At 42.5% G+C, this 60,948-nt stretch overlaps 1 protein-coding gene across 4 annotated transcripts; it reads right to left on the reverse strand.

The window, feature by feature from the left end:
- Nucleotides 1-22,132: 22,132 nt before the first annotated feature.
- Nucleotides 22,133-57,798, reverse strand: SOCS6 (suppressor of cytokine signaling 6). Of its 4 annotated transcripts, none has more exons than XM_047086317.1 (4): nt 57,672-57,735; nt 52,139-52,313; nt 48,601-48,720; nt 22,133-24,248 (listed from the first exon to the last, which is right to left on the reverse strand). In XM_047086317.1, exon 4 carries the CDS (start codon nt 24,121-24,123, stop codon nt 22,516-22,518), a length of 1,608 nt encoding a protein of 535 aa, XP_046942273.1. In that variant the 5' UTR covers nt 24,124-24,248; nt 48,601-48,720; nt 52,139-52,313; nt 57,672-57,735; the 3' UTR covers nt 22,133-22,515. The 4 variants fall into 4 exon arrangements, 3 of the variants coding, with proteins under 3 accessions (XP_046942273.1, XP_046942270.1, XP_046942271.1); XR_006963294.1 differs by lacking the exon at nt 22,133-24,248 and adding an exon at nt 46,840-47,619 and having other exon boundaries at nt 57,672-57,798; XM_047086314.1 differs by lacking the exon at nt 48,601-48,720.
- Nucleotides 57,799-60,948: the final 3,150 nt, after the last annotated feature.

Here is a 60,948-nt window from a genome sequence, read left to right on the forward strand (position 1 = left end):
TATAAGGCTTAAAAAGAAGAAAAGAAAGGAAGGAAGAAAGGGAAAGAGAAAGAAAGAGTGACATGGAAAGAGGGAGACAGGGAAGGAGAAGATAAACCTGTTTTATAGTCTTGTGCAAAATGGAAAAAAGAATATAATGAAAGATCCTTGCAAGGACATAACCTCAACATTTCACTTTTAAAGACGATGGTCAAAATGGCAAATAACAGACAGAACAGCATCGTGAACGTCCTCTCTTGGCACAGAGCCTGGCTCTCTCTCCCCTTGGCCCAGCCTTCCTGTCCCAGTGTTCTGGACCCAAACTCACAACATCCACGCATCCCAGAGCGTTCCCTGACTTTGGACTCCTGGGAAGATGCCTGCAGTTGTGCAGGATCAGGCATTGCAGCCAGATTTGGATGGAGAAAATGACGCTGGGCTGTTCCTTCCTCGTGAGCTAAGGAATGACCATGGTGGTAGGACTGCACTGGCTCTCAGTGAACCTGTAAAGGAGGCGGCCTGTGTCATATGCTGACCTCATCCCCCAAATCCATCCCCTGGCTGAGCTGGAGTAAGCCACCAGTTAAGATGCTGGACCACAAGGAAAAAAAAAAAAAAAGACTATGATTTTGTTTTAATTAAAATGCAATGCTAAGCCATGAACACAAGCTGACCTATTTCATTTTCATTTCTTACTGTCCCTCAAGTTGCCAGGCCACACATTCTCTCTAAACCTGGGAACATAAAGGACCACCTTTTCATGCTGTACACTGCACTGCTGACCTTGCCGCACCAGTATTCTTCTCAGAGCTAGAACAAACAACCCTAATATTTGTGTGGAACCACAAAAGACCCCAAATAGCCAAAGTTAATATTGAAGAAGAAAACCAAAGCGGGAGGCATCACAATCCCAGACTTTAGCCTCTACTACAAAGCCATAATCATCAAGACAGTATGGTATTGGCACAAAAATAGACACATAGACCAATGGAATAGAATAGAGACCCCAGAATTGGACCCACAAGTGTATGGCCAACTAATCTTTGACAAAGCAGGAAAAGTATCCAATGGACAAAAAACAGTCTCTTTAACAAATGGTGCTGAGAGAACTGGACAGAAACATGCAGAAGGATGAAACTAGACCACTTTCTTACACCATTCACAAAAATAAACTCTTAAAGGATGAAGGACCTGAATGTGAGACAGGAAACCATCAAAACCCTAGAGGAGAAAGCAGGAAAAAAAACCTCTTTGACCTCAGCCGCAGCAATTTCTTACTTGACACATCTCCAAAGGCAAGGGAATTAAAAGCAAAAATGAACTATTGGGACCACATCCAGATAAATAGCTTCTGCACTGCAAAGGAAACAATCAACAAAACTAAAAGGCAATGGACAGAATGGGAATAGATATTTGCAAATGACATATCGGATAAAGGACTAGTATCTAATATCTATAAAGAACTCCCCAAACTCCACACCCAAAAAACAAAGAATCCAATGAAGAAATGGACAGAAGACATGAATGGACATTTTCCAAAGAAGACATCCAGATGGCCATCAGACACATGAAAAGATGCTCAACGTCACTCATCATCAGGGAAATACAAATCAAAACTACAATGAGATGTCATCTCACGCCAGTCAGGGTGGCTAAAATGGACAGATGAGTACACTATAGGTACTGGTGAGGATGTGGAGAAACGGGAACCCTCTTGCACTGTGGGTGGGTATACAAACTGGTGCAGCCGCTCTGGAAAATAGTGTGGAGGTTCCTCAAAAAATTAAAAATAGATCTACCCTATGACCCAGCAATAGCACTGCTAGGAATCTACCCAAAGGATACAGGAGTGCTAATGCATAGGGGCACTTTACCCCAGTGTTTATAGCAGCACTTTCAACAATAGCCAAATTGTGGAAAGAGCCTAGTCCATCCACTGATGAATGGACAAAGAAGATGTGGTTTATATATACAATGGAATATGACTTGGCAATGAGAAAGAATGAAATCTGGCCATTTGCAGCAAAGTAGATGAAACTAGAAGGTATTTTGCTAAGTGAAATAAGCCAGGCAAAGAAAGACAGATACCATATGTTTCCACTCATATATGGATCTTGAGAAACTTAACAGAAGACCATGGGGGAGGGGAAGGGGGGAAAAAGTTACAGAGAGGGATGGAGGAAAACCGTAAGAGACTCTTAAGGACTGAGGACAAACTAAGGGTAGATGGTGGGTGGGGGAGAGGGAAAAGTGGGTGATGGGCAGGGAGGAGGGCACTTGTTGGGATGAGCACTGGGTGTATTATGGAAACCAATTTGACAATAAATTATATTAAAAAAAAAAAGAATGGCAAATAACACTGTTCAGTTTCTTTCTCCTTCACAACCATCACATTTCTCAACTTTTACCCAGAATTGCTGCTGTTCTTCATGTATACTCTCCTTCCAATTTCCTCATAGAGACTCAGAACTACCACTCAATTCTGAGTCAACAAAGCTTCTACAAAAGGGAAGCCCCAGCAATATAATGCCTAGTCAGTACATTAGTCCTTTTTGTCGTTTGTCAAAGGGGATATTGGAGTTTCACTGTTGGTATGAGATTACGAAATATAATAGGAGAGGTCAGCCTAATACAAACCCACAGCATTCTGACATGTTATTCAGAACTGACTGATATGTGGGATCATGAGTCTACATGCAGAACCCAGATGTGGTCTTCTAGGATTCCTACAGAAGGGAAGTTAGGAAAGGTGACTTCTTTAAGTCTTGCTAACTTTAAAGTTCAAATAAGGTCTCTAAGACAAAACCTAAATAGAGGGGAAAAAAAGAAAAAAGAAAAGAATAGGAAGGGGAAAAGTTAGGAGAAAAAAACGTTCAAATTTGTATCACAGTTGCAAAAGGCTGACTGTGTAATGTGTCCATTGTTTTGGAATGCATGTTACAATTTGGGCTCTTAGAGCCTTGGATTTGTGATGCAGTTGGGCTGTGATATAGCATTTCTTTGGCTCTGTTTAAATACACTGTTGATCTGTTGTCTACGACACCATTGAGAGCGTTCCTATGGACCCAGACAGTTGGGTTGGGCACAGCAGGAAATGGGCCACCTAGTGACTCAGAAGCTACTCCTCAACCTGAGACTCAAAATGCCTCCAGGTCTACTCAGCATGAGGAGCTGGTTCCAAAAGGGAAGCCAGGATGCTTGGACTGTGCAGGGAGCAGAGCAGTCCCGACATGAATTCTAGACCTCTAGCAATCCAATGAGTTTGGCCTCTCCAGAACTCTCTTTATTAGCCAAACGAACTTTCACTTCCTCTCGAAGAAAGGGAAATATATGTAAAATTGTGCACATAAATCAGAAAACAAACTAAACATGAATGAGAAGGCTACTATTGCTAACTTGAAAAAGAAAATAAAATGGTGGATTATTTTTTGATATCTAATCACTTGCCTCTACACTTACTAAGGCAATAGATGTTTAAAGTAATGCCTAACAGGCATTACACAGATGCCATATTTTGGTGATGATGGGTGTGGTAGCATAGGTTGCTCGTTGTTTAGACAGTATCACTTCCCTATTTCATCCAGTTTTCAGGCAACGCAAACATGATCAGCTAAGAAACTGCAGCCGCCAGACTCTCTTGAAGCTAACAGTAGCTGTGGGACATGGTGCATGGCAACAAGACGTACCTTTACTGGGATTTCTGGGGATGCTCCAAAGTCCTGATACAGCCATTTATCCTTTCTTCTTTGTCTTTCTTCCTGTCCTGGAATGCTGATATAATTCTTAGATGCTCAGCCTTTCTGCTTGAAGGACAGCAGAGCAGAAAAGGTAAAATGAACCTGGCCACGGAGCAGTGCACTGGCCCCCCGGGATGACCACCTCAATACTCTTTGCAAGAAAAAGCAAACCCTTATTTATTTAAGCAGTATCAAGGTTTCTCAGCTAATTCCCAAGTAGAGAGTGTGAATCAAGAAACACTAAACTTTTCCAAAACTCTTCGGGTTTTATCAGGTTTTTCCCTTTGTTTTCAGATAAAGGAGATCATGTTCAGAATGACGTGCTGGTTGCCTTCGTGCATCATTACAACAACCTGACCACACTAAGAGTATTTGGGTCCTGACATGTTGGTAATAAAGTCAAGACCAGAAGACCAACTTCATCACACTTTTCTTCCAAGGTAACCTGCTGAATTGAATATTTTATTGGCTACAATAAAAACAAAGAGACATGTCCATGATAATGATGTCCATGCCTCCGGTATATGTTTCCTACATTCCTGCCAATGAGAAACTCTTTTAGAATGACTACATAGAGCTGATTGTATCATATACTGCCTTCTACAAGGTCATCACATGCTATTCTCCAACTATTTATAGCAAACCAATACAAACTTGAATATAAATGCAAGAAACAGAAAAAATAATTTAAAAGGAGAGATCCATCTATTTCAGATGATAAACTCCGGCTACCAATGGACCTGTGCCAACTGTGTTTGAAACAGAAAACTTACAGTCCAGGCACCTTTGGTCATTCAGAGCCTGGAAATGAAACTGTTCACACCCAGTTCCTAGAATTAGAACTTCTACCCCTTTAATTGTTCATCCTATATTTATAACATCATCAGTGTTAATGGCTGCCTGCCGCCATCACAAGGCAGTTGTAAGAAACAGATCAAGACATGTGTAACCTTTCCTCCTCAATTCCTCCACTGACACGGGTTGTGGTGCTTGACTAGGTAAACTTCAAAGCAACTTAAATAGACCCGTTCCGTTCACCAATGCACAGCAGCTGATTACCTTTCGAGGACAGTGTAACGAAGTGTGCAGACCCATTCTTCCATCCTGGATGGGTAGCATCAGCTGTCATGATGGTCAATTTGTGATGGTAAGTTTGTCCCAAGACGGTGGGCCGCTGGAGGCAGGCTATTTCTGTGAATAGGACAGAAGGGAGAGAAAGAAAAAGAATTTGTTCCTTGTGACGAACACTTTGGTTGTCACCCCTCATTCCTTCTCCTTGACCACCCCCAATGTAGATACTCAAAAAGCAAAATACTCCCTTTTCCAGCCACCATTGCAGCTCAGAGAGGCCATGAGACCTCCTTCTGCCCAAATATATGTCAAGTAAAGGGACTTTGGGGATAAATTTTCATTCCTGCATAAAAGGAGACAGGTATAAGAGGAGAGATTTCTCTTGCCACCTTGATAGACCCCCTACGTCTACATTCATAAATTGCCATGTGAAGACTCGTCTGGAGGTATAGCAACCGTGGGGTGCCAGGAAGCATCAAACCTAAGGATAAAAACTAAACATGCTAGAGGTTGCAGCAAAAGGAAAAAAGAGCATGGGACCGCCCATGCTATTGTCACTATCTCAAAACACCTACCTACCTCTAAACATCTTAAGTTTACAATAAATGGCCTTTCTGAAAGGGTAGATTGTTCTGCCCAGCTCTAGTATTCTGCATCTAAAGGAACACAAAGTGACTAAGATTAAGCATCAGGACCTATACAATTATAGAGGTTCTAAAAATATAACACAAAAGTAACTGAAGAACAATGCCACGGTAACAGCCAAGTCCATGAATAACTAGTCTACCACAGCTTGTTAGTTCGTGGAAATATTTACCTGGCAGAATTCAAATCAGCTGGAATAAGTCCAGGGCTCCCCAGCCTCCAGGTCAATTTAGAATGAATGCCAGACTTCTTTGGAAGGAATTTCAAAATGCTCCCTTCATTGAGAAAGTGCTTATTTACCCTACAGGCACAGCCACAGAGGCCAAGGAAATCGTTAGAATTGTTTTCTCTATTTATATAGCAAACACCTCTGGACAGATTGACAATTTCACTTTGTTTTTAATAATAATGAATCTTTGCTATCTCCTGGTGGGAACGTGGAGGGACAAAGGACAATTACTGCCATTTTTGAAAGGAAAAGATACAAATAACATGAAATTAAGTGATTACCTATAAACCATAGTCAAAACCAGCCCCATGTAGAGACGGATGCCCAGTGAGCTGGCAGAAGTTAGAATCCAGAAACTTCAAATCTCAGTCTAGCCTCCATCCCTTGGCCACCCTCTGTCTTGATGATGCAGCCGATGATGCAGTGACTCATTCTGTTCCTTGCACCTCCCAGAAGCCGGGCCACCGTACAGATTAAACAGGCAAATCAAACCAGCTCATTCAAATCATTGTAATTAAAGTACCCTAGTCATTTTTGACTCTTAAACATTTAGAATAAAAAAAGACAGAAAAGGAGGAAAAAAATATAAGGAAGGCACCAGTATAAAAGAATACACAAGAACATGAAAAGTCAAAGTCATTTCCAAGTGGTGGCTTCAAAGCAAGCAAGAATGGAGTAACTAGAAGTAGCAGAGGGAAGAAATATTTTAGAAACATGTTCATTATTCAAGAGGAAACTGGGGTTAAGTCAGCATTTTACTTTCATAAATAAAATGGGACTTATTTGCTAACAAGGCATGCTATGAGTTTTTCAAAACAATGTGAGACGGTCTGAAAGAGTCTACATGAGCCACAGGGCCTTTAGAACATACACAACACTGTCTGGGTGCAACCCCCCACCTTAGGCCCCCTGCCCCCACTAGCTGTGTCATTTAACCCCTCACTATCTGGGCCTTGCTGATCAAGTCTGCTCTGACAGCAATAATGTCAGCAACCTCAGACGATTCTGACTTCATTTAGGAGAGGAAGCTCAGAGACCACCAAGCAGGATAAACACCCACAAAACTACATTCCATATGTCATTTTCAAATTTCAGAAAATCACAGATAAAAAAAAAATCCTGAAAGAAGTCAAAGGAAAAATCATGTTTCCTTTAGAGGAACAAAAATAAAAATTATATCCATCCTCCCTCAGATATCATGCAAGAAGAGAGTGAAAGGGAATATTTTTAAACGTTGAGAGAAAAAAACCCCACCAACCTAGGATTCTGTACCTTGAAAAATTATCCTTCAAAAGCGAAGGAGAAATAAAGTCTTTCTCAGACAAACAAAAATTGAAGGACTGTGTTGCCAGCAGACCAGCCTTGCAAGAAATGTTAAAAGAAGTTCTCCAGAGAGAAGGAAAATGATGTAGGTCAGAAACGACTAAAGAAGATCATCAAAGAAGGAATAAGTGAATGTAAAAGAAACACTTTTCTTAATTGATCTAACAGATAAAAGTTTGTTCAAAACAATAATAGAACAATGTATTCAATTATGTAGGCGTCTGTCTACACCTTATGCACATACATATGCCTGTATATGGTTACATATAACTGAAATTAATGACAGCAATGATTCGAGAGATAAGAGGGAGGAATTAGGATTATTTTGTTCCATAGGACACCCACACTACCCAGGAAGCAATCCAGTGTTATTTAAAGGTGGACTTGGGTTAGTTGTAAGAGTATATCACAAACTCTGGGGCAAACACTAAAAATAAAGAAGTAGATAAGTAAATAAATAAATAAATACAACCGATGTCATAAAAATGAAGAGAAAATGGAATGATATAAAATGCTCAATTAAAACACAAAAGGCAGGAAAAAGAATGGAAGACAAAAATAGGTATAATAAAGGTGTAACAGAGAACAATAACAAATATGGTCGATACTAATCCAACTATACAAGTAATCACTTTGAATGTCAGTGGTCTAAATAACACCAATTAAAAGACAGAGATTGTCAGACTGGATGAAAAAAGAAGACCCAACTATATGTTGTCTATAAAAAACCCACTTTAAGGGCATCTGGGTGGCTCTGTCAGATAAGTGTCTGACTTCAGCTCAGGTCATGATCTCATGGCTCGTGAGTTCGAGCCCCATGTCGGGCTCTGTGCTGACAGCTCAGAGCCTGGAGCCTTGCTCTCAAATCCTGTGTCTCCCTCTCTCTCTGCCCCTCCCCTTCTCATGCTCTGTTTCTCTCTGTCTCACAAAAATAAATAAATGTTAGAACATTTGTTTTCAAATAAAAAGAAACCCACTTTAAATATAAAGAAATATAGATAAAAAGTAAATCAATGAAGAGTTAATTTATCTGTAGTTTCTAGGGCAATGCCTCACCCACAGTAAATACTATGTAACTGTTTATTATTATTGGAAGAATTCAATAATACAATTAACAGATTTTTCAAAAATACATTCAACATATATTTATTTAATATAAACATTTGGAGGAGCTAAAGAATTGATCATATCTTAAGACATTAAGAACATCTTAATATATTATAAAAATTATAGTAACCAATAGTTTTTTTTTTAATTGGTAAAATTTATTTTTTTTAATGTTCTTTAATGTTTAATTTTGAGAGAGAGAGAGACAGAATGTGGATGGGGGAGGGGCAGAAAGAGAGGGAGACACAGAGTCTGAAGCAGGCTCCAGGCTCTGAACTGTCAGCACAGAGCCCGACACAGGCCTTGAACTCACAAACCTCGAGATCATGACCCAAGCCGAAGTCGGACGCTTAACCGACTGAGCCACCCAGGTACCCTAATTGGTAAAATTTAAATATCCTCTCCCCTCCACCTAACCCTACTTCTAACCCTAGACATGTTGGTTTATGAGGGTGGGGAGCTAGTTGATGATCGGTGATGTTGTTTTTCCTGCTATGTATGCACGACAAATTCTCCCCTTTTCTCTTTTAAGCAAAATAGTTGGTTTTAGAGCCCTTGAGTTCAGGATTTTCTTGCCTAGAAAAAGGCTAACTTTGTTTTGTGAGATGCATTAAGGGAAATAAATTTTGCTTAAAGAGTAATAGAAGAAGGTGGCCCTTCTTGGAGAGACTGGTGGATTCCATAGATCAAGGTTTGGGGGCTTCTGTAGGACTTGGCTGTGGGATGGCTCCCTGGACCCCGGGAAGGAACCAAGCACTGTGGGTTTTGGAGTTTCATGCCAGGATCTGCAAGACCAAATTTAAAGTTGTGGGTGTGGAAGCTACCTACCATCAGAAGTTGCCTTCTAATAAAATATTTTATGGTCTTCTATTATGACATAACAAACTATCCCCAAACTTTAAATTGTTGACTTAAGACAAAGCTCATCTTACTATACCCCACAGTTTTGTGGGTCTGGAATGTGAGTAGGTGGGTGATTCTTCTGTTCTATGTGGGTGTGACAAAAATTCAGGGCAGATGGGCCAGCCTGGAGGGTCCCAGGATGGCCTCATGCACGTGAAGACTCAGGCACGCATGCCTGGACAAGGATGGCTGAAGAACCAGTAGAGCTGGATGTCTTAAGTAGCGCACCACGCGTGAGGTCAGTGTAACCAGACGTTGTACCCGGTGCCTCAAGACTCCAGGAGTGAACAAGGCAAAAGCAGCATAGTCCTTTATAATCCAGGCCCACATGTCACCTTGTGTCTCTTCTACTACTGACTGGTAAAATCCATCACAAGCCAGCCCAGAAAAAAAAGCAAAGGGCACATAACCCCCACCCCTGAATAGTGGGAGTGCCGAAGTCTTCACAGCCACAATTTTAAACCACCACAACTGTATAGACACGGCAACATCCAAAATGGACTGAAACTCAAGGGCCCTTCTCCAATTTCACGGACTGCATAAGCCACCAGAATTCAGAGATAATATGCCTAATGGAAGGGGAGCCCGAAGGAGGCTGACTGTTGGCTTCGTTCTGTTTTTAATTACATTGAGAAAAATATCAACTCTTATTTTACTAAAGCTTTAAAAATTGTACATATTTAAAAAAATTATTTATCTAAAAAGTAAAATGTTCCCCAAAGCTTAAATAAAATATCTCTTCCTCACTGTAGTCATTTTCCGTTGGCTCTGCTATAACACGTACCACAAATTCAGTGGCTTTGAACAACACATATTTATCATCTTACAGTTCTATAGATCATAGTCTGGCACAGGCCTCACCAAGCCAAAATCTTTATGTCCACAGGGCACTTCCTTTCTGGAGGCTGCAGGAGACAATCTGTTTCCTTTGCAGGTTATTGGCAACACTTAGTTCCTTGAGGTCATAGAACTGAGGTTCTTGTTTGTTCGATGAGGGTTGTTCCCAACTTATAGAGGCCCATATTCCTAGGGTCATTCCTAGGTTCGTGACCACTCCTGTGGTCACATCTCTCTCTCTCTCTCTCTGTCTTCTCTCTGACCTCAAAGCTTCATGTGATCGGATTCACTTAAAAAATCCAGGATAACCTCCTAATCTCAAAATCCTTAAATCACACCTGCACAGTCCCTTACGCCATGGTACCTAACATAGCCATGTTTTCTGGGGACCAGGACTCAAGCATCTTTGGGGGGTTCTGCCTACCAGACGCATTACTCTCCATCCCAATTCCAAAGTCTTTTTTTGTTATATTACCATTGTACGCCACGATTTCTGGATTTTCTTGTTTAATAAAAGCTTTAACATTAAGACAGAGATAACGATTTAACTCTTTCATGCACCCACACATTCACACACATACATATTCCTCTTTCCCCCATTCTCCCAAAAGAGTTATATCAGGGGCGTGTGGGTGGCTCAGTTGGTTGTGTCTGACTCTTGATTTCAGCTCAGGTCATGGTCTCACGGTTTGTGACATGGAGCCTTGAGTTGGTTCCATGCTCACTGCGTGGAGCCTGCTTGGGATTCTCTCTCTCCCTCTCTCTCTCTGCCCCTTCCCAGCTCATGCATGCACTCTCTCTCTATCTTAAAATAAACAAATAAACTTAAAAAGAGTTGTATCACAATTTTTGGTTAAATCATTATCCAGCTGTTTACATTGTTATAAGCAAGTAAATATCTTTATTAACTAAAAACATATATTATGCTATGATTCTTTCTTTCTTGTATAACTGCATTCACTATTTGTCACTTCACTTTCAGTCACTTAATTTTCTATGTATTGATCATCTTGGAAGTTTTCATCAGAATTGGAAATCATTTCTCAATATATCTGAACACAGCAAGAAATCTATCAATTTTTCTCCTTGCTTAAAAACATCCCTCCTTGGCCTTATTGCCTTTCATTAGAACTTGGATTGATTACTCTCCAATCTAGTATAGCTATTGACATGGAAATATTCTCTCTTTCTTTTTTTTAAGTTTATTTATTTGGAGAGAGAGAGAGAGAGAGAGAGAGTGCTAACTGGGGAGAGGCAGAGAGAATCCCAAACAGACTCTGTACTGTGAGATCATGACCTGTGCTGAAATCCAGAGTCAGATGCTTCACAAACTGAGCCACCCAGGCACCCCAGAAATATTGGTCTACTCCCTCTTTTTGTTGGAGCATATGCTCCAGTAATTCTTTGAGAAAAGGTCCATTTTTTTTTTCTCATGTCTTTAAATGTTTTTTTATTCCACCCTCACATTTGCTTAATGTTTAGGCTCTGTATAGTATGCAAGGTTGGAAGTCTTCCTCCCCACATCTTTAAAATGATGTTGAGATTTGAGTGAGGATGGTGTGGAGAGTGGCCTAGATGGTATCTTATAGCAATGGAACAGAGAAGGCCGGTTGTGAACGGGGGGTTAACCAGAATGACATCTCTACCACAAGTATGTTCTCGTGCACGTCACTTTCTGAAAAGAACAGATGGTATTTGAGTATCTGCAAAATGATTCCTTTAAACTGCCTGTGCTTACACATTTTAGAATAGTTTTCATGTACTTAAACTCTAGACTTTAATATTCTTAAACAATTTGAACACTGCTAAAGCATCAACTCTTCCAGGAAGTTGGGGATCCCAGGGGTAGAAAGACATAAAATGCTGGCTTTCTCACTCTCTCCTTCATTTTACTTATCATTTCTCAAGACCAGAAACAAAAAGCCTGAGAAGAGTTTTTTTTCTTTCTTCTGTATCACATCCTCCTCTACCCTATAAAAGTGGTTCAATGGTCTCTTTGTAATTCTGTTGTTAATAACCTAAATTTCTGTAGAGTCTAGAATACTCAAATGTAACCAACAATGATAATTTTCATTTATTTTTCCTCTTGAAATTTATATCAGAACCTCACATGGTCCCCTTTGTAAGATATGAAGAATTTAAGAAATATATACATCATAAATTTTCTAAAAGTGTTTATTTATTTTGAGAGAGAGAGAGAGAGCACTTCTGCAAGCACAAGTGGGGTAGGGACAGAGAGAGGGGGAGAGAGAGAATCCCAAGCAGGCTCTGCACCATCAGCACAGAGCCTGGCTTGGGACTTCTTCCCACATACGGTGAGATCATGACCTGAGCCAAAATCATGAGTTGGATGCTTGACTCACTGAGCCACCCAGATGCCCCTATGTTGTAATTTTTTTTAAAAGACTCATGATTTGCAAAGATTCAAGATAAGAGAAAAAGAAAGACTTCAAAGATTTTCCAATCACCTTTATCTTTACCATAAACAACTTTGGCATATGTGCCTGCTAATGAAAATTATTATTACTTTTAGTAAAGTTTTAAAGAAAGTTATCAAGTTCCAGACACTGGATAATATGGCAATGTTATAACCTTACTCTCCAGGACTTTATAATCTCCTGTGGGAATCAGACAGTTTTACAGTGAACAGTTAAGCAGTCTATGATTAATTGCTAAAATGAGAGCTATAAACATATAATATCTGACTCAGTGTCACGAAAGAGCTAGGCTATTAGCAAATTTGCTCCAGAACTTTGTGCTGTAATCTACTTAAATGAAAAATAAAGTTTACTAATCTGTAAGTTGGTGAGAAATGCAATTGAAAAATTCATACAGATTATTAAAATTACTAAAATTCAAACAGATTATCTTAATATATATTCAACCTCTGGGTCCCAGCATATTCATTTCTCCCACAAGTTCTGAATAGAAACAAACATTACGATATTAAAATTGAATTTTTACCCTAAGGCGAACATGGAAATGAAAACTGAAAAAAAAATAAGTACATTTATTTCTTTTACCCAGAGTTTTACTATGAGTTTTGTTACTCGCACATTTAAACCTCTTGCATTTTAACTTCCTCTGAGAACAATAGAAATATATTCCCACCCTGTTACAGTCTTATCAGTCGGTTGTATAGAGAAATCCTTTCGACTAAAACAGTTAACAAGGTTAAAATCCAAGATCCTATAAATTAATGATGAAGGTTAGCAATTTAGCAGTTGATCAATGTTACATATTGAATGAACTTTAGATGGACTCTTTCATGCCCTGGAGCTAACAACTCCTATTAATTAAATTAATTTAGTTAAACGCAGAATTCACATTTTATCTCCCTATCACACGGCAGATGTAGACAGCTTAAAAAGCCACAAATGACTAGAAACAATATAAAAGCTGAGGAATATCAGTCTGTAAGGCAGAAAGGAAAATAAAATCAAGCTCTGGTCCAAATTGTTCTAAAACCTAAAGTTCAGATTTCCCTTTCCAGTTGGCATTTGCTGAATTTCTGGATTCCACCAATTGTCTTCAAATTCTAAACAGTGAAAACCTGCTTCCTCAGAAGTAGTTAAGAAAAAAAAGAAAAAGAAAAAGAAAAGAAAAAAAGAAAGAAAGGAAAAGAAAACTAAATCACTTTGTGAAGCAATCAGAACCAACCATCAAACATCACTGCTGGGGAAATAACTGGTCAGGATTTGAGGGAGGCCTCAAAGTGTAAGCTTCTATGACCCACGCCTTGGTGCTACTTGCCAGCTGAAGGCTCCCAAAATTACACCGTTTCTAATAAGTGAATTACATTTATATTTTTCCCCATAATCAAAGGATACAGATCAAAGTTTCCTTTCACAATCTTGTTGCTTCCTGGAGAGGTATTCTCTGGTGAAAATGAGGCCATTGGGTAAATTGAGAGGCCAGCTCAGAAAGGATCAAAGCCATGAAAACAATCGTTTCGTAAATGTGTAGGGACCCTGCAAGCACATTTTCACGAGAGCCCCAAGGTCGCAGCAAAGATGCATAGTTTTGCCTCACGCTTGGTACATTTTTTTTTCATTACAGTGGGTTCATTTGGAGATCCATAAGGAAGAGCAGTGCCCCACCAAAGGAAGGAAAAAGGGGTTGTACATTTTAACCTCTGATGGAATGATTTCAGCAACCTAAATTTCCTTTTAGCTTGAATCTATTCATATGCTACGACTGGAGGAAATATTTTGGGATTGAATCTCTCCCCTGAAAAAAAATCAATTTTTGTTTTTGAAACAGGACTTTTGTTAGATACTGGAGGATCACACCCAAGCGCAAACAGAAATAGTGACAATGCTCTCTCTCTGGAGTAAAACAAAGGCTGGGTTGGGGTTGAAAGACCCCTGGGATGGAGGCCGCAAGAGCAGAGTCAAAGCAAATTAATGACAGGATGTTTTCCATCCAGAGTGGATTCATTTACTGACAACGAAAGGGGAAAAAGTTCTCTTGGTTATGGATTGGGTTTGTCTAGAATTATTAAACCAAAATACCATCATAGGGTCACATGCCCCTGAGAAATATCATTATAACTAAACATCTAACTAAGTGGGGGAAAAACTTTTTTTTTTTTTCAGTTCTACCCATTAGGCAATACTGAGTTCTTAAAATTGTTATCATTAAAGTTGCCCCTTTAAATAATCCAGTAAGACAAATACTTTTCTTGATTTTCATCAATGGGGCAAAAGGTAAAAGCAACACCTGATACTGTCCTATAGAGTTAATTCTGTGCACAGCAGAATCTTTACACTATTGCAGACAATTTTTTTGAATGAAAATGGGCAATGTACATGCTATGGGAAATTTTATGCCAAAGGAACGTTTTTCTATTGTGCAATTCATATATCTGCAAATTGCTCACTATTGAAAGATTGTTCATTATTCTCAATTAAGATACTTTTGAATTTTTAAATATGATTTTAGTTTAGACAATATTTATTAAAACATAAATGTAGTAAAACCAGTAGCAAAATTCAGATAAGCTCCCCTCTCTCTGGTCCTCACCTTAATGCTCCTCAGGAACTCTTGAATGCTCCTGAATCTTTATTTATTCATTTTTTTTAATTGGTTCGTTTTTTTAAATTTTTTTAAGTTTATTTATTTTGAAAGATAGAGAAACAGAGCACCTGAGTGGGGGAGGGGCAGAGAGAGAGAGGGAGAGACAGAGAATCCCAAGCAGGGTCTATGCTGTCAGCGCAGAGTCTGATGTGGGGCTCGAACTCATGAACTGTGAGATCCTGACCAGAGCTGAAGTCGGGCGCTCAACCGACTGAGCCACCCAGGCACCCCACGATCTCTCCATTTTCTAGCTGACTTCCAGAAGAAAACTTAACCCCCTTCAGGGGAAAACAGTAACAGCCCAGAGTTCCTAAAATGTTTCATCCACTATGTTCATCATCCAATCAAAAATTATCAGTAGTGCAGGGAAAGGAGAATAAGAAAGGGTTAGAAAAAGAGAAGGGAAAATCTTAAAAGCTGTGTGGTGGGGGGAGTGAGAGAATTCCACATAATTTGCAGAAAAACAGCAATGCAAATGGCAGCTAAGTTCTCATCAGCAATAACAGGGTCCTGGAGACAATGGAATGATTTAAAAAAAAAAAATTGTTTTTTTTAGTTTTTGAAAGAGAGACAGAGGCAGGGAGCGAGCAGGGGAGGGGTAGAGAGAGAAGGAGACATAGATTCCAAAGCAGGCTCCAGGCTCTGAGCTGTCAGCACAGAGCCCGACACGGGGCTCAAACCCATGAACTGTGAGATAATGACCTGAGCCGAAGTCAGACGCTCAACGACTGAACCATCTAGGTGCCCCTGATATTTTAAAAGTACTCACAGAGGAAAAGAAAAAGTCAATCCAGAATTCTATATCCAGTGAAAATATCTTTCAAAAACAAAGGGCAACATAAACACATTTCAGTTACACAAAAGGTGAGAGAATTCATTGCCTGTAGACTTACACCACAGAAAACACTGGACATGCATTTTAAATGGGATTTAGCTACTTTCAGTTTCACTTAATTGTCTTAATTCTCTAAACTTCCTAGGCTAGTCTTATGTGCTGATAGGGTTTAGGGAAACTATTCGAAGTTTGTAACAACAAGATTATTGCTGTTTTAATGATACTGGGCTAGGTATAATATAAGTGGCTATTTCCCAGAAGTGGGGAGGGGAATTTACCTTAAAGTCATCATAACAATTACCATATGAACAGAGCTGGTGATTTTTTTCTACCCACTTAAGGTGCAGGCGAGAAGCTAGAACACAGAGTTCTAGTTAGAACTACTTCCAGAAGGAAGTTCTTGTTCAGGATGTGCTTACTACAAAATGACAGGAAGTTTAAGAGAACTGGCTGGGCATCGCTGTGGGAAATGAGAAGGAAAGGGTGGATTCTTTTGTGTGCCATAAAGAATGGCAACGTCTCAGGCAGTGTGATCAAATACATTACCAAAAACCCAGAGAGAACATTTCTCCTTATGTACCAAACACGTGGAGAAGGCTTCCCAAGAGTTACAATTCAACTCCACCAAATCGTGTTCCTGTATTAGCTTATGAGGCAGGGTTTGGGGGGGGGGGTTTGAGAGAGAGAGAGAGAGAGAGAGGGAGAGAGAGAGTGCTAGTGGAGGAGAGGGGCAGAGCTGTAGAGGGAGAGACAGAATCCCAAGCAGCCTCCACACTGAGCGTGGGCTCAATCCCACGACCTTGGGATCCTGACCTGAGCCAAAATCAAGAGTCAGACGCTCAACCAACTGAACCACAGAAGCGCCCCTAGGCAGTTTTCTTTCCAGTGAACTTTTCCAAGGCCATGCAAGGGAAAGCCAGGTTCCCTTCCTCAGGATTAAAAGATGAAGCCCATAAGATACACTGAGTCAGGCCCCATAAACGGTTACCCGCCAGTGCCCAGACAGAACATCTTGTTTAAGCTAGAGTAGCTGCCTGAAGGAGACCACAGTAGGTAATTCATTTGCTTGTGCTGAAGTTCTTTCCCATGACAATCCGAAATAAACATTCTAAATAATAGGAAACCCCAAGTAGAGGAAGTGTATCATATTGCATGACAGCATGGATCTTGGAACCAAACTGCATGAACTTGTAACCTGGTTCTGTCACTATCTTGTGGCCTTGTGAAGTTCACCTTTGTGTCTTTTTTTATGATGCTAAGGTGCCTGCCTTGCATAGGGCTGTTTTGAGGATGTAAAATATATGTTAAGTGTTAGCAGTAGATATGGCAGCACAATTTATGTTTGTTATGATTCTTAAGGGGCAAGTGATATAAAACGCAGCTCTCGAGTTTCATCTGCTGATTCCAGAAGAACCCATGTAGTGTAGTCTTCTGTGTTAAAAGATACACATCTACCGGTTTTCTAGCCAATTGTTACACCCCACAGCCACTACTGGGATGGTAATTCTCTGGGCCAAATGATGCTCACCACTTGCCAGCCACCGGAAAACAAGAATGCCAAGGACTACAGCGAGGAGAGAGAAATGCGCCGTGGCGAAGGAATTAGGTGAACAGGTGGCTTCAGAACGAGTTCTCAGTGGAGGGAATCAGAGATGCCAGCTCTTAACATTGTTAGGGGCAAGGCAGGGCCAAAGAGCAGATTATTTACACAAAGCAACAGAAGTTCTCTTTAGTAAGATTCTACTAAAATGAGAACACTTTATAAATTCACTTGTGACCTAGGCTGGTGTAATAGAGTCCTAAGTGTCTGTTAGACTCACAGACCCAAGTTAGAGACCAGAAAAAGGCAGCCTCATATATAGATCTGCACTTCCTAGAACTTTCTTGGTGTGGGGAAAACCATGTCTCATGATCAAAAAGTCTCCCTTTTAAGATTTACCATTATTTGCAAGCCAGTTGCCAAGCACAGGATCTGATGGTCCAAAGTGACTCCCCTACATAAGGCAGTTGGCCCTGTTTGTAAACCCTCTGGAAACAACCCCTGCTCTGGCCAACCTCTTTGGCTTGTACAACCTATGGGAGGGCTTTGCCAAGAGGACCCTCTCACTTCTCAGAGAAGGTGGCAAAGTTGCCTGGTAGTAAGTAGGGAATATGCAGTTTAAGACAAAAAGTGTAACCCCAGCAAAGTCCACTGTGTTCAGAAACGCATACTTTCAGACCCCACCACTACTGGGTTCTCTGCCAGCATCGGACCTGGCCTTACAGGGGGCCATGGACTCTGGGGAGAAGGCTTTGGGGTAGGGAGAGTGGGAACAGAGAAGCTGATGTGAAACATCCATTAGCAAGACAAGTCATGTAAAAGACAAGAAAACAAGAGTCAAAAAAATTTTTAAGAGGTTTCAGAAGGTTAAGACGCTCTCAGAACCAGTAACTGGAAAAAGTTAAAAGTATTAAAGAAAATTTGATAGCCTGCTTCTATTTTTATGAAATATTATCAATAGGGACATTTAAAAAAATGTCACGATCCAAACATTTCATCATCCAGTACAAACTTCTAGTGAAGTCTTATTACTGTGCTAATGTTAAGTAGTCTGTTTAGGAGAGGTTTTGTTAGGGTTTGTCAGTTCACTCCAGCCTTTATGTTAAAGGCTTTAGGATGTTAGCAACATTTGCTGATTCTAAACTCATTTCCTCTCTCCTGTGAGCAACACTATTTCACTTTTTCCTGGTTTTTTTTCTGCCTTTTTTTTTTTTTAAACTAAATTTGCTGGTCCCTACCCTCCAGTCTCTGCAAGTTTATGAGACATCCAGAAACTATCTAGTTAACCTGATTTAATTAAAATCAGATTCTGTAATCCAGGTATTAAATATAAATAAACTACAAGGCAGGTCTTGTGAACGAAATTTTTATTTACACACTGTATCTAGAAGCAGATACATAAATCCTTATACAATTAATTTCCAAAAATGTGCAAGAAATTACTATAATTTGTTTACAAACCAAAACACATATTAAAATCAATGGACTTTGGATAATTCATTCTGTGGTGTTCTCAGTACAAATGGTACACACCTGATTTGAAACAGACAGAAAAAGGGTAAACTACAGCAATCTGGATTGCAAGTATTAATTTCATGGCACTCCCAACGACTATAAAATGTCTTTAAACCCAACATGTATACTTATTACAAAATTCTATAAGAATTTTTCATCATCTCTGGATGTAGAGTTTGGATCACTTTTCAGAAACAGCAACTACACATTCACGATGTTATGACTAATTAATAAAAAGAACGTTTATTAAAAAAAAACCCTTCCTAATAGGATTTTTAAAAGTATTAAAAGAAATCAAATTTGTGATTACTAGCGTACCAATACTTTATTTTGGAATTTTAAAGTTATTTATGGAACTGGCAACTGTTCCTTATTAGAGTTTTCAACAAAACTGTCTTGCTGGTAGTGTGATTTCATTTTCAAATTAAGACTTCCCATTCGATGAACAGCCATTAAGATTTAATATATACTATTTTGAATCACTCATGCAGATTATCTCTCGTATATAATGTGAAATATCCACGATTAAAATTGGCGTTTCTGAAAGCATTAAGATATTTAGACCCAGCACTAGCAGGGACACTGCATAGAACCTATTTAAGATTTTTGTAATTTTTATCCTGTTTCAGTAATACTGGCTCAGAAATTGTAAGGTATACTTTGTGTTTATTTCCTAATACGCCGACGATTTAGCCTTCTGGCACACAATTTTCTTCAACAGCAAGATGGTTGCCCTTGTAACTCGTTTCCTTAAAAACTATTTTTAGCTCTATGATCATTTCCTGTGATATATTTTTGACCTTCTAGATTTTCAGATTATTGCACCAAGTAGAAAGAGAAGATTTCCTTAGAAAAGAGGGAGATACTTTTCAAGTACTTTCTATGCTTTCTTATTATTTATAAAAATGCACAAAAGTGTCCTAGGAAGCCTAGAATTATCTTCTGGCCTCCGTTGTATTTTGTGGTGAAATCTTCAAGAAAACAACTCTGATTCATTTACTATGGCAAAAGGATACAGCTTTCCTGTTTTCTCTTTCTTGCCTTGAGCTCCTATCTTTAAATGTCACTTACAGGTTGTGTCCATGTCATCTAAGCTGCCACTCAGGGTAATCCAGAAGTTTACGCAAATGGTTTCTAGACCAAACTACAGGATGGAGATTTCTCTCTTTTCTCCCTTCCATTTTTAAGCAGACTATTTTAGTATCCTATAAAGCCGATCTTTCACATTATCTTGTGCTGCCTATGCCAAATGGCTCTCTCTACACAAAAGCAGAAAATACTGCAATACTCCTTTGTTTGTAAATAATTTCTTGGCAAATACTTTTATTTTTCTCGATACACTGTCAGACCCTAGCAATTTCAAACTGGATTAGAATGGGGCATTTTAAAGTATTTTATGTTATGAATATACAAAAAGCACATAAAAAACTGGCTTTCTGAATTAGAACGGCATCTAGACTTGCCCTCCATAAAACACAAAATATGATTTTAAAAACCATTAGATGAAAATCAAAATAATCTTGAAACTAAATAGCTAAATCTTGAACACATGGTATCATGAGGAACACGTGGGGAACAGGCTATGTCCACACAAGAAGACGGGGTTCAGGGCAGTCCAAAGACCTCTGTGCACCATGGTCTCACAAAGAGTACATGTAAATGCTTCTAGAAACATGGAGAAGCCATTTCAACATTTATTATTAATACACAGTGACTCTGTGACAATACCTGCCATCTAATATAGATGCACAGGGACTTTTAACTCACCCTAGATATATTTTAAATTGTTTAAAAATAAATAGTTTTGCAAAAAAATAGTTTAAATGTCTTGCATTAATTTGATAAGTTTACAACTCTGTAATAGTTCTTAATCCAAATAGCTTATAGTGAACACTTAAATTATATTATTACAGTATACTCCATCTTATTAGGTGAAAACATCAGAAAATTAAAGAGGAGCCTTTATGACAAGGTACAATCAACATTCCACCAAAATTAAGTACCTTTTCCCCTTTATGGCAAAATACCATAACATGATATCATTGTGCCTTTTCTTGGTATTTCTCAGTTCTGACCCTAAAAAACAGAGAGGAAAAAAAAAACAAAAAACAAACAAAAAAACAGGGATACTGAATGACAAAGCCATTAGGGTTGACCTAAGACCTTTACTCTTGTTTTTAATTGACGGGTAAGAGACAGGAAAACTGAGTGACAAAGGAAGAAATGTCTTAAATGGTATGTTTCATCTGAGATGGAAACATTTTCTACATGGGGTACTTCCAAAATACTCACTAAAGAATAGTGCAGTGAATAAACACTGAATTTCAAAAATAACAAAAGTACTGGGGACAACCCCCCCTCCTGCCCCACAATCCAAGCGACTAAATTAGAGATAAAATAACTAACGATGCCTGCCAATTTACTTAAGACTCAGCTAGATTTAAAACAAAAAACCAAAAAACAATAAATTAGTTTTAAACAGCGGTATATGGCAGGTGACAAGACTTCCATATACCTGATATGGTTTTAACATTCTTCTTGCATGATGCTCCACAGTTTCCAGTTTTTCAACTAAAGTCATCGGGTTTTTTTGGTTTTTGGTGGGGAGAAGGAAGAAGGGTCAAACCTAGCATATCTTAATAGTGACTACATAAAAGAATAAAAATCCAACTCTAAAACAATGTCTTCTATTCAAATCAATTTAAAACTTTATATAAACTTAAATGTTGCAACAGAACCCACTCTTTTTATGCAAATCGGTTCTACGTCAAGTTCACCCAAAGAAAATGTTGGCTAAGCGAAAGAAATCACAGAAAAAACACTTTACCAAAGGAAAGTACAATTAACACACAAAAAAATTATCATCACAGGAAACTATGATCATCTAGTAATTTCTTCAGTAATAGTTCTAGTCCCACAGATCTTTTTACGTTATGCCAATTTGTACCAGAGCTTAATGACAGAAAAGGCAACGCTTTCTTACGTTGGTGTTATATACTTCTTGATGATTTTTTAATGTAAGGCCATTTATTAAAGTAGACAAACCACAAGATGAAAATGAAGGCAACAGAAAAACTCCACTTTCCACAACCAAAACACAGCACAACCTCAGAAACAATTTAGAGTAAGTGTTGTAAAAGATATGCTGCGGGTCTACATTCTAATACCCAAGATTATGTCAAATCATAATTCTAAATAAATCTTTCTAAAGTAGGAGATTAAAAATCATTTTCAGTGTATGTGTAAATTCTGTGTTTTATCACACGGGTATGTTTATGCAACACTATCTTTGAAAATGGGCCATTTAAAGAGACATAACAATACTCATTCTGTAAGTTTCATTCAACTTTACTTAGGGTTGAATACACATGAAATGTGCTTTTAATGCATAAAAATCACAGTGGATAGCAGCAAAGGACTTGGGGGGGGTGGTTAAGGAGAATCTGATAATTCACATTGTGATTATTCTGCACATTGATGAAAGATAATTCACACTTCCAAAACCTCGAGACTTCCCTTTATAAAGAACCAAAATAAACCCAAGACACCTTGCTGACACTTCCCCACCCCTAACTAAACAAATTGATTACTTTTACACATAAAACTGAAATAGTATGGCAGCAAAAGATTTCGATAGCAATGAAAGTTTGTAAACTGTATTTCAATCTCTTTTTCTTATTCCCAAAGTGCAAGATGCGGGGGTTCTCATAATCTTTCAGTAGTGCTTCTCCTGTAAGTAATCCTTCATTTTGTTTGGCAAAGGCAGTTTCTGAATTAAGTCTATTCTGGTATACTGACGTATAACAAAACGACACAGGTACTGCAAAGAACGCACCTGCATGAACCGTGACACTGGATTGGTCAGTCTGACCGGGTAAGTTGCAGATCCAGGCAACCGAGACCTTGAATAACAAAAAGCTCCATTTTCAGAGTCCCTGATTGAATGCTCGATCAGATCAACTATAGACGTATGTCCTTCCACATCCGGTTGTTCATAAAAGCTAAATCTACCGTTTGAGTGTTCAATTCTCGTGTGAAGTGTTTTGCCATGGGAGCGAAAGCTCAAGCTTAAAAGGTAACGGTCATCAGAACTATCCCGAACGAGAAAAGAACCATCTGGCACATTCGCTAGCTTCCCTTCTGCCTCCCAGCGTGTGATTGGTCCCCAGTACCATCCTTGTTTCGCCAGTTTTTTCAGCTCCTCTGTAAGGCTCGTCACAACCATGGGACCGCTACTCTGCACCGAGTCGTAAACTCTTGCAACCCCAGGGGCAGAGTTAGGATCAAAATTCAAATGACAGCGCATACTTTCCGCCACGTGGGCATCTGTGCCGGTGAGCCCACCGAAGTTCCTTTGGATCTGACTGGTCTGCATTGGAGGTAGCAACGGTGAGAGTGGGGGGGCATCGTCGTGACTCGCTCTCGGGCTCTGCAACATGACTCCCGTGGTGCCGATCAACAAGCCGTTCACCGCCTGATCCACAAAGATCTCCGGGGCCACCACTAGGTCCTGGTCTACCTGATTCTCGTCTTCGGCGAAGGAGCTCCCTCCCACTTGCGGAGGGACCGCAGAGACTTCCATGGGAGAAGAGCTGTCCAGACAATAGCTACGCGACCCTTCCAGAGGGTACATCCCCTCGTCTAAAGGCACAGTATACTGAATGTAGTCCTGAGGCATAAGTCCGATAACTACAGGCACATGTTCATCAAGGTGAAGATGCAAGTCTCCATTGTGAGACTCTGAACTCTTGAGTGAACCACTCTGCTCCTGGCACGCAGTCTCAGACTGGAGGTCGTGAAAATCCTTCCGAACCCCGTTCAGGGCTGGGCTCGGGCTGGAAGAGTGAACCAAGGCTTTGACCCTCACCTCCATCTTGATGCACGTCTCCTCCGAGTTCGTGGGTCGCAGAGGCCACGGCGTAGGGCTGTAGTGATGGTTGCGGAGCGAAGTGGACCTGATGGGCCTCTGGGCTCTCACGTCTTTGAAGACCAGGGGTGCCGAGGAGGAGGAGAAGGTGTCCTCGTCAGCCGAGCTCCCGGAGGGCGCGCTGCCCTTGCCTTTCTGCTTCTGTTTCGCAGACAGCCGTCGTTTTAACGTACCCATCAGGCTTTCGCTCTTCGATCGACTCTTCCCACCCTTTTCATCTTCGCTGTGGAGATCGCAGCTGGCCATGTCTTTACCGTAGCAGCTACCAAACAAGGAGTCATCTTTTCCGAAATCACTGGCCAGTGACGGTTGCTGCACTACCATGAAATCCGTTTCTTCTTTACTTTTATTCAAGTTGAAAGATTTTCGGAAGGTTTTAAGACTAATTTTCTTCATTATGACTAGTTACCTAATCCGAGGGGATCAATTTCTCTCCGGAATATTATCCTCAAACATCTGGAGAGGCTGCAATGCTGCATCTATGTACTTTTCCAGCTTCATATACCCTTTGGAGCCATTTTCTAAAAAATAAAAAATAAAATTAAAAAAAAGTCACATTTAAAAAAAAAAAATCTTTCCACAGAAGTTTTACTTTACTGTTTCAATCCTTTCGCCTCCACACGAGGACACGTGAGTCCCCTGCTCACGGCCCCTGCCAAGCCTGTCAGGATGCTGCGAGGGCAAAGCCTAACTTTCCTCTTCTCCTTCCGCACCCGGCTTGCGGACAGGAGTCCGCGCTCCGGCCTTCGCCGACACCGCCCTCGCGACACCCACTCTCAGCCTCCGCACCACGCGCACCGCGCGGATCCGCACTCCCCTGCCTGCACCCGGCCCCAGGCGGCGACACGGCGACAGCACGCGCTCTCGGTGGAGACGCCCAGTCCCACCGGCAGGAGAACGAGTCGGCCTGACTCCTCAACAATCTACACACGCTTTCAAATACGGAGGCATCTGTAAAATTACGTAAAAGAATCCCATGATATGTGATAATCTGGAAAAAGTCTAGAAATGCCCCTTTAGAACACACCTTTGCGTTTCCTGAGGCTAAGGCCCCTTCCCATTCATGTTCCCAGCGCCTCGCACAGAGGAGACGCCCAACGCTGGCAGCCGGGGACGACCCGTGAAAACCTAGATAGATAGATATGTGTAGGTGTGGATCTATTCTGAAGATTATGAAGCACATTTCCCGAGTTAGGATTTCTTCCTTTTTTTTTTTTTTTTGGTAATTTCGCCTGGCAAGTTTTTATACCTCTGTATCCAGGAATATATTTTCTAAACTATCTTGTACATCATTCCATCACTGAAAAGATAGGATTTCAATTCTGTGAAGGCTTTCTGACTGTCATTTTATAGGGAAAAGTTTGCCCCAGAAGTAATATTAACAGTAATAACTGCTTTGCAAAGACATTCTGTTGAAACTACGCACAATGCTTTCTATTTATTTCCTCTATGTCCGTCCTCTGCAGTTTCTGCAAGCATCAAAGTATAATGCCATCACAAGATGATTAGCTTGACTTGAGCAAAATGCTGATAAAACTAACAGCAAGATTCTAACTCCCCAACCACTAGTTTACCACCACTCTGTTTCCTGGCAAAGGACTACAGGCTCCAAGCTTGACACATTCATAACTTCACTGTGCAGTTACTAAGCCCCTGTTACAAACCCAGCACTGTATGGTCATATGCAGATTAATAAATCAGTTCTGGCCTCATAACCCAGTGGCAGAGAGACATCTATGAATGGATAAATTATAATACAAATCTATTAGTAACATACTGATGATACTACGGTGGGAACGGAGGGGAGAGGTATCTTTAAATATTTACTTCATGGACAGATAGGATTTGGTTACTGTGTACACAGAATCGGCAGGAAATTATTTTTAATAAAAACCACTCAGATCAGACAACCTATCAGGGGATCAGCAATATCATCTCCATAAAGGAAAAAGCAATTTTAAAAAGTCATACTGTCATGTACTATGTTTTTGAGCAAGTTGTAGGAAACAAAATGCATGTAAGTACTTGGAGCACCAGTTACTTTTAAACATCATATTAAGCTGTGGATTAGATGAACTCGTTATCCAAGTACCATTACTTTCTACCTAATATCTAAGTTATTAACATGTAATACATAAGTTATTCACATTTTTAATTTGTTTGACAAAAACATGGCCACTTCATAAATGTGAAGTAGAGAACATAAGGACACTATTCTTTAGCTGGTAAGTCACTCCTTTGGAGTTGACGAAGTAGACGAAGTGTAGGTTTTGTAGCCAAAGACAGATTCCAATATCTAATCTCTTTTGACAAGAATAACAGTCCACACACTTGACTGTGACAGGTACATCTGAAAAGGTAAAACCACCATGTAGTGGAATTTAGATATTTTGGTGATAGATGACTAGGATGAATTACAACCTGCCATTAGAAAGAGGCCAACATGAAATGCAAGCAAAGTAAAATAAGCTGTTCACTTGGGAATAATATGTGTACAATTATGTTGAAATTTTAAAACGTCACCAAGTATAAAAAAAGATCAACAGAAAGGAGACAATATCCTACTCACCACAGAAATAAATAAATAGTAAATAAAAGTGAACCAGATGGCTTTTGGCAAAAATCAGTGTAACGTGTTTGTATGACGTGAGCCCAAATCGTGGGCCTTGCGGATGACCAAGTCCTGGACCCTGACCACGGAACCCCACACCTTGACCACGGAACCCCACAGCCCAACAGACTACGTGGCTACTCCCAAAGTTGACAACCAGTGACTTAATATAACTTACCACGCTTAGCATTTACATACTAACTTCACATCAACTAGCCTTTCTACAGAAATATTTTAGGAAGGCCAAAAAAAGTGTCTTCATGAAAATCTGTACATTGCATGTTCACACTCCTTCATCAGAGTATGAAGTTTTAAAAATGCCTGAGAATCAGTTTTAAATGCTGTTGCAACTAAATACTATTCCAGAATAACATAAAATAATTTTGTCATATTATATACGTGTGTACCATGGAAATATTTGCAGAAATCTTTGCAAACAGAAAAACTGTCACACACAGAAGCAGGCCCGTGCATATATGGAAACTTGATGCACGAGAGAAGGCAAACCAATGGCAAAGGTCACAATTTAGTCCACGGTGCTAAGATAACTGGCTATGCATCCGGAAAAATGAGAAAACTGGATTCCATATCTCACACCATCAATGAAAATAAACTGCAAGTAAATTAAAAATCTAATAGTGAAAATCTGTTTAGTTAGAATAAAATATAAAATATCTTTAAGCCTTTGAGATAGGAATAAAATTTCGTAAGCAAGGCACGAAAAGAATAAAACTTCAAAAGATGCCACAAAGGGATGGAGAACTGTCAAATTTTTTGTGAAGCTAAGGAAAACAGGACAACCCAAGTATACCAAAAGTCCCATTAACTTCTCTTAATCAGAGAGAACTTTTAAGTACAATTCTTCATAATATTTGAAATCGCATTTATTTGTCTTAACAGGCTGAAATGGTGACCTGAAGACTAATAAAGCCGCCTGTGTTAGTGATAATTTTCTGGCTCATTAGCGACGAATCCAATTTTGTTCATACAAAGGACCGGGCATCAATTCACACAGAGATTAAGAAAGCTTAATTACCAATAGCTATAAAATATAAAACTAAAGGATGCAAATACAAGACAAAACAAACCTGTTCAGCCCCAGTAAGAGTGATGTTTGCAGTGATTATTGACAATCAGCAAATTCTTGATGATCTACATCAATGGATTAACAACCAGAATGACTTCTAATGATCTGTCTGGAATGTCACCCCGTCTCTCAAACCCAAGCAGGTAAATCAACCTGACCACAGAGGGTCAGGAACAACTTTCTAGGAATGGTGTAAACTGTTAGTTCAGTTTCAATCTCAATTATGAAGGCTTTTGTTTTCCTGCTTCTGTGCCTGTTTATGGTTACTCCCTCCTCCTGCTAAATGCTCTTTTCTGTCATCCACCTTTCAGAGAATTCCTTAGAAGAATATACCTCTTCCTGAAATCTACTCTGATCACCCAGCTGGAGGAGAGTTCTCTCCCCCTTCTCTGAACTCCAAATACTCCGTATGCACTTACTTAATAGTACGTCACACAGCGCCCTAGAATTGCTTGTGTTCTGTTCACATCGTATCTCCCCAGACTGTAATCCTTGAAGAGAGAGGATTACAGAAAGAAATGAGAAATGTCTTACTCATTTTTTTATTCCTAACTAGGAGGTACCATTACATATTTAATATATACTGCTTAAATTCTTTGATACCAAATAAATATTCCTTCACTATCAAGTAAATGATAGGAATGATGGGACAGGAAAACTACACCATGCAAAACTGGCTAAATCTCTTAACAAAATGGAGCAATCTAACATCTATAAGAAGCCCTTATTACAAGTGACCCAGGACTGGCAATTCCATCTAAAAAGGCCACATGGAAAAACACCTGCCTGCGAGTCAACAAGCTCTACCATACAGAATCTATTCCCATACTTTCACATGGTATGCATTCAGATATGCAAAGGCTATTGAAATTCTACCAAATCAGTTATCAGTAAAGAGAAAGAAGTAAATATAGTAAATACTCCCCCCCATTACTCAGTTCCACATAGTAATTCTTTTTTTTAATTTTTTTTAATGTTCATTTATTCTTTGAGAGAGAGACAGAGAGAGCACAAGCAGGGGAGGGAGGGAGGGAGGGAGGGAGGGGGAGAGGGGGAGAGAGAGAGAGAGAGAGAGAGAGAGAGAGAGAGAGAGAGAGAGAGAGAGAGAGAATCTAAAGCAGGATCTAGGCTCTGACCTGTCAGCACAGAGCCCAATGTGGGGCTTGAACTCATGAACTGTGAGATCATGACCTGAGCTGAAGTCAGACCCTCAACTGACTGAGCCACCCAGGCACCCCTAGTTATACAAGTATTTTAAAAATGAAGTTTTTTTGATCTTGAAAAGTTGAAGATGAGTGAAAAGTACAGAATCAATGGCATTATCTACATATGGATTATGGTATCATCGGGAAATCAAAGTTGTACTAAGCATCTGAATCTTACAGCAGGTACTACGGACTGTCCTTCCTGTTGTAAGCTATTTTTCATAAAGCTCTGTATGGGCCTTCCCACACTCCATGTGTGAGCTACTCTACTGCATCTGGGGCGCCTGGGTGGCTCAGTTGGTAGAACGTCCTAAATCCTGACTTAGGCTCAGGTCATGATCCCAGGGTTCTGGGATTGAGCCCTGTGTCTGCCTACACGCTGAGCATGGAGCCTGCTTAAGATTCTCCCTCCCCCTGTCTCTTGCCCCATGAAAGCGCACGCGCACGTTCCCTGGGAAAAAAAAAAAAAAAAGTACTCTACTAGATCCAAGAGAAGTTATGCTGTTTGGGGCACTTGAGTGGCTCAGTCGGTCGGGCATCAGACTTCAGCTCAGGTTATGATCTCGCAGTTGGTGAGTTCGAGCCCCATGTCGCACCCTGTGCTGACAGCTCAGAGCCTGGAGTCCGCTTCAGATTCTGGGTCTTCTTCTTTCTGCCTCTCCCCTGCTTGCATTTTGTCTCTCTCTCAAAAATAAATAAACATTAAAAAATTAAAAAAAAAAAAAGAAGTTATGCTGATACAAAACTAAGAGAAGACATCTGTGGGCTCCAAGACAGATCAAAGAAATGACGGGAAAGGGCTGGACAGGGACAATCTAATATAGTATTCTTGAGAAGTAAACTTTGAACACGACCAACCATTAAGAGGTTATGTAAGTCAGACCAGGCTGTAAACAAAGAAACAGGGAAGGGTATTTGGGGATTCCTAAGTTTGCCTCCTGGCTGCATGCCGACTGCCAGCACATCTGGAAGTAAAATCCACAAGCAGGTCTTACTGGCTCTTTGAAGCCCCTGAACTCACAGACCAAATACTTTGTCCACGTTCTTTTCATCACTATCATCAGATCCTGAAAGGAGTCTTAACCCACAAAAAGGTCCATCTTCAGAGAAAACCCTGTAAGTGGAAAGAACACCACACCCTGGTAGTGATACAGCTGGGTGGCCCTGCCATCATCATGGTCACTATTTTGGGAGAGGCTGTAAACGAGTGAACCAAGGAGCACAGGATAATCGTCACTGTGACAGATACCATGGTGGGAAAGGAAGCAATCAGAGAATACTGGTTCCCACTCTAGAATTCACCAACACCTACGACCCCTCCAAAAAGCCTCCCTGACAAGCCAATATTTGGGCCAAGGCTGGAATGATAAGAGGCCAGTCATGCAAAGGAAGGCTGAGGTGGAAAGAACAACTCTCTGGACTGAGGGAAGGGCAAGTTCAAGGGCCCTGCGGTGGGAAACTGCAGAAACACGGAAACACTGGGGAGCGACACCATATGGTGTGAAGGAGGGGTGGGGGCATGAGATGGCACACCGAGGTGTCTGGGTCGGATTCTAAGCGCGCTCAGAAGAATGAAAAGCTTTTAAAAGCACAAGCTCTAGTTTAACTATGCACTTCCCAGTTTTGAGCCCACAGATCATCCTCCCCAACATACACATACAAACCCACCAGGACTGTACCTTTGAAGACAAAAAGCAAATCAAAAAACAAAAACCCCGGGGTCTCCAAGTACCTTCTCCAAAGAACAGATGAGCACTTTCTTCATAAAATGTAAGCTATTAAAACAATCACTTGGAACTACGTGCAGCTGTTGGAGAGAACTGTGCAAGTGTCCCTAGTAGACCACAATCCTCTTAGACTTTTTAACAATGGCTGGGTTGAGCGAGTTTCAGGGTCAACATATGAGCACTGGAGAGAGTCAAACATGAATCAACTTCTTGCGAAGGTTTTATTAATACCTAATTTCCATTTACAAGTCATTCTTTATAATGTCCCAGTTTGTGATACAGTTTTTAGTGACATGAACATTTGACTTCAATTAAAAATTGTTAATTGACTGAAACATGACCTCTGATAGGAAACAGTTATAGTTGCAAACGCTTCTGGGTTCGCCAGTTACGAACACACGAGTCATTACATCAGAAACGTGCGTACGCGTGTATGTGTACGTGTGTGTAGCTGTGTGGCCTCAGATAACACAGTAGAAATAACCCAGATTCATCTCGGGGTCGGGTGAAAAACATCTGGAGGCCATGCTACACACCATAAGCCTGAGTTTTAGAGATCCTTAACTGGGTAAGTTCTGAAAAGCAGGTATGACGATGAAGAAAACCCCAGAGCATGATGTGGAGAGCACAGGGGCAGGGCCGGGGCGGCTCCTATGGAGGCGACACAGCCCAATCTGCTGTCCGCATACACTCTGCTCTTTCTCGCATCCAATCGACAAACCGTGGGAACAGTAAAACCCTGAAATGCTGCCCACCCCACTCAGTGAAAAACACAAGTCTCTACAGCGGTAGGGCCCGAGCTGACAGGACTCTCCGGTCTTTGCACGACCTGCCCTCTCCACTCCTCCACTCGATGCTCTGAGAATGCCACAAACATGCTGCCATTTGGGGCACCGGTGCCGCTGCAGATCCACACGGCTGAGCCCGCAATTCCTTCCAGTCTTTGCTCAACTGCCACCTTCTCATGGTCACCTGCCCTGACCCAGCACGTCAGCTGCAATACAGACCCTCTTACCCTCCTGAATCGAGTTAGTGTTTTGTAGCATACAATAAAACTTTCTCATTTCTTCCGTTGCCTTTCTGCCCCTCCAGACGTTAAAAAAGAACATAAGCTTCACAAAAGCAGGGATTTTAACTCCACTGTATTCACTGATGTCTCCTAAGAGTCTAGGACCATTCCAAGGGCCTAGGAGGTGCTCAGTCATTGTGAGTAAAACCATTTTATTTTATTTATTTTTTATTTTTTTTTTAACATTTATTTATTTTTGAGACAGGGAGAGACAGCATGAACGGGGGAGGGTCAGAGAGAGGGAAACACAGAATCTGAAACAGGCTCCAGGCTCTGAGCTGTCAGTACAGAGCCCGACGTGGGGCTCGAACTCACGGACCGCGAGATCATGACCTGAGCCGAAGTCGGATGCTTAACCGACTGGGCCACCCAGGCGCCCCTGAGTAAAACCATTTTAAACGTGCAAACCTAATCGGATGCCCTGCCCGCCTACACCTCCCACAGTCCCACCCTCAAGCCATAATTTGCCATTTTTCAGAATAAAGTCACAAAGCTCCTTATCGTGGTCAATAAAACCCTACAGTCTGGCCTTTCTCTACTTGGTCATTTTGCTCTAGTCACACTGAAAATGCTCATGTTCACCACATCCTCACTCTACACAGAACTTTTAACGTGCTGCCCCTTCGATCTGAAATGCTCGTTCCAGTCTCTTCTCCAACTAATGCCTTCACACCTCACGTTATCCACCAATTCCTCGGGGAACTCTGCTCTTCCTGAGTAGGTGAGATCCCCTGATTCCAGGATCTCGTAGTCCTGCACACTTCTCCTAGGATGTGCACTTAGATCTGTCTGTATAACCATCTGATTAATGACTCTCAGCCCAGCAGACCATCCATAGTCCACGTGAAAGCAAAGACCCTGGCAATTTTTTCCAACATCTCAACCCCAGCTCGCAGCGTGTACCTGGTCCAAAGAAGGTACTTGATACAACTGCATTCAGCTCCCACCGCAGTGAAACGAACGTGAACACTGCTCCACACAACAGGCGACCTGATGCCCACGACTGCCCCGGCAGCAGGCCTGGTGACTGACTCTGGGGTGACTCACATTCACATCTCAGTTAACCTCACGAGGGGCGCCTGGCTGGCTCGGTCGGTTAAGCGGCCAGCTCTGGGTTTCAGCTCAGGTCACGATCTTGAAGTTTGTGGATTCGAGCCCCACGTCAGCTCTGTGCTGACGGTGAGGAACCTGCTTGGGATTCTCTCTCTCTCTCCCTCTCTCTGCCCCTCCCCTGCCTGCTCTCTCTCTCTCAAAATAAGTAAATAAACTCAAGTTTTTTTTTTTAATAAAATAACCTCGCTAAATTTTGGGTTCAAATGGTTTCTACTTCCCGCTACTGCATCCATTTCGTAGAAACAAAAGACTGACAACCACAGTAAAAGTATTTGGTAATTATCTACATGATAATCATTTCTCCTTCAACTGCCAATCCATATGTAACTCAACACTAACATTAAATAAACAAAAATCCTATGCATTAAGAACTATGAAAAGTTCTATTAGAACATATGGCCTTCTCTCTCTTCCCTTCATTTTCTAGGCAAAGATCACTCTGGAATTTTTAAGAGTATCTGTTTTTCTGTTTGCACTTCCAAAAATATATGCCATCTTTTTATAGGATTACCATCTGTCTCATCATGCCTAAGTAAATGTTCTGAATTAGTTTTACTGCTTTTCTAATTGTAAAATTTGAAGTTTACACATATACTTGAAAATGTGTATAAAAAAGTTCAAGGGAAAAGGTTTTAGACGAGCATAGTTGATCTGTATGGGCCGCAGGTAACATTTTCAAGTAATTTCACAGACTCTTTTTTTTAAGGAATGATTGGACTTAGTCGTGCTGGCCATTAAAACACCTAAAGAAAACATTTAAAATACAAAATGGAACAGCTACTTAACATCAACGAATAAAATAGTTTTGTTATTGTCAGTTTAACAAGTGAGGAAACTGGGTCTCAGAGATTGAAAGCTGCCCAACAAAGTTAAATAATCTGTCATGAGGAGACAGCAGATGTGCAGCCTGAACCCGGCTGCCACCGCGAAGCTCACGTTCTTCCCCTGCGACAAGCCGCCAGGCCAGTCCTCCTGCTGCTAAATCAGGGTTCCCCCAAGTCTCCAGGCTGGGGACCTCTTTATCCTCGTCCAAAGCACAGACAAGAAGCTTTGTCTAGGTGGGTTCTATCTACTCAAATTTACCCTAGTAGAAACTAAAACTGAGACTTTAAAATATTTGTTTTTAAATGATAATATACTCATCACATGTTAATGTAAATAACATTTTCCCAAGAAATAAATGTATTTACCCAAACAATAAAAATTCTGCGAGGGAAGTGGTGCTGTTTCACATTATTGTAAATCTTTTTTCTGTCTGACTTAAGACAGCAGGACTCTCACGTTTCCATCTGCCTTCAATCTGTTACATTATGTTGTTTCAGTTAAAGTGTAAGAAGAAAATCCAACCGCCTACAGATATATATCTGGGAAAGGGAGAAATATTTCCTTTAATAAACTTCTCATAGAACTGTGGATATTCTTTCCTGTGATATTATACCAAAAATCAACAAGTGATAGTTCCTTAAAAAGTTAGCTGCACTGGGAAATCTGAAATCCTTTCAATAACTTTTTACTCTATTACATTCAAATCCATTGGTCTAGCTTGCATTTTGAATCAATCCTCTAGGTATGTACGATCTTAGAACATCAGGTATTAGAGATTTCATAATATAGTATCAAAAAATCACATCTGTTAACATCACCACTGATCTCATCAGAAAAGTCTCAGCACTGGGAAGCAGGTTAAGCTAACAGTGGTAGACCCAAGTTCTCCACAATTCTATGTTCGCTTGAAAGCTTGGATGTATCACTGACACCAATCCTGTCAGTGAATTTATGAGAAAATATCTACTAAAAACTCAAGCTGAAAAACCATGGTTTGTCAACTTGCCGGGAGCCGATCCATCCAGCCTTTCTGATGGCACAGCCCAGGTGGTTGGCAGAAGGGCAACGCACAGTGAACCTCCGAATGGGAAGCTACTGGTATCCCTCCTCTTACTTATCATGGCCATCCCCATGGTCCAACTGGCACTGATGATTCAAAAGAAACCCATGAGGGCAAACTTGGGGATATTTTCTGGGGATGACCCCCAGGACAAAAAGAAAACCTTATATCCAGCCGGTGCCACCCCCGCCTGCCCGTCCCCTACCTAAAGGAAGGATAGCCCCATATATTTCCCAGCCAAGGAGGGGGGCAAGTGGGTTCGAAAGCCCCACTCCGGCAACAAAGCAATGTCTCTATGGGTAAAAGTCACTCAAACCCCTAGGCCCAATTGGCCCCCAGGAGGCATTCCGGAGCATAACTGGACCTGGTGGGTCAAGGTACAGAATGGTTCATTAGTTCCTAGGCATACACTGTCTCTCTGGGAACGCATAAGGCGTGGGTTCCCAGGGCCCTCTTGGCTCCCTCCCGGCACCCCAGACCAAAGCGAATACTTTTGTTCCTTGTACCGCAAATGGTTCGAAGGAACAATTAATAAGTCATGTCCCTGTAAATGTTCCACTTGAGGTGTTGAGAGCTAGATGACCTTTCATGAAAATAGCGAAGTAAATGCTTTACAAAACTATAAATAAACGCAGATACGTAATGAAAGTAGTATGAAGAAGTTAATCAATAAGCAAAAAGGCAGGAGGAAACGTTACAAAGAAATAACCATGAGGTTCCTTAATGGGTGATTACACAAAGGAACGTTTTTAGAATTAGGTAATGCCAAGAAACATAGATGACACACGCTACAAGGAAACTGCTAACAAATATAAGGCCACGTTTGCCACAGTAAAGCGGCCAGTCGAACCCACTGCTCTTGTCTGTGTCCATTTGTTATTTTCGCCAACGCCCCTCATCCTTCGGGAACCCCTGGACCTGCTGGGGCTGGATCTCGGCATCAACTATTCTATTAATGTTTGTTTTATTTTTAAAGTAAGCTCTACGCCCAATATGGGGCTTGAACTCATGACCCCGAGATCAAGAGTCCAACGTACCACCGACTGAGCCAGCCAGGTAAACGTGGTGTTTCACGAAACAGGAGCTATCTCAGCAACTACAACAACAGCACAAGGCTCCCTTCTTCGGTCAGCATGTGGAAGAGAACACGTTCTACACGTTTGCATCTCATCATAAGCATTCTGAAAAGATGTCTACACAGGGTCAAGATTCAATAAATGCAGTCATTTTTACAGCTTCATCAGTGACATTCTTAAATGTAACTGTAATTTTCTTTTTACCACAAATGTCTAGAAGTAAGGAATATAAAACTGCTATGAAAGGGGCATCTCGGTGGCTCAGGTAGTTGAGCACCCAACTCTTGACTTCTTGACTTCAGCTCGGATCATGATCCCAGGGTTCTGAGATCAAACCCCGCATTCTCATTCTCATTCTCTCTCTCTCTCTCTCTCACTCTCTCTCCCCTTCTGCCCCTCTCCCTGCTAGCATATTCTCTCTCAAAAAATAAATAAAAATTTTTAAAAATTTTTAAAAATCATTACTTTCTTTAAAAAAAAAAAAAGAAAAAAACTCCTATGGAAGTTTAATTCCATCACAACAGTTGGTGCCACTCCTTGTCCGTGGAAAGGCACCTTCAATTTTACCCACCATTGTTTTTGCCCCCTTGGTAAAAACGGCAATGCAGTGAAAGAGGCAAATAATGTTTTAGCATTATTATCAAAGGGGATCCACAAACCATACTTGGAGCTACCAGCTTAAAAGAACAATAAGACTTTAATGGAAGCAAGGCATCCACACAAAACATTAGCAAGATAAAGAGTTTCACTGTTGTAAATATCTCTCTGCCCTAAAGGTTGCCAGTTTCTTAGCAAGCCATGGTTCATGACTTTCCACTGTAGTTCCTTGGATTCTTCTCCATTGTTCCTGAATCTACACTACTTGCCATTAACTTTATAAAAAAGTTTCCAGATAGAAGTAGAAAGTAAGGAAAATAGACTATATAATAAAAGAGAAAATAAGGGCAATGGCCAATATAACATGAAATATGATAGAATTTAGGTCTCAGTGTTGGTTATGCCATTAAGTATGAGTGGGATAAACTCAACTATTAGAAAAAAGATTTTCAGATCTGATTTTAAAAATCCAGGGGCACCTGGGTGGCTCATTCAGTTGGGTGTCCAACTCTTGATTTCAGCTCAGGTCAGGATCCCAGGCTCATGAGATCAAACCCCATGTGAGGCTCCGGCCGAGCGTGGAGCCTGCTTAAGATTATTTCTCTCTCTCAAAATAAAAAATAAATAAAATAAAACAAAAAAGAAATATTTTTAAAAATCCAGTCATATATAGAAACACATTAAAACCGACTATCTCAGAAAGTTTCAAAATATGGTAAAATCTCTATTAGCCACCTCTAGTAAACTATCCTCTTCTTCAGCATTCCTGTGATCATTCTATACTATCAGCTGAATTATATTTACTCGCATTCTATTTGAGATCGGGAATGCGATCAGTCTTTGTCAACAGTTATATGCCCAGTACCTAAAATAGTACCTGGACATGGCTGATGTGCACCCTAATTTTTCTGAATTTAAATTCACTGCATGTTTTAAGCATGTAAACAAATTCTGTTTTAGAGTTCTTCCTACGAAAACACTCGATTTGTAAACACTAAATAAATGCAGCTGGTTAAAAAAAAATCTTCTGCAGACTTAAGTGTAAACGAAACAACTCCAAAAGCCTAGAAAAAATTACTTTAAACAAATCTAGGCCTTTGTACAAAGACTGCTTTCCTGGGGCGCCTGGGTGTCTCAGTCGGTTAGACGGTTAGGCATCTGACTTCAGCTCAGGTCATGATCTCACAGTTTGGGAGTTCGAGCCCCGGATCAGGCTCTGTGCTGACAGCTCTGAGCCTGGAGTCTGCTCCGGATTCTGTGTCTCCCTCTCTTTGCCCCTCCCCTGCTCATGCTCTGTCTCTCCTCTCTCAAAAATAAATAAACATTAAAAAAAAAAAAAAAGATTGCTTTCCTTTTTTTTTTCTTTTGAGAGAGAGAGAGAGAGACAGAGAGAGAGAGAGAGCAAGCCCTCGTGAGCCCCAGGAGGAGCGCAAGTGGGGGACGGGCAGAGGGAAAGAGAGAATGCTAAACAGGCTCTGTGCCTTCGGAGCCCAATACCTGGCTGGATCTCAGGACCCTGAGATCAGACCTGAGCAGAACAAAGATTGCTTTTCAAATGTAATTAACTTCTAATTCTACCTTTCGAAGTGCCAAATTGGAAACTAACATATAATGCATTATTTAAGGACAGATTTTACATAATTCAGGCTGACAGAGTTCAGTCAATAGATACAGAAAAAACCCTGGTCCCACATATGGACATTAATGAAAGAGTGTATATCTGCCTGTCTGAATTCAAAATAAAATGTTTAGGGGCACCCGGGTGGCCCACTCAGTTAAGCAACCAACACCTGATTTCAGCTCAGGTCATGAGCTCCTGGTTTGTGAGCTGAAGCCCCACACCGGACTCCGTGCTGACAGTGCCCAGCCTCCTGGGATGCTCTCTCTGTCCCTCCCCAACTTGAGCTTCCCCCCCCCCCCGCCCAAAAAAGTAAACTTTAAAAATACAATAAAATGTCTAAAAGTACGTGGATCCATACGTCAGTGAAGTTTTCCAATGAACTGACAAACGCCAATCCTAACTGCTTCAGGAGAAATATTCTAACAGAAAAGAAAGAAAAAGGAAAATGCTATCAATAAGAAAGCTAGGGTAACAATAACATAAGACAGCGTTACGTTCAAGAAAAATTGTCATACAAAAATAAAACAGGGCACATTACATAAGGTATAATCCACAAAGAAAATAAAAGTGCCAAAAATCTTTACACACAAAATGGAACAGCATTAAGATATCTCTTTCGGCCCAAGAAAATAAAATAAACAAAAATGAAGAATATAGATTTAAATTACATAATTACTTTTTCTATTGGGATTCTATACTCTAAAGAGTGAGAATATATCTCCTTTTCAAGAGCTTATGGAATCGTTACTAAATGTAACAACAGAGTGGGCCACATTGAAAATGTTGGCAAATTAAAAAATCAGAAATACCTCATCAAGTGACCACTAGACAATAAAACTGAAAAGGAAAGCAGAAAAAATAAATAAAAATTACCCAACATTCTCTTGAATCAAAGAAGAAATCTCAATGAGAACAAAAATGGCATACTCTTCATAAACATAATGAAAATGCTACAGATCGAAATCGATGCAATTCTGAAAGACCCTAAAACTGTGCTCACAGAAAACTTCAAAGAAGTTTTAAACATTTACAAAACTAAACAGTAAGGAATCATAAGAAACAAACTATGCATTCAATTCAGGGAACCAGCAGTTTGAGCCACAAAAAAAAAAAAAAAAAAAAAAAAAAAAAAAACCTCAAATTAATGAAATAGAAAATAAAAAGTAGTAGTAAACAAGAGTTCATTCTTTGATTAAACAACAGAAAGTTGGTGAAAAACTGGCTGCCACAGTCAAGCAAAAAAACACATTTATATGAATATTAAAATGAAGGAAGTAGTAACTACAGATCTGTGAGAAATCAAGATATGTTAAGAGTACTTCGAAAACTCAATAAAAATTGGAAACTCAGATAAAATGGCTAATTTTGTGGCAAAACATATATATTACCAAAATTTGCACTAGAAGAGATAGGAATCCAAAAGAGGCTAAAAGCTGTCAAAGAACTTGAGAAAGTTCTCAAAGAACTACTAAGGCCCTCTCTTTCTTCAGGGAGAAAAAGGGACAAGTCAATAAAGACATTAAATACTCACTAAACTACATCAGGACATAGAAAAAGAAACCTCCCAAATTTATTTCTGAAGCCAAAGAACATTAATATCACCACTGGACAAAGATAACACATTAAAAAAAAGCAAAAAACAAAACCAGAAACACCCACTGATCTCACTGATGAATGCTGATATATAAAACTTTTTTTTTGTATTTATTTATTCGGATAGAGGGGGCAGGCAGAGAGGGGGAGAGAAAATCCCAAGCAGGCTCAGCACTGTCAGCGCAGAGCCCAACCTGGGGCTTGATCCCACGAACTGTGAGATCATGACCTGAGATCAAGAGTCACATGCTTAACCAACTGAGCCCCCCAGGCGTCCCTGAAAAACAAATCTCAAATATCAGCAAAAAACGGGGTGTCGAGGGAAAGGATTCAACTAGGTAAGGCGCATCTCAGGACTGCCAGCACGGCTGAGAACTTACAAATTTATAATTTACCATAGAGCAAAGGAGCAAAATCATATGACCACAGCTACAAATCACAAAATGGATCAGAAAAAAATGACATCAACCCGAACCCCCTCAAAAACACTCCTTCAAACAGAAGTAGATGGACATTTAACACGCTATATATAACAAAACTAAGATTCACATGAGTAACAAAGAAACACCGAAAGCCAACAACAAGGATGCCAATTATCAAGTGTTACTTAGCATTATTTCCAACATATTACCTAATTAATTAGATAAGGGTAAGAAGGAAGTATAAATATTGCAAAGGAGGAGATAAAAGTTGGCATTATTTACAGATGGCATGACTGAACACCTAGAATATAACACATGTGTCTGAACAGCCAAGAGCAGAAAAAAGAGGGAAAAAAAACCTCACTCCACCAACTGCTTACACAATTTACGATGTAAAAACCACTAGTAAATATTTACTTTTAAAAAGCTAGTAAGCCAACATAATAAAAGACTAGATTCTATTTATAATAGTTTCAAAAAAGATTAAATTAATTTTTAAACAATGTCCAGAACTACATGAAAAACTTTAAAACTCCTCAGAGGATCACAAGAGACTCAAATACATAGACACATCTTGTTCGTAGGTAAAAACAATTAAATCCTGTCAAAACATTAACTCAAGATCAAGAAACATCAATGATACTTTTGCAAGAAACCAGACAAAATGATACTGAAATAAACTTGGACATATGAACAATGAAAAGATTAAGAAAAAATCTAAAGGAACAACTGAGGGAGAATGAGATAGCTCACCACTGGGAGGGAAAAAAAGACTAGAAAGCCAAGAAATAGGCCAAGACACAGATGAAAAGAGTATGTGGCCAAGAGAACATGTGACACTATTGGGGGAAGATGGATTATCCAAGAAATGATCACAAACAGGTTGGATAACCATTTGGAAGTGGTGGAAAAAGCAAGGCATTTATTTTCTGATACAAAAATACTGTGCAGAAGGATCAAATATACAAATAAAAATAATACAAAAGTTGGAGAAAACTCCAACACTCAAAATCTCAGCACTGCAGAAAGCCTTTCTATGCGTAACATAAAACCTTGAAACCGTAGAGGAAAAGATTGACAATCTAACAATGCAAAATTTATAAATTTCTGGACAGCCAAAAGAATGGCATAATTAAAGCCAAAAGATAAACTGGAGGAAAACTGCAAACACATGACAAAGAACTAATTTCTGTAACTCAGACTGTGCTCTTAGAAATCAGTACGAGAAAGGCACATAATCCTATAAGCAAATGGGAATAATATACAAAAGAACAGTTCACAAAAAAAGAATAACAGAAGAAAGTAAGAATGGCAAGAAAACAAGAGATATGAAGAGGGAGGGGAGAGGGAGGGGGAAGAGGGGGAGGGAGAGGGAAAGAAAACAAATTCAAGTGACCCATCACCATCCTAGAGGAGCCTCCATTCATTCCTAACAAAGAAATTAAAGAAATCTGGGGTCCTGGGAACTATTCCGTATCTCGATTGCTGTGGTTACATAACTGAATACACTTGTTAAACTCCACAGACTTTAACTGTAGGCATACTCAATCTCAACTTTAAAAATCCACTGAAAGATGGGCACCTGCGTGGCTCAGTCAGTTAAGCATTTAATTCTTGATTTCAGCTCTGGTCATGATCTCACGGTTGGTGGGATCAAGCCCCACATTGGGCTCTGCACTAACAGTGTGGAGCCTGCTTGGGATTCTCTCTCTCCCTCTCTCTCTGCCCCTTAACCACTCATGCTCTCTCTCTCAAAAGTAAGTAAATAAACATTTTTCTTTTAAAGCCACTGAAAAGGAAATTTAAAAAAAACGAGGTAATATCTTTTACTGCTGAGTCTGAAAAAAGGTACATCAGTAACAATGTTGGCAAGGGTATGAAAAACTGAGCACTTACTTATTGTGGAAATTTGAATTGGCACAATTTGTGGAGAATTATTTGAAAATGTTTATCAAATTTTAAATTCACATATGCTTTAACCAAGTAATTACGTGATTAGGAATTTGCGTCTTCAATATACACTCATGTCAAAACAAGGACATATGGAAACTGATGTTCCCTACGGCATTAAATCTTTTCAAAAGCTAGCATTACTTGATCATGTACCCAGTACTGGTAACTACAGACCACATGTTGGCCTGATACATGCCAGGCTTTGGTTTAAGCCTTCAGAATACAGTGCATCCCATTTAACCCTTCTAATCCCGTAATCCCAGTACCGTGCAGGAAGCAGTGTCACAGGGTGGAAAGCACTCCTGTGGAACCTGAACGTGCGACTCACGTACTTCCTGGCTCTACCGCTTAACAGTGTGTGATCTCAGAAATAACAGTGTCTTCCACTCAAGTTAGATGCTGTGAGGTTTAAATGTGTCCTTACAACACCACCTAGCACATATCAGGCCACATAGGTGTTTGCAGCTAAGAGTAGTAGTAAAAACAGTAATAAACCCACTCTACGGATGGGGAAGCTGAGGCAGAGATTAAGGGACATGCCTAAGATCACAGAACGGATTCTACAGAATGAGCCCATTTAATCACTATGCAGACATTTACGGAATAATTTATTTTGGCAAAAATGCCGAGTTAGCCTAGAGATCAGGTAACAAGAACAATACACATCAAAAATCAGTGGACTGGTTTCGTAAGTTATAACCCACCAGTACGATGGAGTATTATGCAGATAAACAAAGAGGCCTGAGGTACACGGCTGGTGGAGGGCAAGCTGCAAAGTGAAACGCTAACGTGCACGTCCCAGTGTGTACGTGTTTATATGCCTACGTACACGGAGTGAATCTCTCAAAGAACATCCACATATCAAAGATTACACCTCTAGTGACCAGGGACAGGGTCAGGAAGGCCAAGAGACCGCCGTTTTCTACCCAGGTATCGTCCGCTTTCAAACCGTGCCTTAGGCCATGCTGCTTTCACAAAAAGACCTACACCAGTACCTGCTTTTGCCGACTGGAAGAAATCCAGAGAGGATTTCTGCTTTTGCGGAAAAGGCGAAAAGCGAAACTAGCATTCGGTGTGTGTTCTGCAGCGGGCCGGTACAGAGGCGGTAGGAGCGGAGCCACCCAGCTCCTTCCCCGGGAACCCCGGGAACCCCGGGAACCACACTCAGCATCTCAGCATCCAGCTGCCAGAGCTGTGAACTGTGCGAGCACGTGTGCTTTATCCCGATTTATTTTGTGCATCTGTTTGCAAGACGTGTTCTAAGGTATCAGGGAAGCAAAAGGTTATTTTTGGGGTCTGGAAATGCTCAAAACATTTTCCATATAAATGAATGATACCTGCTTCTTCAGCTTACACCATTTTGGCTTACAAAAGGTTTCACAGGAATGCTCTGCTTTCAGACAGTAGGGGAATCCTGCATTAGATCTTTCTGAACCCAGTAAGCGCATTTCACTTTCCTACAAAACCACCACCACCACGCTGCACACTGAGAAAACAGGCCACCTGGGGGCTCCTGGGGGGCTCGGCTGAGTGTCCGACTCTTGATTTTGGCTCAGGTTATGATCCCAGGATTGTGGGATCCGGCCCCACGTTGGGCTCATGCTCAGCATGGAACATGCTTACTTAAGATGTTCTCTCTCCCTCTTTCCCCCCTGCCCTTCTCCCCCATTTGCTTGCTCTAAAAAAAAAAAAAAAAAAAAAAAAATTGGGGGCACCTGGGTGGCTAAGTCAGTTAAGTAGCCAGCTCTTGATTTTAGCTCAGGTCATGACATCACAGTTCATGGGTTCAAGCCCCACATGGGGCTCTGCATTGAGGGTGCAGCCTTAGAATTCTCTCCCTTTCTCTCTTAAAAAATTTAAATTAACAGACAATAGTCTGTCTAGGGAAAAGAACATATACTTGTGTGTTTCAGTAACCTCTTAGCAAGAAAAGCAGGACTCTGATGCCCTCAGGGTCAAAGGTCTCACAGTTTTCCTTATCCATCTTTCCCTAAATCCTCCCAAACCGTTCTCCATTCTCCCTAGCTGCTAATCTCATGATGCAAATTCCTCCCCTTCACGCCCTGTGTCATTCCGTGTACCTCACTCTCACATTTCAGTCTATTTGCTTCCCTATTCACCACGGGGCCCTTCCAGTGGCCCTGCTCCCTACAGATACCAGGAATGGATACCTCAACCAGCCCCAATCCCCGACACCTGACAGCCGTGCCCCCCTGGGGTTCGCCCCATACAGCAAGTGCTTCTCAGCTTCTCATCGTTCACGAGGATTTCTCTAAGTTCCCTTAACTTACGCCCATCTCTGTGCCTCCCTCTTCTGCCTCATTGATCACTCCAGGTGACATCCTTGTCTTGACACTCACAGAACACGGCACCTGCTTGAAAAGTCTAAGGAGATTAGCCTCCAGCCCTAGTAAAAACACGGGGATGAAAGATGAAGTCCTTCCCCTCCAGGACCCTTGGATTCTAGTCCAGAAGGTAAGCAAACAGACATCTGCAGAAGACTGAGGGAAGCGCTGCGGAGGAAGTTATGTCCATCCACGTCCAGAGGACACCCAGGAAGGAGAGGAGCCGGTCCCGCCACCACTCTCAGCACCTCTGCTCCCAAAGGACTTACATTAGCAATACCAGCACATCCGCCGCCCATACGGAGGTGACTTCGTCCTAAAGATGCACATTAGTCTTCGTGAATCCTCACAAGAGCACTATCTGCAAAGTACTATCTTCACGTCCGTTTTATAGAAGGGCAAGCCAACCCTTAGGAAGTTTAACAATTTGCCCAAAGTCACAGGGAAGGGGCCAAGTAACAGACAAGCGCTGACACAGGGTGCATCATCTAGAAACGTCCACCTTTTCTGACTGTATTAGCACACCACCAGGGATGGGTGCCTAGCGACACAGAGCACGGATCGCAGGGCCACAGTGTCTGAGTTCAAATCACAGCCAGCATTTCCTAATGACCGGGACATCGGCGCTTCAGTTTCCTCATCTGGAAACGGGAGTCAAGCAAGTATTCTCTCGGCATGACAGAACGAGAAGGTTGATAAATCCTCTCTCCATCGTGCTGGTCGAACAGCAAGCAACCGAGAAACCTACTTCATGAAAGCTACTCAACTTCAGGACTTCGTTCAAATTATAAACTTTTACGCTCCAAAACACATCAAGAGAGAGCAAGTCACAGACCAGGAAAACATATTTGTGTATCACATATCTGATAAAGCACGTGCACCCAGATAAAGAACTCTTTAACTGAATAAGACAAATAACCCGATGCTTTAAATGGACGGAAGAGGGGCACCTGGGTGGCTCAGTCAGTGAAGCGTCTGACTTCGGCTCAGGTCATGATCTCATGCTCTCAGCTCTGTGAGTTTGGGCCCCAACAGCTCAGACTAGAACAGCTAGAGCCTGCTTCGGATTCTGTGTCTCCCTCTCTCTGTCCCTCCTCCACTTGTGCTCTGTCACTCTCCATCTCTCAAAAATGAATAAACCTTAAAAAAAAAAAATTTAAATGAACAGAAGACAGGATCAGATCAAAGACATACAAATGGCTAATAAGCACATGAAGAGGTGCTTAATGTTACTGGTCATTAAGAAAACGTAAATTAAAGCCACAGTGATACCACACACATTGTAAGCAAATATGTAGAGAAACTGGAACCACGCTGGTGGGAATACAAAACGGTGTGACGTTCAAACATTTTTCTGTTTTCTTTACTGTGAGGAAAATGATTAAATGAGGGATTAAATACACAGAACAAAAAGATTTAAGACACAGCAGGTACATTTCAGACACCTAGAAATCAGTCCGCATCAGTTCATATGAACCGTCGACCTTCTTTTTCCTACAGCTGTACAGTAACTTGTATCTTGACTTTCGCCTTTTTGTGGCACCATGAGGAAGTGCCTCATTTTATTTCAGTTGCCTGGGTCTGGCTTCTTTCATCATGTGCCCCTTTGGTTGTCTTAAGAAATCCTTCCAGTACTGAAATCATACACTCTTTCTGTATTTCTTATAAAAGTACTGAAGTTTTGCTTTTCACGTGTACATCCTTGATTAATCTAGTATTGATTTATAGAAACGATTAATTTGCATTTTTCCACACGGACAACCAACTGGCTCAACATGTGCACAAAAAAATACTGACCCTGATAAGAATCAATGAAATGCAAATTAAAATAGTAATGACTTTTCACAACTCATATCAGCAAATGTTTTTCTAAATGATGATATTTATCACTTGAAAATGTCTTAATATAGTTGTAAAAAAAAAAAACTTGGTTTATGCAACTCTTAAAAATATTTATCTTCTTTGGGGGTGCCTGGGTGGCTCAGTCAGTTAAGTGTCCGACTCTTGATTTTGGCTCAGGTCATGATCTCTCAGTTTCGTGAGTTCGAGACCCGCCATTGGGCTCTGTGCTGACAGCGCAGAGCCTACATGGGACTCTCTCTTCCTCTCTCTCTCTCTCTCTCTCTCCCCCCCCTCCCCTGCTCGCTCCCACTCTCTCTCTCTCAGAATAAACTTCAAAAAAAGTATTCATCCTCTTTGACACCATAATGCCATTTTTATAACTCTTCTAGAAATAACATAAAACCAAAGCATAACAATGTCTCCTGCATTATTATATATGATAAAAAATAAATTTTAAGAATCAGAAACATTCTAATTTCCAACAGTGTGAGAACTGTAAACAAAATTCTAGCACATCTACACAATGGAACTTTAGGGAACCACTAACATTGAATTTATACAGGGTTATAAATAACATGAGGGAGAAGTTCGTATTGTTCATTTGTTAAGTGCAAAAACACAGGAAACAAAATCATATGTACAGTGTGGTCTCGATTATGTAGAAAGAATAGGGGGGAACAGCAGACCAGAAAGAAATACAGCAGAACTGCCATCTGGACCACAGAATGCTCTGTAAATACTGTTTTCAATACTTTATTTTCAAAATATTCTATAACGAATATAGAGTTTTTAAAAGAATAAGGTCTTGGGGCGCCTGGGTGGCTCGGTCGGTTGGGCATCCGACTTTGGCTCAGGTTGTGATCTCGCGGTCCGTGGGTTCGAGCCCCGCATCGGGCTCTGTGCTGACAGCTCGGAGCCTGGAGCCTGCTTCGGATTCTGTGTCTCCCTCTCTCTGACCCTCCCCTGCTCATACTCTGTCTTTGTCTCTCTCAAAAATAAAAAAAATAAGAAAAAAAATTTTTTTAAAGAATAAGGTCTGTGAGTTTGTTCGTTCTTAACTTACTTTTTTAAAGGGTATGGTGAGTAAAATGCAAGGCCTTTTCTTGGCTTTCAGTTTGGCCATGACTGTACAAAAACATAAATCAGCAGGTAAGAATATTATGTTGTTTTCCTTTCATTAGAACCTAGGCAGCCTTCTCTTTCTCCTCACCCCACCGAAAACAAGTTTCTGCCAATCTGACATTTAATTGTGATGAGTGCATACAGGGTCTGGCCTGAAATATTCAATCTAAGTTTTGCAGAGTTAATTAACACAGACTTAGTATACACTACGAACTCTGAACGAGCAGTAAACCCACCGGCGTTTCAATGACCCTCCTGACTCCTTGCTCGGTTTACATTCCCCGCTAAATCACAGGCCCTCGTAGACTATACCCTCAACTCCCTTCCCCACGCTCACTCTGAAACGCTCTCCTGGCCAGAGGCGGCACTGGCGACATGCAGCTCCGCCCACACCACACCTGACAGGGAAATGTGGCCTGAGAAACACGAAGCCACTCTGCCTGGCCCCACTGCACAGTCCTGACCGTGAACCCCCCAGGTGGCGCCTTAATGCCGCCTGGAAATCCCACCACATTTCTACTCGGCCCCCCACCGACCAACCCACATCTTTCCTCACACCTTTAACGCTTACTCCTCCATCTTTAGTCTCAGCCGATGGCCCAGCTTCCTGCTTCACTGAGAGCACTGAGGACGTGAGGAGAAAATCGGACAGAACCATCCTGTTACTTTACCGACCCACACACCTCTCTAAAGCCCGCCCCCCCCCCCCCCCCCCCCCCGCCGTGGACCAGACCTCCCTCACCTCCCAACCATTTCCCCGCTCTACTGGACCGCTCCTAAAACGACATTTCCCACATACCTGTACAAGCAAACTTGTCCTGACCCTCCTTTCTCCGCCAGCTGTGGTCCCATCTCTTTAATCCCCTTTGCCACAAAACACCTTGGGAAAACAGGCACACGAGGCCTACTATTCCCTTTCTCCCATCTTCCCTTCTACCCACGCCAGAGACCTCTAGCACGTCACACGGAAACTGCTCTGGTCGCCGCCACCCATGACGTCCCCACTGCCAAGCCAGCACCCGTCCTCAGTCCCGACCTGAGATGCTCTCATCAGTCCTACTCAGACCACTGTGCCTCCAATCTCTTCACTCACGCCCCACAGTGACGTCGCTCACCCTCACGCCCGAAACACCACCGCTGTGTCCTCCACTCCCGAATCTGCATCTTTATTCAGCCTGGTTTCAGGCAGCTCCCTCCTCGACATTGCCATTCACTGACTTAGGGATATCCAAGGTAACATGTTCCAAAATGCACTCTGGCTCTTTCCGGTCCCAGCCCCAGATCTGCTCTGCTTGCAGCCTTTCCCTCTCTGGTCTGCGGTGACTCCATTCTTCCGACCGCTCAGATGAAAACGTCCACAACCATCCGGGGCTCTCCTCACACACCCATCCAGGGTCGTGAGGAGAAAAGTCTCGGCTACTTTCGAAATGTATGCAGAGTCCGATCACCTGTTACCGCCACACTGCTCCACGCTACTAGTGCGTCTTGTCCACGTTACTTAACTGCCACCCAACTCGTCTCCTGCTTTCTCCTCTGCCCCGACATTCCCTTCCCAACACAGCCCTGGTGCGTGGGGACTTGGCATGAATGCTGACAGTGCCGCACCTGTGTAATGAAGTCCTGTATCTCTGACCCAGGAGCATCATGTCCTGCGGCAGCACCCATCAAGGCTAACTTGCCGGCTTGAGCACAGGGTGAGATTTCCTACTCGTCAGTTCTTCACGACTACATGTAAATAAAGATAAATGAAAAGTCGTTACAAGAACTGCTTTGACTTCTTTCAGGGCCTCTAGACCTTACACAATGAGCTTCATTTTAAAAAGTAACACGAATATTTACATGGTTGCAAAGGTAAAGAAATTTAAAGGTAACAAAGTTAAGAAAAATGGACTTAAAGTTGCCATATAATTTCAAATTTAGTGAGTTAAGAAGCTCTAGTAAATTTTCAAGTGATACACTCCCACTTTACATCTATTTATTTTTTAAAGAGAGAGAGAGAGAGAGAGAGCGCACGAGTGAGCACACAAGTGGGGGAGGGGCAGAGAGAGGAGACACAGAATCCGAAGCAGGCTCCAGGCTCCGAGCGGTGAGCACAGAGCCCGACGCGGAACTCGACCCCACGAACCGCGAGATCGCGACCTGAGCCGAAGTCGAACCCTTAACCGACTGAGCCACCCAGGCGCCCCAATACACTCCCACTTTATAGGCTATTGACACAAAACTAGAGGGCAGCACTAGAACCAGTCTGCTGTGTGACACTGAGTGAATCTCCTCCCTGAGTCAGTTTTCCCACATGAAATAAAGAGGTTGACCTCTAAAGCACATCCACCCCTAAAAGTACCTGATTCAATGGAAGTAAAAATATGCAGAGACTTAGAAATTTAACCTGCAGGGAACAAATTTTCCATGAGCATTTCAAAGCATCTTTTTAACTGTGTCAAACATATTTCTACTAAGTTGAATATGAAAATGTTCATAAATTCAATCATTTAAAATGCTAACGAACTGGCTCCTAAGAACTGATTAATGAAGCAAATTCACTCTTCTTTAATTTTGTAGTTCAGATTTTAGTATTTAAAAATTTTTTAAGTAGCACACTCGGGGTGCCTGGATGGAGCATACAACTCTTCATCTTGGGGTCGGGTCGTGAGTTCGAGCCCCACGTTGGGTTACGGATTACTTAAAAATAAAATCTTCAAAAAAAGTAGCACACCTCTACACCCGTTCATCACTGTCTATAGGCATATACAGATTAAATTTTTAAGGTATACATTTATACATTTAAAGTATACATTAGAAAGTTAAAACCTCTGTAAGTTCCCTACACAATTTCACTGTGTTCACTGCCTATGACAAAGTAAGGCCTCACTGGTTAAAGTGTCCAGTAGATTAGACCCTTTGAGAATTTTTTTACAAACTACTAACAATTAAGGAAGGCCCAAAGATCTATGTTTGCTGTTGTCATTTTTATTCTGGCTTAAAAAATTGAGGCAAAAACTAAGAAAATCAATATACCGATCCTGGAAGTCCAACATCTGATGAAGAAGAGCTTCAGTCAAGAGAAGGAAACGAAAGGGAAGAAATCATAAAAGAAATTTAAAAAATTTTCCCATAACCGAACAACACAAGCTTACAGACTGAAAGGACCCATGCGATGCTCTGTACACCCAAGAAGAAAAGACAACATAATCAGGCACACCGTAATGAAATTTTAAAATTTAGAAGGAGAGGAGATAATAAGAAGGTACCAAAAGTTCCCCAAAAAAGAGGGAAAAAAATACATACAAATGATTGGGAAACAGCAACTAACTCAGTAACACTGGAAGCTGGTGGTGCAATGTCTTCAAAATTCCAAGGGAACATTTACTTTCAGTATGGCGCACATTTACAGCCAGTGACTTCTTGCGCACCTCCACACTTCTCAGCACCCTTGCAGGGCCATGTGACTGGTTCTGGTAAATGTGTGAGAAAAGTGACATGTGTCACTTCTGGGCCAACCATTTCAGTGCCAGCATATGACCCATCGGCTCCCCTTTGCACCTGCTGTGGTGCCTCAGAGCCATGGGTGATTAACGGGGAACTGCAGGCGAAAGCAGACTGGGTCCAAAGGAAAACGGCAGAGGAGCCCCAGGCCCAGTGTGGACATGGGGAAAGTAAGAAGCAGCCTGTACTTACACACGCGAACCCCAGAGTTCATCCGTCACTGCAGCAGCACCCATTCCATCCTGACTAAACTCATCACCCAGAACTGTGTATGCAGCCAGACTGGAAGTCAGATTAGGTGAAACATACATGGTTTCCCACGAGGTCATTAAAAAAAACACCTCCCCCATCTCCTTTCTCAGGAAGTTATTAGAAGAATGAGCTCCATCAAATCAAGGAAGCAAACTAAGAAACAGAACACAGGTAACCTTGCTTAGGAAAGGGAGAAAAGAATCTCTACGTTGATGTTATAGCTCCTGCTGTTCATTCACCCTGTTTGAGATAACGTCCCCGCCACCCAGGGCTCCTCCCAAACAAAGGTCACCTTCCAAGAGCCAGCTCAACTGTGACATCATCCACAAAGACACAATCCAAACTCCCCACCACCTAAGAGTAAATGAAAACATCCTGCATCAACCACGAGAAGAGTCACCGACATCAGACTCCATCCTTCCTGAAATCTGCTAGAAATGTGGTCCGTGACTTGGAGCAGATTAGTTAACTGCTATTAGTCTCAGTCTCCTCATCATCTGTGTAAAGATGAAGCTGACCAATAATCAGAAGGTTCCTTCTAATTCTAAAATGCAGGGGTGCCTGGGTAGTTCAGTGGGTTAAGCGTCTGACTCTTGATCTCGGCTCAGGGATGATTTCATGATCTGTGAGTTCAAGCCCCGCATCGGGCTCTGCACTGACAATGTGGGGCCTGCTTGGGATCCTCTCTCTCCTTCTCTCTCTGCCCCTTCCCCACTCGTGCACATGTGTGCGCTCTCTCTCAAAATAAATAAACTTAAAAAAAAAAACAACAAAATGCAGTAATTCCGCAAATATACAAAACTACTAAAATCCTAATACAATTCCATGTATGTTACACGCTTACACATTCTGACACTCTGATATTTGGTAATGATGTTATTCCCTAAGTATATGGTTGTCACTTTCAAAAGCAATGTCAACAGATGAAAACGACTATTGTCACAGAATGAAGATATTTCCTTTAAAACCAAAATTAAGCCTTAATAAGAAACATCTCATTACTATAAACACCAAAACAAAATTCACAAAAGGAAAGTCATACAAAGTAACAAGTCTACCAGTGAGAATTCACCTTACGCTACAGGCATATCAGCCCTGTTGCTTCAACCATCCGGTGTTACTGGTGTATCCAGAATAACACCAATCACTGAAGAAACCACCAGCAGGAGTGCCAAAGAGTAGGCCATCTAGGGTCCTTGATGAACACACCTTTTCTAAATAGTTCCAAAGAGTAACATTCAACTCTTAAAATTGTTTTTGATGGAAATCTCTTCTAATAGGAACCATATATTCTTTTCGTTCTCTTAAAAGGGAAACCCTAAGCACAAGTGTGTGTATTAAATACGATCTCATGCTGTGACTCAAGTGCTCTATGTAGACTGATGCCCCTTAAGATGACCGAATTTACCTGCGGGAAAATTTCAGGATGGCATAGTGACGTCTTCAGGATAACGGTTTGTCTCCCAGGCCTTCAGAGATATTCCGTCTTTTCTTCCTTCTTTCTTCTCTACTACTCAACAGTCTGCTCCCAAGGACAACGGCACAGCCACCGCTCCCCAAACATAGTCTCCAAGTGTGATGCCCTTTTAATAATTTTAAGAAAACATTTCAGTGTGATGGCTGTTAACAGTGATTTAAAAAAGATTAAAACAGCAGAAACACAAGAGCCTGGGGCTTTGCAAGCGCACGGAACCTCTGCGTTCTCCGGCTCCCTCGGACTGACTGCGCTGACCCAGTGCCAGGCAGCTCAATGGCTGCTCACGTTTGTAACCCTCACAATTCTGCAGCTGGCACCATTTAAACTTCTGTGGGCTTGTCTCGTCTTTCCTCTTTCATTTTCATTTCTCTTGTCCCGTTGGTCTTACGCCCTTTCCCCACACAGGGCTTCCTTAACAAGAAAAACCAAGTCTTCCATAAAGGTTACTGATTACCCAGAATACTCCTTTTAACTAATCACAGTATATTTTAAACTAATTATTACTATTAGCACTCATTATATTCAAGGCACTGAACCCATTCATTTACACGCATTTCTCATTTAATTTTCACACCAATGCTGAGAAAGGCACTATTACAGTTTTACAGATAAGGCAAATAAGACAGATTTATTTTAAAAACCTCCCCTATAGGGGCACCTGGGTGACTCAGCAGGTTGAGCTTCTGACTCTTGATCTCAGCTCAGGTCATGATCTCAAGGTTTGTGAGTTCAAGCTCCGCATCGGGCTCTGTGCTGACAGTGCAGAACCTGCTTAGGATTCTGTCTCTTCCCCTCTCTGCCCTTCCTTCTCTCTCTCTCAAAATAAATAAACTTTAGAAAAGGGGAGTGGAGCACTGGGTGCCTCAGTCAGGTAAGTGTCTGACTGGATTTCAGCTCAGGTCCTGATCTCGTGGTTCGTGGGACTGGGCCCTGCATCAGCACGGAGTCTGCTTGGGATTCCCTCTCTCCCTCTCTGCCCCTCCCCCACTCATTCTCTCCCTCTCTCTCTCAAACTAAGTAAATAAACTTTAAATAAAAGTTTAAAACTAAAATAAAAACCTTCCCTATAAATTCAGAGCTGAAATTCAAGGCTAGATGCCCAGTCTTTGTGATCACCCAGATGGACACATGAGTGAATGTTGTTGTTACTGGGATGCCTGCTCTACAGGTAAAGAAGGTTCTTGGGGGCACCTGGGTGGCTCAGTCGGTTAAGCGTCCGACTTCGGCTCAGGTCATGATCTCACAGCCCATGAGATTGAGCCCTGCGTCGTCGGGCTCTGTGCTGACAGCTCAGAGCCTGGAGCCTGCTTTGGATTTTGTGTCTCCCTCTCTCTCTGCTCCTCCCCCACTCACGCACTCTCTCTCTCTCAGAATAAACATTAAAAAAAAAAAAAAAAAGACAGTTCTTGGAGTACCTGGCAGGCTCAGTCGGTACAGCATGCAACTCTTGATCTTGGGGTTGGTGAGTCTTAGGAAAAGCTACTGAGCTGCTTGCCACGTTGGGCATAGAGCTTACTTTAAAAAAAAAAAAAAAAGCAGTTCTCATGGTGTGAGGCTACTTGGGCCACGTAGTTATAAAAACTTTGGCATTATTAGTGCCGTGATTCATTTAGCTAAGATCAGCTCAGATGGGGATAAATAAGCAACACAAAAAAAAAAAAAAAACACCAGATTTCTATGATCTACAGCACATCCTTGCCTTTGATGTGTAGATACCAACATAAAAACTATAATCACTTTTTGTCCATGTCCCCACGGGTTGTGTTAGGGAGAGACAGAAGAACCACAGGCCACGGCTGGCCCATGTGGGACTTACATGTGGAGAAAGACCAAAACAAATAAACAAAATAGTTACAGACTGAAATAAACGTTATGAGAAAACATACAAACTGATAAGACCTGATTAGACAGGACTACTGAAGGAGCTGTAAGGAACAGTAAAGACTTCCCTGATGCGGTGAACCTGGCGTTAAGGTCTGAGAATGAACCAACCACAGGAGGAACATGCTAGGCAAACAGAACTACCATGTAAGATGAGGAAGCCACAAGCAGCCTGCAACGTTAGGGAATATAAAGGACAGAGTATAACTATTTGGTGAGACACGAAGGGGGTTCAAGATGAGCTGAAGAACTAGGCGGAAATCTTGTAGCCCAAGACGGAGAGTTTGGATTGTACTTTAAACAAAATATATATTCACAACAACTGTCAGGTGGATTTATTATCCTCACATTAGACCCACAGAAGGAATAAGACTCAGAGGAGACATAGAATGTATTCAAGGTCACAAGGCTAGTAATGCATACTAAAGAGCAAACACCTCCAAAAGGTCCTCGGTTGCAACATGAAGATTGAAATCTTAAATGACTTTATCTGAGTACGTCTGTTCTTGAAACATCAACAAGACCAACAGCCACCTAATATGATTGTTCCAACTAAGTAAAACTTAAGGTTTGTTATGGATCATCAAAGACCCAAACCAAATGTGCCCTTAGTCCTAAAGCCTTCACTGCTCATTAGTGAAACACACCGTACAGAGTAACAAACCACAAAAACATTAATGACAGTTTCACTGTCAATACAATTTAAAACATGTCCCCACTGCTCTTTCGCCTTTACTGCCCGAACTACTCTTTCGATCAATCTAGTCACACAAGAAAGTTCCCCCTTTTTATGCCATACACTAGTACTATAAATTTCTCCCTTGTAAAAGGAGTAATTTCACAAAAGTACTCAGGCACCACAGATGTGCCATTTCCAAAACTGGAAAAAGATTAGGGATGAGGACCAAGAAATGAAATAGATAATCTTCGCTTCCCATAAAAGATGCAACAAACAGGGGCACCTGGGTGGCTCAGTCGGTCGGTTATGGCCCGACTCTTGGTTTCAGCTCAGGTCATGACCTCACAGTCCATGAGATCGAGCCCTCCATTGGGCTCTGTGCTGACAAGAAGAAGGAGCCTGACTGGGATTCTCTCTTTCTCTCTGCCCCTCCCTCGCGTATGCTCTCTCTCCCTCAAAATAAATGAACTTAAAAAAAAAAAAAAAAAAGACACAACAAACAGAACAGCAAAAGGTGATCATAGCTTAGGTTGTTACTTACCTACCTAACTTTATTACGTATTAAAAGAGATGCACACACATCCATTAGTCGTACTATATTATAAACAACATGGGGTATCTGACCTCATACGCAACATATTCGTGTATCAACCCATTTCACATGACTGTGTATTTGTGAGACAACAGTAATTGCCACAGATTCACAAATGGACCTAACATTTCCTATTTTCAGACTATACCGTGACTTTTTAAGATCACACAATTACTCCTATGAGCAAAATCAAAGATACCCACCATTAGTAAATAAAAGTTTCCCGAAAACTCACCACAATGGAGAAAACTACCGGTTTTCTCTGAGGAATGACGTTACATAACAAGACAGTCTTAAGCAGACTCTTGCTTCTGTTCCCCAAAAAGGCGGCTGTTAAAAGGAACACTCAGGATGGCAAAATGAGGAGGAATCCAGTGAGTACTGCAGAGCTTTTCCTCTGAGGTCATGGCACAGCCCAAGTCGCTACGGCCCAGGTCAAGGGCACCCAAACCCTTTCTCTGCCACTCCCTGCAAGGTGCTGCCTCGGGAGGGTGCCACGTGACATCCCAGGGTGTGCCCCTGGTTCCCTCGGAGGCCATGTTAAGGCCTGCCCTATCTTCCCACCAGAAGAAGAGGAAAGGGGCAGTGCGAGGTACCCCCACCGATTTAGAAGGCACTTACAGATGATAATAAAAGGAAAAAGTATTTCAAAAGAGACGCCAAATGGAGACCTAAAAGGGGTTAAGGGTTCATCCTTAACCAGACCACACCGTGGACAGCACTTGCCAAACCCCAAGTTCTTCTGAGAAAGGTTATCAAGCGCAGGATCAGCGAGCCAGCTTCCCCAAAGGCAGAAAACGTTAAGGATAGTATCAGGGGTTGGGGCCACGCACTGTGTTTGGAACAGCGACAGATCCTGAAAGTTACAGCATTCACACTCGGTGATGCAGCATGAGAAAATCAGAAAGCACACAGGAAAAGAGGTGTCTCACAGGCCACCTTCTCGTGGTTTTTCTCTGTGAAACTTGGTGAACAACATCCCTGATGTTTCTAAACAGCGCTGACTCTCCATAGCACTAAGTACTCCATTTAAAATTCATTCATTCAAATCAGCTAAGTGGATTCCACGTCGTTCTTTGTCGGTTGTTTCTTTTTTTTTTTTTAAGTCAAGATATATTCATGCTTACTACGGTGGAGAACACCTCGGATACTTCATCTCGAAGTAGACGGCAGTTTACTTTTGTCTAATTACAAAACAGAGCTGTATTCCAAGAAACACAGGCAATTAAAAACGGATCTGGTGTCTCATTCACAATTTTATTGGGATTACTACGTCCTGCGTCCTCACACAAAGTAGCACGTTGCCCTCCCCAGGGTGGACGCTCAAGAAACACTCGCTGAACCGAATTCAAACGTTCTCGGTCTCACTACCGGAAGCCTGGGTTTCGCCACATATTCCCACCTGGCCCCTAATCCCACAAGGTGGGGGCGGGAGCCCCGCGTTTCCCATTCCGACTGAACGCGAAGTTGGCACCCGGCCTGCTGCACACATTCCAAGTTCTGTGCCAGGACCTGCCACCGAGAAACGTCAATAGTTGTGCTACCTAACGAGCCACAATGGTGCCCCTGAAGTTGCCAACTCCTGAAGCAAATTGAAAATTAAGGCCTGTCTCGGCGCCAGGGGCAGTTTCGAATTCCACAGCCCCCACATCCGCGTAAGTGAATCCTATCCGGCGGCCCCGTCACGCGCTGCACACACGGGGGGCCCCGCGCGACCTCCCGGCGGGCGGGGGCGGCGGCGGCGGCGGCGGCCCCGACGCGGCCTGGGCCCTCCCGAGCCCGCCCTGCGGCCCCTGGACGGCGGCCGGGGGGCCGGCGGCCGGGGCCGGGCCGCGCGGGGCCGAGCGGCGGGATGCGAGCCGCGCAGGCCCCGCGCCGCCGCCCCAGGCCTCGCCGAGCCCCGGCCTCTCCGCGGCGGGGCTGCGGGCAACAAAGGCGGAGGCCCGGCCCGGCGCGCCGCGGACAGGGGGAGGCCGAGGGGTCGGGCCGGCGCCCGGCGGAAGCAGGCCTCGGCCCTCCCCGGCCCCGGCCTCCCCGCCGCCCGGCCCGGCTTCCCGGACGCCGCTCCCCGCCGGCCCCCCCGCCGGCCCCCCCGCCCGCGGACCCGCCGAGGCGGCCGGGGCCTCGCGCCGGCCGGGACCCCGGGCTGCAGGCGCGCCGGACGGCCTCCCCATGCCGGCGAGCGCCGCATCCGCCCCCGCCGCCCCGAGGGGAGCAGCAGCCCCCCGCGGCCAGTTTCCCGGGTTACGGAGAAGAGGGAGCGGAAAGCAAAGCCCAGACCCAGCCTCCGACTCGGCTCCGCAGACGCTCACCCGGCGGCGGCCCGCTCCGCTTCCTCGCCCAGCGCCGGCGCGACTGCCGCGCTCGTCCCTCCTCTCCCGCAACTCCTCCTCCCGCCTCCTTCCTCCTCCTCCTCCTCCTCCTCCTCCTTCTCCTCCAGGAGGGGCGCGCGGCGGCGCCCGGGCCCGTGCGCGGAGCGGCAGCGGAGGAGCCGCGCGGAGGCCGCCCCGCGCCCTCCACTCGGCCCGCGGCGCAGGCGGGCTTCCCGGCGCTGGGGGCGGGCCGGGCGGGGGGCGTCCGGGCGCCGGGGGCGGGGACGCGCGGGGTCGCGGGCGTTGGGGAAGGGGGGGAGCGGGGGCGCGCGGGCGCCTGGGTGACGGGGAGGTCGGGGGCCGCTCCGGGCCGAAGGGCGTGTGCGGGGCGTCTGAGGGCCGGGGGCGCGCCGGGTCTGGGAGCGTGCGGGGGTCGTGGGGGCGGGGGTGCTGTGGGTCAAAGAGGGGCGTTCGGCGGCTGGACTCGGGGGTCCGAGCTGGGTCCAGCCCGGAGCCCCCCTGCCCGTGCGGGCTGGTCCAGCCGCCCCTTCCGTGCTCGTTCTTCCTCGCTGCCTCCCCTCCTCGGGTGGCCCTGGCTCGCGCGGAGGAGAAAAATCTTCTGGGCCCTCGGGCGCCGGTCCTCCCCTTGCCCCTGCGGCGGGGCGGCGGCCTCCGCGCGGCCAGGGTGCGCCCACCTGGCGCGGGGACCCCGGCCTGGAGGTCTCCGCGGGCGGGGGGTTGGGGGGACCGAGGACAGCCGGAGCAAGCGAGCCGGAGCAGGGCCACTGTGGGGAAGCCCTTCCCCACGCCTTCTCTAGCTTAATCGTGAGATGTGCTTGCTGGAAGAAAACTTACTGCTTGTTTCAAGCCGTCTACTTTTCCATTTAGTCCTTTTAGTGTTTTGCACCATAGTTCATTCGCTATTGTTTGTGCCGCTGAATCTCAGGGTAGTGGGATGTCAAATTGCACGTTGGTAACTTGACTCATTTCTTTGGAAAGTGGCTGAACGCGCCCTTACGTATAGCAGTCACAGCAAATTTGGTTTTTTGCCAATGAGAAGCTACAGAAAAATGTTCATTTCTCTTGTGATGAAAAGCGATTAAAGATGGGTATCTTTAAAATGTAGCTTAAGAATTATTGTTGACTTTAAAAGTTGTGTTTCTGAAATGGGACCTTTAAAAAAAAAGAAACATGAGGCTAGGGAAAAAAAGTCTTAATGTTACAGCATTAATTTACATCTCAATTGTATCTCAGTAAAGCATCCAGTTAAAGTTCAAATAGTTGACCTTAATTTCTATAAATATCACAATACTCATTTGAACAAAGTGTAGATTAATAATGTAAACATTGGATTAGCAAGTGATTCAATCGGTTTTTATGATTAAACAATACATGGAAGGTTGGTGTCGTTTGTTGTGTGTGATTCGCGAGATCCTTGTTATCATCTTCGGTTCTTACTTGAATTTGTGCATAAACCTGTACCATTATGGTTATCCTGATCCAAATGCCACTCCATTCTCAAATAACTCATTACAGTGAATGCAGACTAAATAGAATGGTCAGAGAAGTTAGCAGTAATAACAACTAATGATAAGAAAAGCAAACTTTTCAACTCCACCCTCTCTTGCTTTAAGCTGCCTCATAAGGATAGATTAGTGATCTATCATCTGATCCAAAGAAATCGCTAGCAGTTGGGTGTGCCAAGGGCCTGGTGAGCCCTGAGCTAGCATAGCACTGTGCTGGCTCCTCCAGCAGATAGGGTCAAACCCTGGGCTTCTGAGTCTGTCAGCTGGCCAGCATCCTTGGCTTTGATAGTTCATATAGTTGTGTGACCTTAACCAAGGTTCTCAGTTGTGACTTCAGTTTCTACTTGTAAAGAAGCAGGGTAGGGAGTCAGTTTTGATATTAACTATGTCAGATAGCTGTGAGGATTACATGAAATAATGCACAAAATCCACTTAATTTGGTGCCTGGTCCAGAAGGATTATCATTACTAGGTAATGTATATTTTATGAGACCAGCATTGCACGAAGCGCTTTTAAATATATAATCTCCTCTAATTTTAACCATTATCTATAAGGTCAGTGTTTTCATTTCCACATTACAGGTGAGAAAACCGAGACTTCTTGTATGTTAGTAGTAGTTCCCAAAGTCACACAGTGCCATGGGGCAGAACTAAAATTCAGACTTAGGTCTCTCTGACTCCAGAATGTGAGCTCTTAACCACTAGATTAAAATAATAGTGATAATCATATTAGTAATACAGCAACAATGTTAGGGTAGAGTTACTAGTGGCTAAATATTAAAATTAAAATCTATTAAAATCTTCATGCTTGGCTGAATTCCAAATGCTTCTTGGCTATAGACACGTGTTCTCATCCAACCCTTCCTTTTATCAGCAACCTAATCTCCCTTTGGGGGAAATCTTATCCTGGCTTATCCCCAGCACAGCTGAGAAGCACACTCCGCACTGAGACTGCTGATTAGACTCTAACCCTGGAGCAAGCGATGCAAACGGGGAGGGTGCCTGGGAGGGGAAGGGGGTTGGACACACCCTAGTAGGGTACTGGACCAGATTGTTCCTAGTGCCAGCCCCTGACAGCCTTCTATTTTGCTCCAGACAACCAAATTCTGTTGTTTGCAACTGAAAACGCTGTGTCATTAGATAAAAATACTTGCTAAAAATGGTGATGGCCGAGGGTCCTATTGAAGCTGTCCCTTTAGGGGAGCATAGTTCCACCTTTCCTCCTAAAGTTGCAGCTTCTAGAGCCAGAAAGACCTTTATTGGTCATCAACAATATCCTCCTTTTATGGAGGAGGAAACAGACTCAGAGGTCATATGACTCGTCCAAGATGACAAAGTTAAAAGCAGCTGAGTCATGACTTGAACTGCATGCCATCTCTTTAAAGTCTGGTTTGATTTCTAGTATTAAATAAACGTCTTCCCTCCTTCCAGAAAGGCGGCGGGGGGTGGGGGGGGGGAAGAGCCGAGACTTGAGAAAATTGGGTGGAAGCAGGATGGGGTACGCTGGCAGCTTTCCACCCTCCGGGCCCCTGGGGGAAGCTGCCCGAATTAGCAAAACTCCACACCCTCCACTTCCCTTTCCCCTTCCCATCCACTGCCCTCTGCTGCCTCCCACCTTCCTGTCTTTGAGGATCCCGAGCTATCCTCTACTCATACATGTTCCTTCTTTGGTACATCTGCTGTGTTGAAGAGTGTCCCCCAAAGGTTCGTGTCCTCCCCAGAACCTCAGAATGTGACTTTGTTTGGATATTG

Source organism: Lynx rufus, unplaced genomic scaffold (genome assembly GCF_022079265.1).
Source record: "Lynx rufus isolate CCGP_SWC_20201006 ecotype Redwood Valley unplaced genomic scaffold, mLynRuf1.p SCAF_20, whole genome shotgun sequence".
NCBI classification, from domain to species: domain Eukaryota; kingdom Metazoa; phylum Chordata; class Mammalia; order Carnivora; family Felidae; genus Lynx; species Lynx rufus.

What these genes read in the sequence shown, in the direction of transcription:
- SOCS6 (XM_047086314.1), bottom strand. Translation starts at nt 24,123, where the DNA reads ATGAAGAAAATTAGTCTTAAAACCTTCCGAAAATCTTTCAACTTGAAT.